At 41.7% G+C, this 72,089-nt stretch overlaps 1 protein-coding gene across 1 annotated transcript; it reads left to right on the forward strand.

Moving 5' to 3' along the window:
• Window positions 1–30,811: 30,811 nt before the first annotated feature.
• Window positions 30,812–54,924, forward strand: GCLC (glutamate-cysteine ligase catalytic subunit). Its single transcript, XM_053459423.1, has 16 exons — window positions 30,812–31,241; window positions 44,873–44,985; window positions 45,419–45,601; window positions 46,317–46,430; window positions 46,527–46,585; window positions 46,666–46,802; window positions 48,646–48,720; window positions 49,380–49,496; window positions 49,620–49,758; window positions 50,371–50,483; window positions 50,630–50,722; window positions 51,671–51,775; window positions 52,445–52,526; window positions 52,997–53,100; window positions 53,193–53,313; window positions 53,571–54,924. The coding sequence occupies exons 1-16, from the start codon at window positions 31,092–31,094 to the stop codon at window positions 53,777–53,779; spliced, it is 1,914 nt and encodes a 637-aa protein (XP_053315398.1). The 5' UTR covers window positions 30,812–31,091; the 3' UTR covers window positions 53,780–54,924.
• Window positions 54,925–72,089: the final 17,165 nt, after the last annotated feature.

Raw genomic sequence — 72,089 nt, forward strand, 5'->3', positions numbered from 1 at the left:
TGAAAGTTTAATTTGGACGAACTATTAGAACATATTCAATTATTAATAAGTGAACTATAGCAGAGTGTAAAACAGTGGTCTAGATTTACCAACATTTTCAGTACTGTCTGTAAACCTATTCTCAGTATGCTTGCCGAAATGGGAAAATGGAGTGCAACGGATGTGATGTAGATCCATGTAAAGTGGTACAAATGTGATGTAATAATATTGTGCAGAAGTGTGAGCTGGTGGTGCACATTGGTACAAATGCTGTGTGAACAGACACAGATAAGATCCTAACAGGTAAAAAAAATGTGAAGTAAGTTAGTACAAAAGTGTGATTTACTAGAAATGTCAAACATAGGGAACAAAAATAAAGTAAAAATCACTTATTGCTTTTTTTCCCAACAAAATTCAATTCAAACAAATGTTATTTTTTTATACTTATGCTGGCTTTGGTAAATATAAACCACTGAATTAGGAAACACATAACAATTTAAATGTTTACAAAAAAGTAGTTTTTATCAGGAATTATATATTCTTTCATTTACATGGTCACTAATACTTTTATCCTTTAAATTGTAATTTATGATTGATCCAGCAATACTGGATAAATATGGGTACTGAAAAAAATTAAATACTTGTTGCACGAATTTAATGTTTTAATAAACCTGATTCAAGATATGTTTTGATGGAACTGTGAAAATAATATACTCATTCAATCCTGTGGAACAATTTTCTATATTCCCTTTCCATATTTACTCTCTAATCACTTAATTAAAGTATCCAAGTATTTGGCATGTACCAGTGAGAATCCAAGCAATGTGGCTTTTCTTTGTTGTCTTTGCATCTAGTTCTTTCTCTAATAGTTTACAACTGAAGGTTTTACTAGCAGGTTCAGACTGACCATTTGGCACACAAGGCAAACACCGGTAGGGTCAACTGATTACTTTTACTGCATCGTCAGCACAGGTCCGAGTTAATTTAACACATTTGTATATAAGTGCATTAGGAGCACCATTCCTTGTTCTATTGAATGGTCAGCTCTTCCCAGAAATAATAGTTTAATTCAGTAAAATGTGCCTTTCTATTTTTGCCAGAGCCATATTTCCAATTTTATATAGATTATTTCTAGATACCCTAAAGAAGCAGAATAAAGATACATGCATACAATATAATATTAAAGACCCCGATCCTTCCCTTAAAAAATATAAAAAAGTAAGAGATTACAGGAATAGGAAAAGAGTGGAGAAGGGGTATGTGTGTTTAATGGTTTGTTTTTCTGTTTTGTAACAGTAAAGTTGGTTTATAGCCTGAACAAAATGAAGCATTATATGGACATCTTTTAAAATCCAACACCACCCTTTATTGGGATATAAATAGAGGCAAATCTGTGCCTATTCCTTAAACTAGTGTTTTAGTATAAATCACACATTACTTTGTTTACAACCCTGTGTTTTGTAGCAATATCAAATTCCTGACAGCTTCAAAATACATGCATGTATTACGGAGTGGGGGGTGTCAATGTCCAACCTAGGGGGCAAATTTGTCACACCAACAAGCTCACTGTAAGTGTACTAAATCACAACTCATTTACATAAATAGTTACATAAAAAGCCTTATAAAAGCCCCAGTTCCTAGCCACAACGCCAACCACTCTCCTAAAACAAAATGGCCCCTCTTTTGGAGGCATGAAGTAATTGCCTTGGAGTTTGCATTACTTGAGGCCAATAAACAGTTTGTTGAATTTCTTAAACGCAGCCACCAGATGTCACTCTGTTCACAGGAATCTTTTGGCAACTGCAAGTTTTCTCTAATATTAACTCTTAGCGTGTGAGAGGCTAGGCCAATTTTCATAGATTTGCTATAGTTTTTGGGTTTTTTTCAGGACAAGTTCAGCTATACAGAAATACTTTAGTGATAACGATACCCCCCCAAAATAGCATATTTTTCCCCATTATACTTCTATCACACCCAATAGTAAAAATGTATCAAAAGCGTCACTTAGTAAAGTTATCTAGTGTATATGGTTAAACATACATGAAGCCCTTGAAGGTGACAGTACACAACAAATCTCAGAATAGGAACACATAAAAGCGGGTTACATTCTTTAATGCTAAAGAGACATGTGACAAACACGGCTGTGATTATAATGTTTTATATTATACCAATTTCACATACAAATGTGCAGCCCCCAAAAATACAGAAATACCGAAACCAACCATCTCCCCAATCCAGTTTCACACACCTACTTTTCAAAGTAAATATCTGCAAAATAACTATGCAACGATACAAAAGGGCAAGGATAAGCCTCAGGTTAATGTGGTGAACGCAACTATGCTAAAGCTGCGAAGAAGAACTCAATTTTAAAAAGTGACCATCAAGACTGAAACTTTGACTTTTCTTTATAGAAAATCCGTCCATTGTTCTCATTGTTGCTACAAAATGATGAAACCCAAAGAAACATCTCCTCTGCTAGAATGGTTAGAAGCCGACATCAGTACATGCGTGCCTGCTCTGTACAAACACTGTAGACAAAAGTGCAAATGCTGTTTGTTTTTATTGGCAACAGCAAAATTCAAACTTTGCACCATAGGCGCCAATCTCATCATACTAACACAGTGGCAGAAAAGGATGTGAAACGATTATGGAAATAATTCTCAGCAAACAGATCTGCTATTTAACCCTGCAGGCCAGGCCAGTTTTAGTAGTTTTGCTAAAAAAGATATAGTCAACTTCCACTTAAAATATGCAAATATTTTTGCTTTTCAGGAAAAGTTAAGATATTCATTAATGTCTAGTTGATCATGTGCATCTCATCACATGATATAATCGTCCCAATGCAAAAAAAAAAAAAAAGATAAACTATACTTCCCCATTGTGTCTCAGTTAAGCCAAATAATCAGAGAATGCGGTTGAACGTACCGTATTGGCTCGAATATAGGCCGCACTTTTCCCCCCCACTTTAAGTCTTTAAAGTGGGGGTGCGGCCTATATTCGGGGTCTAGCCGGGCAGGCAGCTGGGTTAGGATACAGATCCCCCGCAGCGGTGCAGGGGACCTGCATCCTACTCCCCGATACGCTCAGACATGGTTCTCACTGAGGGTAAAGTATTGTATCCCATTGTAGTCCAGATGTATGTGAGTGTGTCTTTTTTAATTTTTGAATTTATAGGAGCAAGCTTTGTTTCACAGTGTTCAATCATAAAATGTATGCAGGAACTGGATTATCTTTCTTGCATGCTGGCATGTTACCATTAATCAGTCTGTCCTCACAAGAAAAGCTGCTATTTCTTCATGAGCATACCTAAGAACTAGCAGGTTTCTGCTCGAATCCCAGGGTCTGAAGGTGAAGAGGCAAAATCTCAGTGTATGATCACTCCTAATTATTGTTTTACTACCCCAATGTCATGGTTGACATCCTTGCTTGAAGGTGACTCTTTAAGTTAAGTGTATCTTTAACCCTTTAGTGTTATGGTCTGGCTGCTTTTCTGCTCACTTCCAGAGTTACACAGCGTAAAGCTAATTAATAGCCTGTCAGGGTTACACACCTGTCTGGTAACTTTTCCTCCTTACTTACCATGGCTGCTCACCATACCTGGGAACTCTCCGGGTTTGACCCAGAGATTGCCGGGTGATCGCTGCTCCTCTGGTTCTCCGGGTCAAGACCCGAATCCTCCAGGTCACGGGAGCAGGGTCTTGACACGCCCCACTCCCCACCCAGAGAAATCGTACATCTCCAGGTGATTCACTCTACTCATGATCCTGTGGTCCCAGGCCAAGGTCATGGCATGGTTGCCCAACTGTTCAAATACATCCCTACTGAAAGTAGTGAAGGTGCTAACCGCTTTGAGATGTATGGAGGAGTATGTTGCGGAGGTTCATCCATAAGTCCTTCTCCTGCTGGGGCCACTTATTCTTCTTAAATAAAAAGAGGGCAGAACTGAGGCTCTGTATTGATTACAGGGAGCGGAACCGCATCATTTTTAAAAACGCCTACCCAATTCCACTTGGTACTGAGCTATTCGTTCGCTAAAAAGTGTCCAAGGTTTTGGTAAGGATAAAGGAGGGCCACAAATTGAAAACCATGTTTAAAACCAGGAGTGGGTATTATGAATACCTCGTTATACCCTTCGGTCTCTGCAATGCTCCTTCAGTTTCCAAGGATTTCATAAATTATGTCCTTGGGAACATGCTCCAACAGTAGGAGGTGGTATACCTAGATGATATTCTGCCTGTGAAGTCCTGCAAAGATTACGAGAGAGTGTGAGTTCTACCGCAAACACGTGATTTAAGAGGTTGGCTTCACTACGGACCCTGAAAAACTCTCAGCTGTTCTCAAGTGGCCATGACCCTGGCACACCTGAGACTCGAACTTCCATTAATATTTGAGGCCGATGTGTCTAAAAGGAGTAGGCAACTATGCAACTATGAAATTGGTGACCGTGAAGTGCTGACGATAATACTCGTTCTCAAAGAATGGGGGCATTTGCTCGAGGGAACGTCTGTGCCAATCCTAAACCTCAGGAATCATAAAAACCTCACGTACCTGTCCGAGGCTAAGCGCTTGATTCTGAGGCAGGCCCAATGAGCCTTATTTCTATCTCGTTTTATTTATGTCTTGTACTTGCCAGGGACTTGCCAGGGACCAAAAATGTCCAGGCTGATCCCCTGTCTATATAGTTCTTGAATGCTAAGGAAGAGAGTCCTCCTAGTCTGATTATTCCACCAAAGTACTGGCCACTATACATAGCAGCATAACATCTCCCCTCAGGTCGCTCAAGTAGATGCACTTGCTGAAACTCCCTCAGGGTGCTGTCTCGTACCTGTGAACCTACATACCGAGGTACTTTCTACCTATCATAATATTAAGGAACGCAGCGGGGTTATGTAACATGGTAAAAACAGGAAGTGAGGTAAGGGGTAAGTGAGTGAGAGGATGAGGGAGTATGTATGTATGTGAGATCTGTAAGACGTCTTCCTCATGTTTACATCAGGAGGAACCCAAATTGCAGGAATGAACACGCTTGCTGGCATGGAACACACTCTGAGAGACCTGGAGGAGGATAACAGGACACTCTTGTGGGCAGCCGGGTGAACAAGCATAATACAAAACAGTTAAAGGTCAGGTTTACTGCAAAAGCACACAAGGATGTCACAGATGAGCACATGACACAGCCAGGTCAGGATACCGGAGATCACAGAGAATGTATAACACAGCCAGGGTCACGGTACCAGAGGTCACGGATAGTCATATGACAAAGCCAGGATCAGAATACCAGAATTATGAAATGTATGTATAGCCAAGGTCAGGATACTAGAAGTCATGGAGAGTCAAATAACAACAGAAAACATTTGGGAAAACTCAGAAGTATTCTGAGAGGAGGACCATCCACAAGGGAACCACAGTACAACTGAGCACCAGCATTAGTGTGTAGCAGATTTAAATAGCGTATGCTGAGAGCAGCTTCGTCTGTGGCAGGGGAAAGAGAAGAGGAGGATGCTGGGGAGGTGTTACCTCCTCCATCGTCCCGCGGGTTGGGGAGCTGAGATGCAGCCCGTGCGTCCAGCCCCCTGCTCGTTCCGTCGGCAGGAACCGCCGCCAGGTCCGGTCCACGGATAGACGCGCGTCCCCGCAGAGATCAATGGATCCTGACAGGGCGCGCGCCTCAACTTCAGGAGTGCCGTTCGCGCTAACTCATAAATATTCATGCCGCTTCTTAAAGCGACATTTATCTTTTTTCCTCCTCCGCCTAATTAGGTGGGTAGGAGGATCCTGATATTGAGAGGGATATTTAAACCCTCAGTAAGCACTCCACATTTGCCTGTGATAGTGCCTTATAGCCTTCACTAGCGTTCCTTGATTTGCTTGTTCTGACTCCGGCTTGTTTTTGACCTTTGATGTTTGCTGTCGGCCCTGACCTCTGCTTGTGACCCCAACTACTCTTCTGCCTGACCCCTGAATTTATTATTTATTATTTTGTTCCTGATTATTTTGTACTACGCTACGCTCCTGTGTCCGCTATACACTTCGGTGTTCTGTTGCTGGACTCTCCATCTCCGCCAGGAGGCGCCTTTCCAATTTCTGCAGCGAGGATCCTCTGCCGTATTGCAGACGTGACAGGAGGAGCCCAGATTCCCAGAGGTAAGTGCCTTACAATGTATGAATATATGTATTTTAGCATAAGAGTATACAGTATGTCTAAGTGTGTGTAGTATTTAATTGTGTGTATGGGGGGTGTTAGTGCATGGTGTTTCCATGAGCGTGTTTGTTAGCATATGTGTGCATGTCAGCATACAGTGCTAAAATGTGTCGAGATTAGGGATCCCTCTGTAATCAGCAGTCTGGGTGAGGAAGTGGTAGCACCTTGTGCTCACCTGGGATTCAAACCCTGGTCTGTCAGAGATCTGATACTACTGCATTTGTACCTCACTTGCAACCTCAGTTGCAGTTTGTGTGTCCAAACATTGTTCAGTCCCCTGCACAAACCTTGTCGAAATACCTGTTGCTGACTCCTGACTACATTTGACCCTGGTTATGGCTTCTGATTTTTGCTGTGTTCTTGACTGTTGACTACATTTGACCTTGATTATGGTCCTTAATTTTGCTACGGTGCTGAATCCTGGTTGCTGCCATCATCCTCCTCAGTGTACAAGAGCTAGGCAGAGCTCATTCTCTACAACTGGCTCCCTACACCTGCCTCCAGCCCTCAGGTACATCTGGTGTGACACAGTGTCAAGGGTGAGCCTAAAGTTAGTGGTATAAGGGAGAAGAGGGCAATGTCCACACGACAGGCAGAGGTCCCTTAGAGGATGCCTGCTGTCTGTTGCAGGCAGGAGGTTGATGAAAAGCATCCTTCCTGTTACTTGGCACCAGGCATCTATGTGCATGTCCCAGTAGAGTCTTTCTTAAAGTCTCCGTTACCATTGTTACTGGAGCATGCACTTTGTTCTATTTAAGACTCTGTCACCTTCTCTGAGGTGCTCAGTTTTCTTCTGTTGCTGTTTCATTCATTTGGTCCTACACTTGTGGGTCCTTGTTATCTCCCATTTGTTCCTGTACCCCTCCTGGCTACTGACTTACAGATTTTTGTAAGCTCTGAATTCCACTTCTGTCTTTACTAAAGGGTTGGTGGAAATGAAGAAAAAAATGCATGATATGTCCTGGCTATGGTGGAGGGGATTGTGAAGTCATATCTGTACAATGTGAATCGGAATAACCTAAAAATGTAACATTAAATAAAAAACAAGAATAACACAAGTGACAGATGGCTTTCGGTGCTGAATTCGATTATGTTTTTCTCAGTTAAGGATATTCCTCTTTAAAAAGTACAACTGGTAGAGAATAAAATCTGGCATCATTAAAATGTATGCATAATGCATAAAATAATTAGAATAAAAAAATGAGAGAAAAAGTGAAAAGTTTGTCTTATTGAGGGTTACTGTTGTGCCTATACAGCAAGAAGAAGGTACACCATTAAAGTACCGTATTATACCTCTTTTCACATGTCATTAATGATCCTGTACACAGAATAATCACAATTTTTATTAAACAAAATATTATGTGCAGAACTCATGAATATATCAAATCAAATGTCAAACTGAACAAAGCACGGATACTTAAAAATGATATTAAATACAAATAACAATGTTTAAGATTAGGCCCTGTATACTCATTACCATACCTGGGAATATTCTCGTTCCGGCTGCAGAGGTCCCTCTGACTTCGGTGGACGGTCCCACTGACATCACAGGCGGTCCACTATTTTTAATAGAATTAAAACTGACTAGGGTCTCATCAACCAAATGTAATTTGGAATTGTAGAAAAAAAAAACTGAATTTGGCGCCAAGTTTGAAAATCGATTTTATCACTGTAACAACCATGGAATGGTTGAACAGGAATTCTAATTATAACTTTGTAGAGACCATCTTAAGATGTCATAACATACCGAGACATAAATATTTAAGAGTTTATTTTCCATGTCCAATTTCACTATCATTATCCTTAAGGCAAATATCCATCAAAGCTTGAAGAGTAATTGCCCATCAGTAATTCAAATTATTTGTCTCTAAATCTTGCATTACTTTTTCAAAGCAAATCCAGATTTTCTTCTTTAAGATTATACACCATTTCAGAGGCATGCAATAGCTCCTCCCAGCACAACCGGTTTTACCGCAACTTACCTGTTAGAGGAGCAGGCAATGCATGATGTTCTTATTACACCTTTTCTAGGAATAACCAGTGAATCAACAATGATAAGTTAAAAAATCACCTGCATGACAAATAAACACATAATTCTGCAGAATTCCATTCGTTTGCAATTTGGACCACAGAGGAATTTAAGGAGACCACTCAGCTATCATATTCCTATGAGGGCTGGTGTGTCAGTTTAACCATATGAATTAAAAAGATCTTAAATCACACTATAAAATGTGTCAAATATGTAAAAATATTCTATTTTGGGGGGTGGGGGGTTTGTAGTGCATCCTTTACATTGCAAGTCATGCTACTTAAACAAACCATTATGTCAATGGCAGGAAAAAAGCAAAATGAGAGGCAGGAAAAAAGCAAAAGGAGAAAAAAGGAAAGAGAAAGGCAAAAATCCTCTAACTGGTTGAGAGTGATAACATCTGGACCCCCTAGCAATTTTACCAGAAAATAGAAAAGATACCTTTTGCATCTTAAAAAGTAAAATTGCTGACAGTTTTAGTACTCCAGATAGTGTCAGTCTTATTCCCACAGACTTTGCAATAGCATAACCGGGAATCATCTCCATAGTCTAGCACATGCACACCTCAATAATGTAGCTCAACAGTTCTCTTGTGTGTCGGTGCAAGCAAGCACATCACGTCAACTCCTTCCCCCAACCACTCTGAATATGCCCTCTTACTCCACATGAGTTCCATGCACGTTTGGAACTCATGTGGAACTCGTCCTGATAAGTGCAACAACCAGTTGCTTTCACTCGTCCAAAGGCTGTCCACATTATGGAATGTAGGTTCACATGGCCACGGGCCCAGCATTTGGGTCATAATTAGGTAAGTCCAGGACCTACATCTTTTTTCAGGACTGTCCAGGTAAAACTTTGATAGTTGGCAACCCTAATCGCTAACTATAAGGCTGTCTGTTCTATATAACTTTCGAGGAATTGGCTTTACTCTAGAATTTGTGCCATTTGCATGCAGTTTCATTTATTAACCTTATATACTTATCAGTTACTAATCGACCTGTTGATTTCATTGAAGGTACTGTACGCCAATTGATTGGTAGCTTAAACAGCCTATCAGTGGCAAGAAATCCTGGATATTGGAGGAAGAAAGAAGAATATATAGAATGACTACAAATTCTGTCAGGTTTATTCTGGAAAAATGCATATTAAAGGTCCCACACTCAAATTGCATTCTCCCACAGCATGCGTGCCAGGAAACTTAGACGGTCCCTTTAATATCTTATTTTAACAAATTCAGTCTTTAATCCTGTTCTAATCAGAATCCAGCTGTGTGAGCTTGAAAAAAAACACCTCGTGTTCAGCTGTAGAAACACATCCATTTGCTTTTCTGTCCTCTGTAATTTATCCCACAGCTCATATGGGTGTGTCCTGTAATATTAAAGTTCATGGAATGAATGGTTGAAAGGAGAGATGTTGTCAATGTACACAATATACTAAAGAAAGTATGTCAAAACAGGCTATGTGAAAATCCACATGACATGCAAAGACACATACACACTGATGGCAGAAAAACACTAAATCTTTGTGGCTGGGTATAAAATAAAGAAAAAAATAAACAGTAAACATAAAATAACATAAAAAGTAGAGAAAAGAAAAATATTGTCCTGCAATACGCAAAATTAATAGCTACCATTTTCATATTGTTGTCATGTAAATGCCTACAAATAAATGCAGAGATTTGGAGTCCTGATGTATCACTACATGGTGTGATTATCAATTTATGTATACCACTCTCTCCCTCTTTTTGACGGGCAGTCCCTCTTTGCCACCCCAAATTCTTTTTCCCTAACATGGAATTATTGTAAGGTCTTGAAGTCTTGGGTGTTCTACAGCCCTATATGTTACAAACATGTCTATGTACAGAACAGAAAATGTGTTATTATGTAAGTATATTATTCTGTTTCTTGTTGCCTTGCTTTTAAAAAAAAGTTACCACAAAGTCACAATAAATGTCTCCATAAAGCCAAGCCTCCTAACTAATACCCACAACACACAATCTAAAATTAAAGTACACTACGTTGCCATTTAAAACTTTGAAAAGTTTATAGATAACAAGGGTCTTTGCACTGCTCGAGTGCTTAATTTGTAATCATATGCACATAGAAATTTACGAATGTTGAGAATGGGATTGCTTCAGAGGATTAAGCTCAGTGGTTTCAGTTCAAGAGGACAATACACTGGAAATCCGTTGCATCTTGGATGGAGAACCCTAAGATACACTGTATGTGTTTGTGTGAGACTCGCCAAGCTTTATGGTAGTGTGGGGTCTAATGAGACCTCCAGCAAGGAGGGTCAACCTGTTCCTCCTTGGCATGATAGGAGTATGATTGCCCTATCTACCCCTTCTCGCTCCCTTCTGCCCTATCTACCCCTTCTCGCTCCCTTCTCCCTATCTACCCCTCCTAACTATCTACCCTCTCCCTCTTTGAAGTTCACTTACCTTTCAGGAGTCCTGTGGTGGGGGTGCAAGGCCTCTGTCTCCCAGCTCTGCCACTGTATGGAACAGTATAGAGTGATGGGAGTCATGATGTATTTTAGAGCATAATTATATAATGAAAAATACAGTGGAAATGGTACAGCATAACAGCCATCACTCTCACACACTTACCAATCCACACTTACCAATCCACACGCATACCAATCCACACACACATACCAATCCACACACATACCAATCCACACATATACTAATCCACACACATACCAATCCACACACATATACTAATCCACACACATTACCAATCCACACATACCATTACTGTCCGTCTCTGGAGGGGTGTCGGGTGCCGGCAAGTTGGCACCCCCCTGATGAGCGGCACCTGGTGCGGACCGCCCCCCGCTAGGTATGCTACTGCCTCTGGACTATTCTCTGACCATCATAGGAAGAGGACAAAATGGAAATGCAACTAAAATTGTGAAGATAATGGGAAGGGAAACACAAGGCTGTCACTTGACCTATTTCTTTTTGGAAATGATACATTATGCCTAACATATCTCCCTACTCGCCTATAAACTAAATGCAGCAATGGTTGTGTTTCATATTGCTGTTTGTGCCTGTATTATCCTTTTCATGTAGTTTTCACAGCCAATTTATGTGGAAACACCTGATTGATTTCAATAAAAACAAAAGTATATGCATTTGTTCATATGATTCATTAGATTTGACCTTCAATGTATTTTGTTTTCCATTTGAGAAAACTTGATTTGACCTTTTAAGTCTTACAGAGCCAGGTACATAGCAATTAGTATGTTATTGTATTCGATAAGTTCCATTTTTATTCATCAGCGTCTATTTTTTTTTTTAAAGTGGATCTGCTGAAACTAGATTAATATCTGATCGCGTAGTACTAATGTGCTATAGAACTCAATCAACTTTTTCTCTGTACAACCTATTCTGAATGCTTGTACCTGTTTTAGCCAGAATGCAGCAGGTAAAGTGCGTGTGAGCGCTCTAAGAGAGTCAGAGCACTGTTTTAATTTCTTCCTTTAATGCTATTATTATGTTATATTAAAATATAATGTGGCTTATTTTGCAACAAAGCAGGATGTGAATTTGGTGGTCTAATAAATGAAGCCACCACTGACCCAAACTTTGTTTAATTTCTTCCTAAAAGTCCCTTCATGATGAGTGCCATTCCAGACACTACACATTGTAAGGTTGCATTGGCCACAATACACATGTATTAAAAAAATGGTTCTGCCTTAAAATCTGTTTTCTTGTGGAGGATTTCACAGAGTGAATATTGCATGAACTTCCATCCGAAGATCCCATACGCATGTATTAGAATGCCACAGTTACAATGACTTTCAACACTTGCAGTACCACAAGGATAGCAGACTTACTACAAAATATTCCAAATGTGTTTTACACAGATTTTATTGGGAACTGCTACATACTTTTAAATGAATAATAAACATCCACATAATTAGGCAATTAAAGGCTTATACAAACAACAAAATCAGTTCATGATTAGTGATGCGCCAAGTTATGCAAAGAATGCTGCAGCAGAGCCAGAAATTGAGCCTGTTTTTACATCGTAATCCAAACCCAACACTGAAGAGCCCATCTTACCTTGCAGTCGCTGCCCATTTGTATTCTTATATTTCTTAACCTTTCTCTGAGTATTATTTCAGGAGCTGCCTTTTTTCATGCCATGTCCATTCAGTGGCATAAAGAGCACCTTACATTCACAAAGAAGTGGGTGGAATTGTGGCACCTTGATAAGTTTGTGCCAATTTCATTTTCATTTGCCTCCTTCTATTTCACATAACTGAAACACTCTCCACATCACTATTTATGCCATATTACATTATATTGTACAGCATTATTATTTTTATTTATTGTTTTATAGAACACAATCATATTTCCTCAAAGCTGGACTATAGCAACTACCCTGAAAGTAATCATTTATGCAGGAGATTATCGTTTTGTTGTCCTTGCTGTATACATACACACTACATTTCGATAATTCTCATGTGCATATGTGACAAAATAGCCTTTGAGTGCAAGGATTCTTGTCAAGGATCCTTAAAAAAACATTGCTTTCTAGGACAAAAGTAAGCAAGGACGGATCCAGTTCAGGCTCAAAATAAATCCTTGCTCTTTCTGTGTACCAACACCAACAAAAAGTTGCTCTCTGCTATTCTGCTTACCAACTTCGCACAGGGGGCTATTCACTAAACTGTGAGTGCTTGGAGTTTGTAGCAGCCTGTGTTGGGAGTTCCAAAAGATATTTCTTGTCTGGGGTGGTATCTGGTGGACTACTTAAGCCGCTCTGCATGTGCCAAGACCCACAAATAACATGGAGACGGTAGGTGCTCCATTCATTGGGTGTCCATCCACATAAAATAATATAGAGAGGGTAGGCACTGCCTTCATTGGTGGTCCTTCCACATAGATTAAGATGGACAAGCTAAGCACACACCTCATTGGTTGCCATAAGCCAATGGGAGCCACTCCCCTTCATTATATTACCCCCAGCTATACCTCCAGCTATTCATTGGTTAGTTTATGTGTGTCTTCATTAGCATAACAGAGCATAAACTGATTATAAGGTAAGAGAGTATAGAGCAGTTAGCAACAAATCTATTTGTTGCAGGTGGGTTCTGCTATAGAAGACACTACAGATCATACAGAAGAGACTCTCCCCAGTCAAATAAATCAAGAATATATCAAGTCAAAAATACTAATAGTCTTCCCAGCATCTGGCATTTACCTTAATTGGTTTGTTAAGGAGGATAAGGAAAGTTTCAGCTCTCACCAGCATAAAACCCATACATTTATGGCACACGACATTTTAATAAAATGGATATGTAAATAAATTATGTTATGTCCCAAGTGTAGTAGTATTGAAGAACATCAATTCTTACATTCTCAACATGATATGCTACATCACACAAGATCTGTTTAGATATGGTCCTTGGATAACTCATTGCTTTATAAGGGAAAGTTGAGATACTGTACAGCTTTAAATTCTGCTTAATGAACTACATTAGAGTTAAACAACCAACAATAAATCAACTTTATTAAATGTCTAATTAATTCTGAACAACATTTACTAGCAGAGAACAATTAATTAGAAAATATTTCTAAAATTTGTATGAAAGCTATTTTCTTGGACATTGAATCTAATGTAAGCCATTAAACCACATTAAGCTTCATATGATTGCTTTAAAAAGTAGCCATTATTTCATTTCAGAAAATCCTCAGCTACAGTCAATTCATTATGTTGCATGCCTCCGGTAAATTGTTGTAGAAACATTTCAAGGTTATGCTGGATCAATTACAGTAAAAGCTACTATAAAATCGAGCTATTTGGCATCAAATCAACTCGCCTTGTTTGAAAGAGGTGGAATGCTGCCTATGACCCCAAGAATACCATTTCCACTGTCAAACATGGAGGTGGAAACATTATGCTTTGGGGTGTTTTTCTGCTAAGGGGACAGGACAGTCTCCAGACCTTAATCCCATAGAAAATCTGTGGAGGGAGCTGAAGGTTCGAGTTGCCAAACGTCAGCCTCGAAACCTTAATGACTTGGAGAGGATCTGCAAAGAGGAGTGGGACCTCTGTGATTGCCAACAAGGGTTTTGCCACCAAGTACTAAGTCATGTTTTGCAAAAGAGTCAAATAGTTATTTCACTATGCAAATCCTTTTTTTATAACTTATTTGAAATGCGTTATTCTGGATTTTTTTGTTGTTGTTCTATCTCTCACTATTCAGATAAACCTACCGTTAAAATTATAGACTGATCATGTCTTTGTCAGTGGGTGAACGTACAAAATCAGCAGGGGATCAAATAATTTCTACAAATGGAGAAAACTTGTAACAGTTGTGAACCTTCCCAGGAGTGGTCGGCCTACCAACATTCCTCCAGGAAGTCACAAAAGTCAAACTGTGGTATAGTGTGGTATGCTAGTGTGATGGTCTAGGGCTGCTTTGCTGCTTTAAGACCTGGGTGACTTGCCATAATTGATGGAACCATGAATTCTGCTCTCTACCAGAAACTCTGGTTTGTGACCTAACGCTTAAGCGCAGTTAGGTTAAGCAGCATGACAAAGATCTGAAGCACACAAGCAAGTCCACCTCTGAATGGCTGAAAATAAACAAAAGGTTTTGGAGTGACCTAGTCAAAGTCCTAACTTGAATCCGATTGAGATGCTGTGGCGTGACCTTAAAAAGGCAGTTCATGTTAACAAAAAACCTCCAACATGGCTGAATATAAAACCATTCGTGAAGTTTTCAGCAACCGCTCGGCGCCCCTCACTCTCCGTGACTCCGTCGCAGTGCCGGCGTTTCATGCTGAGCACCGAAATATGATGTCACCGCGACGGAGTCACGGAGAGTGAGGGGCGCCGAGCGGTTGGTGAAAACTTCACGAGCAACCACTCGGCGCCCCTGCCCGGGACTTAAATTAAAGCATCCTTTTTTTTGTTGTTGCTTTAACTTTATTTAACATCCAGAGCGGCAGAGCGAGAAGACGGACGCCTCCCGCTCCCACCGCAGGACTCAACAAGGTAAGTAAGGATAATGAGAAGTAGGGAGAGGGGGTTAGGGGAAGGCAGTGAGAAGGGGCAGAGGGGGGGAAGGCAGTAAGAAGGGGCAGAGGGGGCAGTGAGAAAGGGCAGGGGGGGCAGTTAGAAGGGGCGGGGGGATTCAGTGAGATGGGGCAGAGGGGGGGAGGCAGTGAGAAGGGGCAGAGGTGGTAGATAGTGAGAAAGGGGAGTTTTGTGACAAGATTTTTTTCCTTTCCTTTTTTGGGATGGGGGGCGCCACAGGAGTAGTCCGCACAGGGCGCCAGAACACTGAAGGCCGGCTGTTATCATATTTAGAGAAGCTGCTGGTCAGACTATGGTCAATCTGTAGCTTTCTCTTCTATTCAGAAGAAACCAGGGAGCTTAACATTAAACTTGCAGCTTTCTTCTTTAATGGAAGTCTTGCACTTACTGTTAAACATTCAAGACTACCGTTGAGGCCCAGATGGCTGCCAGACAGCTCGGGAGCCAGATAACAGGTTCCCATACATTACAGAAACACTGGCTCCTGGCGTCAACCTATGTCATATGTGGTTGCCACTAAAAAAGATTACTGTTTGGGTATTCAACAATAGTGGAAGGGTTTTCAAATCATGGCAAGTTTGGTATTTTTTTCACATTTATATTGCGTAAAAATGCCCTGGTCATTGAGGCCATAAAAAATCAATACCTTGGAGCATGTTTGCAAAAAAACAAAACAATGTTTAAACGTAATGGTACTTACCCTTTAACCTTTATCTGAAAGTTGGTCTGAATTTTCATGAAGTAAAATATAACAGTGTATATAGAGAGGTACGGTCACTAGTTTCTGAGTTGCTCCATGTTCACTCCGAATTAAGTCATGAGAGATGGCAACAATTCTTAGTTATCCACTGCATCCAATAAAGAGACGCCTCTTGTACAAAGGGCTGAAATCGATTTAGTCCATGGACAACTTGGGGAGTGCCCACAAAGTAATTGTTATTCGTGTTCTTCCTTAGTGAGGCTGCCAGTAAAATTAAACCGTAAAATGAATAAAATCTAATTCTGGCTTTTATAGTATATGAATGAGAGGCCTATTCTGTTTCTGTAAGAAGATTCACTTATTTGAATGAACGGGATAACATTTAATGATATCCTTGATTGAAGATTTGATCAAAAAAATTCCTTTGTTTGATGTTTCATCTTCCTCCAAGACCACCTACAAAAACCCACCATGAAAATGACCAGGAATAATAAATGTATGAAACACTGCTAGGTAAAACACATATAACCCAGAGTAAGAAGGAAAAAAAATCAGCATAAACATGATCAGTAGTGTTGATAGTATTAAGTAGGTTATAGTCTGTATCATGTAATACAGGCATGTCCAAAGTCCGGCCCGCGGGCCAATTGCGGCCCGCGTTCCGGACTGATGCGGCCCCCAAGTGAGCCACGGGACTTGGCGTCATCAGCCGGCGCAGGGAGAAGGAAAGCGCGAGATCTGGGCTTTCCTTCTCCCTGCGCCGGCACACACAGCCACACAGCGGTGGGCGCGGCTTCAGCTGTTGCCGCGCGGATCGCAAGGGAGCAGTATCGGAGGTATTTACCGGACATCCGGCTTAAAATCACTCAAGGGAGCCGGATGTCCGGTAAAGACCTCCGATACTGCTCCCTTGCGATCCGCGCGGCAACAGCTGTTGTGCGCCGGGGTTTGTTGTCAGATCCCGGCGCACAACACTGAAGCCGCGCCCACCGCTGTCCGTGCCCTCTGAACCCCGTGCCCTCGGAAGAAGACAGAAGAACTGAAGAAGAAGAGGAGCGAAGAGCAGGAAAAGGAGCTGTAAGGAGAAAAGAGGAAAGGTAGGAAAGCATACAGTGAGAGTGGATTGGTGTATGTGTGTGGATTGGTGTATGTGTGTGGATTGGTATATGTGTGGATATGTGTGTGTGGATTGGTGTATGTGTGTGGATTGGTAGATGTGGATTGGTATATATGTGTGGATTGGTATATATGTGTGGATTAGTATGTGTGTGGATTGGTATGTGTGTGGATTGGTGTATGTGTGTGTATTTGGTGTATGTGTGTGGATTAGTATATGTGTGGATTGGTGTGTGTGTGGATTGGTGTATGTGTGTGGATTGGTGTATGTGTGTGGATTGGTGTATGTGTGTGGATTGGTGTATGTGTGTGGATTGGTGTATGTGTGTGGATTGGTGTATGTGTGTGGATTGGTGTATGTGTGTGGATTGGTATGTGTGTGGATTGGTATGTGTGTGGATTGGTATATGTGTGGATTGGTATGTGTGTGTGGATTGGTGTATGTGTGTGGATTGGTGTATGTGTGTGGATTGGTGTATGTGTGTGGATTGGTGTATGTGTGTGGATTGGTATGTGTGTGGATTGGTATGTGTGTGGATTGGTAGATGTGGATTGGTATATATGTGTGGATTGGTATATATGTGTGGATTAGTATGTGTGTGGATTGGTATGTGTGTGTGGATTGGTGTATGTGTGTGTATTTGGTGTATGTGTGTGGATTGGTATGTGTGGATTGGTATGTGTGTGGATTGGTGTATGTGTGTGGATTGGTGTATGTGTGTGGATTAGTATATGTGTGGATTGGTGTGTGTGTGGATTGGTATGCGTGTGGATTGGTGTGTGTGTGGATTGGTATGCGTGTGGATTGGTATGCGTGTGGATTGGTATGCGTGTGGATTGGTATGCGTGTGGATTGGTATGCGTGTGGATTGGTATGCGTGTGGATTGGTATGTGTGTGTGGATTGGTGTATGTGTGTGGATTGGTGTATGTGTGTGGATTGGTATGTGTGTGGATTGGTATGTGTGTGGATTGGTATATGTGTGGATTGGTATGTGTGTGGATTGGTATGTGTGTGGATTGGTGTATGTGTGTGGATTGGTGTATGTGTGTGGATTGGTATGTGTGTGTGGATTGGTGTATGTGTGTGGATTGGTGTATGTGTGTGGATTGGTGTATGTGTGTGGATTGGTATGCGTGTGGATTGGTATGCGTGTGGATTGGTATGCGTGTGGATTGGTATGCGTGTGGATTGGTAAATGTGTGAGAGTGATGGGTGTTATGCTGTACCATTTCCAATGTATTTTTCATTATATAATTATGCTCTAAAGTACATCATAACTCCCATCACTCTATACTGTTCCATACAGTGGCAGAGCTGGGAGACAGAGGCCTTGCACCCCCACCGCAGGACTCCTGAAAGGTAAGTGAACTTCAAAGAGGGAGAGGGTAGATAGTTAGGAGGGGTAGATAGGGAGAAGGGAGTGAGAAGGGGTAGATAGGACAGAAGGGAGCGAGAAGGGGTAGATAAGGCAATCATACTCCTATCATGCCAAGTCTGCGACTGCCTCCTGGAATCTGGGTATGCCTGGGCATGATAGGAATGTGATTGCTGTTAACAATTATATATATATATATATATATATATATTGTTATTTAATTGTTTTGTCCTATTTTGGTGTGTTACTTACTTTAAATAAAAGTGTTAGATTTTTTTTTATGGTGTGTGTGGGGGGTCATATTCAGTTTCGGCCAGGTAGTTTTAAAGTGTGTGTGTGGGGGGGGTGCCACATACAGGATCCGCCCCGGGTGCCAAATACTCTAGGTACGCCCCTGCCCTCCCCTACACAATTTCTTCATCAGATGCCCTTGTGGCTGTGTGTGCCGGCGCAGGGAGAAGGAAAGCCCAAATCTTGCGATCTCGGACGTCGCTAGATTTGGGCTTTCCTTCTCCCTGCGCCGGCACACACAGCCACAAGGGCATCTGATGAAGAAATTGTAGGCAGTGGCGGAACTACCGGGGTCGCGACTGCGACCGGGCCCTGGAGTCCTGCCAGTCAGTGGGGCCCAAGGGGTGCCGAGCGGTTGCTGAAAAAGGAGAGTGAGAAAGGGATAGATGTGGTATGCCGTTTTCAATAAACTTTGCATAAAATAGTTAATTTGCATTTAATTTTAATGGTTCAGAAAATGTCAGGCAAAATGGTCGGCCCTCGCACATGTTCACTTCATCAAATCTGGCACTCTTCGAAAAAAGTTTGGACATGCCTGATGTAATAGTTTACCCACCATAGGAAGGTCCATTATGTATAAACAAATGTATTATTCATCGGATTAAAGTGTAGTCTTTATTTAATTAACTACTGAAAGGAAAAGAGTAATAAAGTTGGCACCACACATAGTTAAATTGTCTTTTGTTTTCAGATGGCAAAGTATTTACCCCATGCAGAGAATCATATTACTATTAGATTGCATTATGGTAAGAATGGATAGAGTGATATCAAGTGTGTATAATTAAAGTGAACACCTATAGCTCTATTTTTTTTTCCTTTTTACTTTTTTCCAGTTAGTCAAAGGAAGATCGGTCTATAAATGATTATAGAACCACAAAGGTGGACCTGGTATAAGGTATACCTTATATTCATAATGGTGGACTGTTGGGTGGGCTGCATATTCTTGCAATCTTACAGCTCTTCCTAGAAATGACGTTTACAACTACATCTGGGAATGGAGCAACAAGGCTAATATGAACATTCTTAAAATGTTGGGCTTCCATGTATAAAGGCAATGAGGTGAGATTAGCTACTAGCAGTAGATGTATGTGAAAATGCTCACAATTACTTTTACATTGCAGTGCTGTTTTGCCTGTTATTCTGGATGTGTAACGCTATGTGCCTTTCTCTGTTTTTTTGTCTGTCTCTGTATGTCTCACTCTTTGTGTGTCACATGGTTTTTCGTTCTTTGTGTGTCTTGATTCCGCCTTTTTGTCTTTTGTTGTCCCTTGCACACTCTCTCTTTTAATAGTAGGAAGAATAGAAGCAAAGCCACTGACAACACCACCAAATTAGAGGACTGCATTGGGATGTGGCACCCACCAAAAAACTTGCGGGCGGTCTTGCTGGTGTTGCGGGCGGTCAGGCACTGTACCTGCGGGTCCCGGTAATTCCGTGAAGTCTCGCAAGGCTGCCTTCGCGCTGTTCCCTCACTGCATCTCTTCCCTTGCTCCGCCCAGGAACACAGCAGAGTCACGTGATGTGATGTCACTTCCCATGACTCCGCGGTGTTCCTGGGCGGAACAAGAAAAGACTGTGCGAGAAATCTGCAGGTCAGGTAAGGAGGTGGACGTGATTGACCACATATGTGGCGGGGGCCGGCAGGAGGGACCACATGTGTGGTGGAAGCAGGTGGGAATGGACACACATGTTGCAGGAGCGGAATACACACATTGCGGGAGCGGACGGGATTGGACAAATAATCAGCATGAGCAGGATTAAAAAAGTAGTCCCGAGCAGGGCTCTACACCAAATTATCAAATGTATTTATCAGCATGAATCCTGCAGTGGAATATTCCTTTCCAAGGAATCAAAAACACATTTGAAAGTTTTAACTGTGCTTTTTTCTTTAGGATACTAGAAACACTTGACCTTCTCCTTCATTGCAATGGATCAGGTCTCTTTAATCCAGCTCAATTGCTGTCCTCTTTCATCTCTCATATTTGAGATAGCTCAACTTTACTCATCTCCTCGGTAAACCTGATTCGGACATGAACAAATAAGCATGTTTTTTACTTGGTCTGGATGAAATGCCCCTCGTCTTATAATCGGGGTCGTCTTCTAATCAGACCTAAAATAGGGCCAGGCTGCTTACCGGTGCTTTGGTCGCACAGTGTGTGAGCAGTGTCTCTTGTATCGGCCAGGAGTATTTAAATGTTTGTGAATGAGTGTGTGTGTGATAGCATGGATGTGTAAGGGGGGAGCATGGCATAGGGAGGCTGTAATCACACCCCTATCATGCCCAGGTTCCAGCATGTACTGGCTGCCTGGGCATGATAGAAGTGTGATTGCTGTTAGCAATTATTTATGTATATATGCTTCCAGAAATGCCTTTTAACCCCCTACATGCCAGAGTGGCACATAGGGGTATAAGGCATATTTCTATTCCTAAACTTCTTCATAAAGATTGAGGACCCCCAGAAAGTAGTTTTTTATTCTTCTTTTCAGCAAGCAGAAAACATTTTAAAAGACTTCATTAGAGGCTACCCTTTAGAGCTGATCATCTTTTTGCCATGGGCAATTTAAATAATTTCCTAGTGTGCCATTTCTTAAAGGGACCAGTAGGAGGCAAATGGTATATTCCCAATGAGGGCTTAGCTCTTTTTCTATTATGCCAGTGTATTTGTACCTATGACCAATACCTTTCCTATCTATCAATGTAATTACAATATTTTTTTTTAGTTTATGCTACTTTACAGACTGATACTGAATTATAGAACATTTTATAGCCATTAGAATACAATCTTCACTTTCCTGGAAGCCATAATTATCATTATTATGCCCAGTACAAGTTAGCTGTTTCTTAGAATACCTTTAGATCTTATCTAATCAATATTTCAAACATTTATGAAATAAATATTTGCATACACATTAAAGTTTTTTTTTGTCTATACAACAACAACTGTTTTTAGAAATGCGGTCTTGCTTTATTATAAATAGCTTATGAAATTCCATTGAACAAAGGTATGCCTGAAGTAAGCTCTAATTAATGTGCAGGCACTTGGCAGAGAAATTGTTTGTTGTGCATAGAGTTAAATATATAAGTACAATTATTAACAAGAACCAGGGATACCATAAAGTAAATCCCACTTAGGAAAAGCAGTTAGGGTTGGTCAAACACTACCTTAACTGACCTTGTATAAAACCATGTGCCTTCTTCATGTGCAGTTGATCTAAAGTAAATAAGCATATCATACTGTACCCTTGCCTACTATTTTACCGCAGCGCTTAACCCATTGTTGGTGAAAAATGTAGCTGGACAAATTACGTATTTATAAAGCATATGCAGACAAAAAAGAAATTTTATTCTTAAATGATTGCCTTTTATTTTATTCTTAAATTATTGCCTTAAATATTCAGATCTGTTTCCCTTTTGTAGAATGTTTCATAGGTATTCTTTCATCTGGATTTTTCACAACTTGAGCCAAGAACAACCACACATGCAAGCCATTGTAAACCACATTTATGATTAACTGAATATGCAAAAAAGCATCCAGATTAATAGCTACGTGAAACTCTACTGTATCAAATAGTACATTACTTTGGAAAAATGCTGATGTCACAGTGACAATTGACAATATATAGTAAGCATAAGGTAATTCAATAGACACTTTCCATTCCCTGCTTTTAGAATTATGATAGTTAAAGTTCTCTGTCACGGAAGCCTATGTGCCCTGAGCTCCTGGAGGGGCCTGACGGCCAGCCTCCTCCTTACAGACTATAGGCCCTGGCCTTGGAAGGGCTCCTGTTTTTGGGGAGGTGGGTGCACTGGGTCCATTTGGACTACTTCTTCCCCCTGGTACAGAGTGCCCTGTTTCCCCAATTACCAGAGACCCAAAAGACTTTGGAGCCTGGACACAAAGTTGGGGTACCTCTACTTTGGGAGGTGGTTTTATGTGTGGTGTGTTATTCTCCATCAGATCAGAAGAGTATTTACACCAAGATCTGATATCCAGCTGGTTTCAGCCAGAAGACAGGGAACCACAAGTAGGGGAGGAAGCCGACTTTAGCGGATATACCCATGCGGATATATTCATTCTCCACTCAAGCTCTCAAGCTCTCACAGCCAACTAAGAGCTGCAACTTAGATTTATGTGAGTTCATTGTCACCCCTCTTTATATACTGTGTTTAAGAAACAATGACACTGCACTATGGTTATCTGACATCATAAATGACCCATGCACATTGTGATCAGGCACAATGCCCATGGAAGGACAGTGATGTTCTTTGACTTACTCCTTTAAATCTGAACTAAACAGAACAAGATCATAAACCTGGTGTGAAGTTGGAAATAAGCCCTTCTATTGTGGACTAATGTAGAGAAACTCACGTGGGCGTTGAATCAAATATATGTTGGACAATTGCTTTAAATGTTTTAAAGACCCTTGCTTTTGAAGAGACTGGGATTTTCATGTGTGTTTTACATTACTTGTCCTTCTAGGGTATTTCTGCTTGAGTATACTTATCTTGATCAAGTTGCCTTGAATATGGGAACAGCTTTATTCTTCTTTTGCTGTTTAAGAAATTATAATGTTGACATTACAAATAACCATGCTAAACATTATGTGTGTGCAATTTAATACATTTATATTAAATTAATAAACTATAATATAAATCAACTCAGTGGAGCATCGTCTGTAATAAATTAAAAAAACAGTAACTGGAGCATATTATGTCATAATCACAGGGTACTATATCATGAATCTAATGTACACTGTGATTTCTCACTTTACAGTGTAAAGAGAGAGATCACAGTGTACACAGTGTCTTATACACTGAGTGAGTGTATAAGCAAAGCTATAAAGTACATGTATAGACCGATTAGCCTCTGGCATTTATTTATTAATTTTATTTAAAGACACAGAGGCTCATACTGTGCATTAACCCTTTCTTTACTCCCAATAGGAAATACAACATTTGATAGGAGAGTATACATGACCCCTCCCACTCTATAGCCATGACAGTATGAAAAGAGTAGCACACCCACAATCCCCTACTTCCTTTGGTGCTCCCAGACAGCAGATGAGTATATTTTGTTCTTCTCTATACTATACCTGTATCAGATTTCTGGCTTCCTGTACTATAAGGGAATTAAATAATTCTGTGATACAGGCAATTGCCTCAGCCATGGATTCCATGACCTCGGCATAGTCGGTGTCTCTAGCCCAGGCCATTCATAATTCTATGCCTACTGCTATACCTGCTCAGGAACAAAATGCAAAAGAACCCTTATTCGCCGGGCAGAACAGGCGAAAAAATGGAGGTGTGCCGCAGCACAATCCTCAAGTGCGTCCGATTCGGATGTGGGGTCAAAAGAGGAGGCTTGGAGTCCATCTGACTCAGACTTCAATATGGAGGAGCAGGCCTCGGACGATACGGCTCACCCGTCTGAGACCTCTGTGCAAGCAGAGGTTACTCCGGCTATTCCCCCTTCTAAGGCCTCAGAGCCTATGGTTCTGGACCAATTCGGGGAGCCGTTCTTTGACCCCGAGGGGTTACACCAACCCCGGTCAGCCCAGTGGCTGCCTTCTGAACATGTGGCCCTTTACTTACAAGCCAGGGTCTGCAAGCCGCTGAGCAAAAGTTTGCACAATAAGTTACGCGCAGTGTTCCCGGCCTATTGTCCCGGGAAAGGTGTGTGAGACTCCAGATGTGGACCCTAAAATTGTCCAATTCTTATCAAAATCGAGCTGAAACCCCCGTAAAGGACTGGAGTCCGCCCTGAAGGCCACACAGGACAAGCATCTAGGCATCTTTGGCCCTTTGACCAAGATGTTCCAAATAATAGAGGATTGGGTAGGGTCAGGTTCTCCACCTGACCCTATGGTGCTCCGATGGTGGATGCAGAGAGCTATCTGCATAGCTGGAAATACAAATACTTACCTATCAAACCCCGCAAAGCTATCCTATTCAAGATAAAGCCTAAACTGGCCAACCTAGCCCTAACAGGTTGTTACGTGGGATAAAGCAGAGACTTCAATGCGCAAAGTTTTCACCAACGGGTTTCTCCCAGGGCTGGCAGAGTCAGGGGCCATCTGACCGGCCGTTCCTCCCAAGGCTCATCTCGCAGAAGCCGAGGCTCCTATTCATACTACTCATTTCAACGTCCTCCCTACTAGGACTTCTACGGTGGCAGGCCACCTTTCCTCCCGCAACGCGGACGCCCCTTGGAGGGCAAGAGGACAGCGTGGTAAGCCCTGTTCTTCCCAATGTCCTATATTGGGCAGACCATTTTTACAGGTCTGGCAGTCGCTAACTTCTGACACTTGGATAATTCAGACTACCGCCTCTAAATCCCCTTCCAAAGCCTTTCCGTTTCTCTCAGCAGGATGCCAGACTAGTGGACCTTCAGACACCCCAGGTTTCACCAGCAATATCTTTCTGGTGCACAGAAAGGAAGGTAGTCTAAGACCCGTTATCAACCTCCGGCAACTCAATTGCCATGTTTGTTACCAGCATTTCAAAATGGAGGGTATCCATCTGCTCAGAGATCTACTATTACTGAATGATTGGAGGGTCAAGATAGACCTCATGGACACCTATCTCACGGTTCCTGTGGCAGAGGAATCCAGAAACCTCCTCCATTTCCGTTGGCGCAATGTGTCCTGCTGCTTTACTTGTCTGCCTTCCAGGCGCCCTTTGGCTGCTTGGTGCTACTCAAACCGGTCATAGCGCTTCTGCATTCCCGTGGTGTTCGTCAGATTATATATCTGGACGACATGCTTATTATGTCTCTAGACAAGGAGGTATTGAGACTTCATATCAAATCAAGTCCCATCTCAACCCATCCAGACGGTTGGAGTTTCTAGGGTTTGTCATAGATTCCACAAAGGGTCTACTCAGCCTACCAGCCTCCAAAATGAATTCTATCAAGAAAGAAATCCGCAGAGTACTTCACTTACTTACAATTTCCATCCATCATCTGGCCCGAATAATTGGCCTATTGTCAGCTTCCATTCAGGTGATTTTTCAGGTCCATCGAGTCGGATGCCAGCCTACAACGTTGGGGTGCAAGATGTGGAGAGACTTCCACAGGAGGCCCTTAGTCTCAGACAGAAGCAGGCCTACACATCAACTGTCTGGAGCTCTTAGCAGGATCATTTGCCATGAAGAGTTTTTCCAAAACCTGCATCAACACTTGCATCAGGTTATGCACTGACAATGTATCTTCGGTACGATATATCAACTGTTTGGGGAGTACTCAGTCAGCAGTTCTAGCGAATATGACCAAAGACCTTCATTCTGTCTGGAACGCAACATCATGGTCCAAGCGGAATACATTCCTGGACTTTCCAACACAGTAGAAGACTGGAATTCTCGTTACCTGTCAGATGCCAGCGACTGGACCCTAAAGAGACAAGTTTTCTCATCTATTATGCACTTGTGGGGTCCACTCCACATAGACTTATTCGCCTCTCGGCTGAATTCACGTCTACCAGTCTTTTACAGTTGGCGACCAGACCCAGACGCTCTAGCAGTAGACACTTTCCTACAGGATTGGTCCGGAGGTTGACACTACGCCTTCCCCCTATTTGCGATGATTTCCAGAACGCTCCTCCAGATACGTCGTCAGCAGGCAACATTGTTGATCATAGTACCATTCTGGACGTCACAACCATGGTTTCCCAGTCTTCTGGACCTGATTGTGGCGACTGCTTCCAGACCCTTACGGATCTCCACACCCTCTGTTCAGGAGGGCAGTCTTTCGCTTCTTGCATGCTTGCTTTCTGGAATTCATGGCAGATCCCAGACATTTCGAACTCAGCTCAACGACTCTTGGCAGGAGCTTGGGCACCAGGCACTCACAGATCTTACCGTGCAGCCAGGCAAACTTGGGCTTCTTTGAACGGGATTTGGATCCCTTTTCAGCCCCTGTAACCGGTATTATTTATTTTCTCACCTCCCTCTTCGATTTGGGACGCGCTTACAGGACTTTATCGCTCAACCATCTCTGCGGCACATTTGGGCTTTGAGGGTGTTCCAGTAGGAAACCATGCTGTAATTTGTTGTCTACTTAAAGGGATTCGACTCTCTAGACCTCCTGGGACGCTAAGGTGGTATTGAACCTGTTTCTATCGTGGCCTCAAAATTCAGATCTCTCTTTGAGGCACTTGTCGGCAAAATTAGCCATGTTGCTTTGCCTCATTTCATGCAATCGGGTTTCGGACGTACATGCTCTAGACTAGAACGCCAGATCCTTTGTTCCGGAAGGTGTAAGATTTGACATATCAAGTCGCACTAAGACCACGATTAAATCAGTCACTTACCCAAGTGTTCCCGACTAATCTAGCATTGTGTCCAGTTCGTACCTCTCAGTTCAGAAACGTGGATTCTCCGCAATTATTCTTATCCTTTAGACATCCTCACCTTCCTATATCTCTACAACGTTATCACGATGGATTAAATGGATCATGGTTCTAGCTGGCCTGAACATCTCCAGGTTTGGGGCTCATTCAACTAGGAGCGCTGCAGCATCAAAAACGATGGCGTTGGGTGGTCGATTGGAAGATATTCTTCGTTCAGCAGATTGGTTTAGAGAATCCACTTTTAAGGAATTTTACTTCAAACCTATCGAGCATGTTTTTTCTTCTGTTGTTTCTCAGCTTTAAACTTGCACAATGTGAGCTGCCGTGTCTTGAAATAAAATTATTTAAAATTAAAATCATGATTTTATGAAAGACACTAAATTATTTTCCTCTCCCATTGGTTGCATTTCAGTAGTTTTGTCTTTTTCGGAGGATCGCCGGAACCACAGTTTACAGGTTTGGTTTTATATACAATTCCTTGTTAGGAGATCTGGGTTGTAGATGCGATTATCATTATGGTTTGTTGCTTGTATAATTAGCTATTTCAGGGGCCTATAGTTTATTAAATTATTATGGTAAGTGAATGGTAGATAAAAATCTTTACAGAGTTCTTGAACTAATTGGTTACACAACCTCTGTCCCCTTATATTTTACAGGTTAATTCATCTGACCTCAATTAGGAACATAAGGCTAAGGTGAACAGGAGTTCTCTCCTCTAAAGAGTTTAAAGTTCTACAATTGCCTTGGAATTTTACAAGTTGTGTTCAGCAAGTTATTCAAGCATCATGGGACAAGTCTTTGTTACAGACAAAGAAAGAGGAGAATTGTGGGATGTGTTACTCCTCATGGCTATAGAGTGGGAGGGGTCATGTATACTCTCCTATTCATTGTTTTTTTCTATCAAATGTTGTATTTTCTTTGCTGCTGTTGGGAGTAACGTAAGGGTTAATGCACAATACTCGCCTCCGTGTCTTTCATAAAATCATGACTTTACATCATGTTTTAGTAAAATCTAATAATTTTGTTCACTAGACAGCTAGAATGTCCTGTAAAATAAAATGTGTCAAAACTGATCCATTGTAGACTTTCAATGCATACATTTCTGTGTTTAAGGTTACGCTTAGAGGTATGTGATATCTGATAGCACCTAACACGGTATGTTAGAGTGCTACCATATATTCATTTGAACAGGATATGTTCCAAGTCCCTCTCAACATCAGTCTCTGACCTTGATTCTTGTGATGCAATCCAGACTCCTTGTTACACTTGTATATCACAGCCCTGTTTGCAGTGGCATTTTTAACTTTAGCGTTGCCCTAAGCCCAACCTAGGGCAGTACTGCCTACCGTTAGCCACCTTTAGTATGATTTAAGGTCTATAGTTCGTATTGTTCAGAGAGGATAAATATATATATTATACACTTATTCCCCAAGTGGTTAATGCTGGCAGGCTCAAACAACCTTGTGTATATGTTTCTACCAGTGGTATACTTACCTTCGGTGCCACTTGCACCCCCCTTCATACTGTTGTCCTTTTAGCTGATCATTAGTATAAGATATCATATCAATGCAGGACTCTGAAGACTCTATATAGCCTTCCATATTGTTAATGTGCCAGTTGGGGAGATCAGTGATCTCGCTTTTATCGGCCCATTGACTTGTGATGTTACAGGGAGACCAATAGGCCGATTGAACTGCCTATTACACGGCAGAGGGGCTGCTACACCCTGGACCTGCTGCCCTAGTCCACCTAGGCCAGAATATGCCATTTATTGTTCGTGCAACTTCAGTTTAGATACATGGTTAAAGTAACAATCATTGTTATTTTATTGTCTTAACTCATCAAACACAGAACTGCCCTCACTATGCAGAGTCCCTCACCTTTGCTGACACAGACCTGTGTCAGTCTTGAACCTTGGCACAAGAGGAACATACACTAGAAGCACATGTAATTACCCTCTCTGGGCACATACTTTGCCTGACACTCATAAATTAAAACAACAGGGACTTTTCTGACATTGCATTCTAAATATATAGACATTAATATGAAGTTGGCCCCCCTGCTGTCTCTATAACAGCGTCCACTCTTCTGGGAAGGTTTTCCACAAGATTTTGGAGTATTACTGTGTGAATTTTTGCCCATCCAGTAGTGCATTTGCAAGGTCAGGCACTGATGTTAGGCCTGTCTCCCAATCTTTGTTCATCTCAAAGCTGTTCAATGGCCAGTCAAGTTCTTCCAGACCAAACTCATCCAACCATGTCTTTATGGACCTTGCTTTGTGCACTGGGCACAGTTACGCTAGAATAGAAAAGGACCTTTCCCAAACTGTTCCCACAAAATTGGAAGCATTGTACAAAATGTCTTGGTATGCTGAAGCATTAAGATTTCCCTTCACCGGAAGTAGGGGGCCCAAACACTGAGAAACAGCCCCATACCGTTATTCCTCCTCCACCAAACTTTACAGTTGGTACAATACAGTCAGACATGTAACGCTCTTCTGTCATCCGCCAAACCCAGATTTGCTTATCAGACTGCCAGAGAAGCGTGATTTGTCACTCCTCAAGACACGTTTCCACCACTCCAGAGTCTATTGGCAGCGTGCTTTACACCACCTGATCTGATACTTGGCATTGTACTTGGTAATGTCAGGCTTGCATGCAGCTGCTCGGCCATGGAAACCCATTCCGCAAAACTCCCACCACACACTTTTTGTGCTGATATTAATGCCAGTGGAACTCCGGAACTCTTCAGCTATGGAATAAGCAGGGTGTTGGCGACTTTTATGCACCATGCACCTCAGCACTCGGTGACCCGTCTATGATTTTATATGGATTTCCGCTTCGTGGTTGCCGTTACTAAACACTTACACTTTCCAATAATACCACTAACAGTTGACCGTGGAATATCTAGCAAGGGTGAAATTTCTCAAACGTATTATGAAGGTAGCATCCTATCACGGTACTTTGATTGCATTCACTGAGCTTTTCAGAACGACCCATTTTTTCCCAAATATTTGTAAATCCAGACTGCATGGCTTGGTGCTTGATTTTATACACTCGTGATAATTGGTCTGGTTAAAACACCTGAATTCAACAATTAAGAGGTGTGTCCCAATCCTTTTGTCTATAGCGGCTGTAAAAATACATATTTTGCCTTTAATAGCATTCCTTGGTTAAATTCTTAACACCTCATATTTGTAAATGATCCTAGAGGGAGGTTATTAAACTGTGGACTCCAATTTGGGTGACCAATGCCACCTATGATTCCAATACCTCAAAAATAGAAAATTGCCCTGTCATGCACCTGTACTGATATTTTACCCTCCCTGCTATTAAGTAACCCAACTAGACAAACATATAATGAATGTGCAACGTCAGGTGAATAGTCAAACCGACTGTATTATATTTAAATATTATGAAGTAATGAATGGATACGGTCACAAGCTCGGCACTCAGAGCACGTGGCTCGCCTCACTGCCTAGCTGCTACGTCAATGAATAGGCAGGAAAGCACAGAGAGTTAACCCCTCCCTGTACTGTGTGGCAAAAGTGCCAAGTCATGGTGAGCAGTGACGCAAAGCCCCGCCCACATGCAGAGGCGGGAGGGGGTGCGCCATGGAGGCGGGTGCGCGCGCAGCCTGACGTAGCAGCAGGGCAGGCGCACGCGGGGTTTCTCCTCCCTCTGTGTATACAGGGAAAGCGGTGTGTGACAGTTTTGGAGGTCACGTGACTGGAGCGGCGGCGCCTACACACAGGAGAAAGGGGGAAGAGCCGTGTGACAGTCACCGGTGGGAGAGAAGCGAACTGTGAATTCCTTGTCTGATCGCCGCTGTATCTCCTCGGTTCCATTCTTCGTAAGGCCTCCCCCTTGGCAAGTTAAGCCGGCACCGTTATCCAAAGCATCCTCCTCAACTGCCTTGTGTGGTCTGTGCCCGCCGCTCTTAAGCACTCTCCTCTGTAAAGCGTGTAAAGGAAAGGGAGGGAAGTTCCAGCCATGGGTCTGCTGTCTCACGGGTCACCGCTCAGCTGGGAAGAGACTAAGAAGTACGCCGACCATGTCCGGCAGCACGGCATCATCCAGTTCCTCAACATCTACCATAAAGTGAAAGAGCGCCAGAAGGACGTTCTCAAGTGGGGGGATGAGGTGAGTCCGCCAGGGGAGATCGGTTATGCCCGACTTGCCCGCTCCGGGCCACATTGCGGGGCTTTCTACACTTGTTAAGGCACTTTAGCCATATGTAGTTTTATTTAATCCACTTTATGTTTCAGCGGCATTTTTAACTTTTATTTTGGATGTGCACATGTGGTTTAGCTGAAGTAGCGAGTGAACCTGCTGCATTCCACCCCAACACTCTTACTGTTTCCGCTGTATTAACAAAGGGCACTTTTTTCTGGTGCTAAAGGCAGTGAGTTGGAGCATTCCATTGGTTTCCACGGTGACTGCTCCTCATTTAGAACTTTGCCCTTTAGTAGACTCTCTATAAATACGGGTCGTTTATTAATGTATTTTTCAGCAAGTCAGAATCTCAAAGTCCGCCCCGTGTACTCGTATGGCAACCACTGTTAGTGGTTGATGAACTTGGGAACTAAAGTGCCCTTTCGGTGTATCCCTGCTTAAATGTGGGCACACCGGATGCCTTGTATGCAGCGTTAGTATGGAGGCAGCACCCGGTCCCCCTGTCAGTAGGGTTTGTTCACTAAAGGTAGAGTTGTGGTTTTAATACCCTTGCTTCATTACGGGCTATGGGCTAACACTAGCAAGCTTCTACAGCGAGAAGGGCTGAGTTGACCCTGTGCACTTCATAATTAAGAGTATAAGAAGACACTGAAGGCTATAGGACCAGCCAAGCTCTTCTCCAGTAGAGGCTAGGGTTGGCTTTTCATTATATGTAGTGAAGTCAAGGAGCTGAAACAGAACCCTCCTGGCAACACTTCCTTTAGTAAATCAACTGTGTAACACTGCTATGATAACTAAAAAGTTAACATGGCTGTTATATGAAACCTGTGAAAACAATGTTGTATCTCATAACTTTAAGGGCATTTGTCTCGAGTAGCTGCACAGGGCATTATAGTTCATATCCACGGGTGCCATGTTGTTGAATGAGGGGCAGTTTCTTGACCAGGAACTTGCATTATTTTAAGTACCGTATTTGCTCGATTATAAGACGAGGTTTTTTTCAGAGCAAATGCTCTGAAAAATACCCCTCGTCTTCTAATCGGGGTCGTCTTCTAATCAGACCTCAAATAGAGGTCTGATTATGAGACTAAGATCCAGATCCCCCGCACCGCTGCAGGGGACCTGGATCCTCCTGTCTCCCCCCCTCCCATTTAACCCCCCCCCCCCCCCACACACTTACCGGTGCTTCCTGCTGTATTGCCGGGGCAGCGGGGTGACGTCTACGCGATCCGCGTAGACAATGGGCGCTGCAGCCGGAAGGAGGTGTGCCTAGCAGCGGGGGTTTGTCTGCGTCCGTCGCGCATACCTTCCCCGACTTTCAGAGATCAGCCGGGGAAGGTATGCGCGACGGACGCAGACAAACCCCCGCTGCCAACTCCACCTCCTTCCGGCTGCAGCGGAAGGAGACGCAAACCCGCTGCCCCGGCAATACAGCAGGAAATTGGAAGCACCGGTAAGTGTGTGGGGGGGTGTTAAATGGGGGCATAGGGCATTTCTGGAATGCCTTATACCCCTATATGCCACTCTGGCACTTAGGGGGTTAAAAGGCATATTATGGGGCAGAGTGGCATATAGGGAGGTATAAGGCATTTCAGGAGGCAGAGTGGTGTTAAGGGGGCATTTAATAGAGCACTCTGCCTCCTGAAATGCCTTATACCTCCCTATATACCACTCTCCTCCATAATATGCCTTTTAACCCCCTAAATGCCAGAGTGGCATATAGGGGTATAAGGCATTTCTGGAGGCAGAGTGCTCTATACCAGGGCTCGACAAATCCCAGGCGCCAGGTCGCCATGGCGACAGAGAATTTTGTCCTGGCGCCTAGGTTTTGTCAGCCTCTTACATCCAGAAAAAATTATGGATGTAAGAGGCCGAGTCGCCACACGGGGGCGCTGCTGCTGCTGTCTGCCCAGGGGTCTGGGCAGACAGCACAGCCACTCAGAGCCCGCCCCCCGAGCCTGAGATCACTCCCACGGAGTGAGCCTGTAGGCTGAAAACGCGGTTGCTGCAAAACCAGCAATCGTGTTTGCAGCTGCCACAGGCAGCTTCAGGAAAGGGGGTTGGGTGTTGATTGGGTCCCCACACAAGTGTGGTTACCTGACACAACACCCCCCAGCTGCCTGATCGATCCATTAGAGCGACAGGGCAGCGTTAACCTCTTCAATGCCGCGATTGTGGCATTTAGGGGTTAATTCCCGTTTTGTACGGGGCTCTGCTGCTGGTGGTCTGCCTGGAAGCCCAGGCAGACCAGCAACAGCAAAAACGAGCCCCCACAAGCCCTTTGATGATTCCTGTAGGCATGGAAGCCTACAGCAGTCATCAAAGACTCCCCCCTGCAATGGCTGGTCTATAGACCAGCAATTGAGTCCCAGCTGCCAGAGGCAGCTTCAGGAACAGGGGAGAGTGTTCTTCGGTCTCCACATGAGTGTGGAGACCTGACACAACACCCCCTGCTGCCTGATCGCTCTCTGAGAGCGACAGTGCAGCGTTAACCCCTTCAATGCCACAAATGTGTATGACACATTCGTGGCATTGCAGGGGTTAACATTTGTCCCCGCAAGCTTGTGGGGACTAAATATCAGTCAATGCTGTGCTCCAATGGAACATCAGCATCAAAAGAGTTTAAAAAACAATAATAAAAAAAAAACAGCACTGACCTGAAAGTCTAGGGTGCTTCCAGGTCAAACGCTGTGAGTTTAGTAAGTGGGCTGATGCTGATCAGATCACTCCTAACCAACTGTTAGTTTAAAAAAATCCTGGCTCCTAACTTTTTTTACCTGGCGCCTAGATTCACAACAAATTTGTCAAGCCCTGCTCTATACAATGCCTTTTAACTCCCTTAATGCCACTCTGCCTCCTGGAATGCCTTATACCTCCCTATATGCCACTCTGCCCCATAATATGCATTTTAACCCCCTAAATGCCAGAATGGGATATAGGGGTATAAGGCATTTCTGGGGGCAGAGTGGCACATAGGGGGTCAAAAGGCATACCATGGGGCACAGTGGCATATAGAGGGTTAAAAGGCATATCATGGGCCACAGTGCCATATTGGTGTGGCAAGCCAGGGGGCAGATGTGCGTAACTGGGGGACAGGTTGGAAAATACAAGGAAATAAAAAAATATATATATTTTTCTCAATCATAGCTTTTATTAAAAAAAAATAGTTTACATGAATTAACATTTACTGGTAAAACTTTTTTCCCTTGGGGCGTCTTATATTCAGGCTTTTTCTTTTTTTCCTAATATTAATGTTAACTAATGTTAAAATTCAGAGTTTGGGGGGGTCGTCTTATAATCGAGCAAATACGGTATTGTTGCTTTTGCTATTTTTCTAGTGTACTGGGTGAAATACTGTAAAGTCCCAAACGCCTCCCCTTTCCTTATGGCATTATCATAACATGTATATAAGGCTTCCATCGCATGTTAATTGTCTGGCCTGTTTTGGAAACATAATTTGTTCTTGTGAGTTGGGCCTGTTTGTGGTCACTGAGGGTATGATGTCATGCAGGGCTTCATTTATTAGGCATGTGTGGTCCTTTGCCTTCCCAGTTCTGTCTTGTGATGATATTATGTCTCCAAATTTGCTTGACGAATTTATGGAAAATGTAGCTTGTTACTTGCTAATACTGGTAATGCCCCGGTTGCTATGGGACAGTCAGTCTAACCAATGGCCAAATGTGTTTTCATGCTAGTGGTACAGATGGGATGCTGCTGGATTTTTGATAGGCCCTGCCACAGGAGTGCATATGCGTCGCTATCTTGTGATCCTGACATTGTTTGTTTTATTACTCTTAATGTACCTGTATCGGCAAACACATGGGAAGGAAAAATCATGTTGGGTTCAAAAGAAAGGAATTCAATCACTTTTCACCGCTCGTTTCTGTTCCGGCATTCTTAACCAAGGTAGCCTTCTCAGGACACGATTTACAAACATGTCACACATGCTTAACAGAAAAAATACAATACAAATGTTTTGTTTAGTTTGCTTAGATCCAGTCGTGTTGCCTATATAAATCTTTATCAGGCTTTTGCCCCACAAAATATTAATTGCCAGATACTAAGGTATTTCATCCACTCTAGACATCTATAAATATTGGTAGTTTACAAATCACCTTCTGTGACTTCTGCTAGGCATTCTCTTACTGATTGTTTTTATTTGGTAAAATGGCTGTAATGTCTGTTTTCTCTTTCTGTCCCCACTAACCTCTTATCACCGATATCTGCTCTCTTACTGTCCCTATTAACTGTAACAGTATATTTAACACTCCTTCAGCCTGCAACATTCCTTCATCTTTCCACAACTCTCCCCACCTCCCTTTGCTGTCTTGATAGACGGTTTTTCACCTGACCCATTAACACTTGGTATCTCTATTACTCACAATGAAAATCTTTTCCCACCTTCCTTTCTGCTTTTTACATCTGTGGGCCTTTCTCCTAATCCTGGTCCCCCACATGTTTCTTTCTGTTCCCACTTCCATCTACAATACTCTCTCCATTTCTCCATGCCTAATGTTTCTCTATCCCCATTCCTTCTAGAACGTAATCTTATGAGCCATGACCCTTACTTCTAGTTTTGTCATACCCCTTGAATATATGTATTTTATGAAGCGCTAGAGCTATATAAATAACAGAATAATACTTATTGGTGATGGCCAGTCACAGATGCAAGTTGAAAAAGCCATCTTATGTATGGTGCAACCCTAACTGGGTTGTGTATGTGTGACAAGCAAGTGCTTGTTGTAAAGTGTTTCAGGTTTTCCCTTCATGAGCAGATACAAAAGGATTATCCAATTTATACAAATCTTGGCCTCGGAATGGGACGTTTTGGCTCTCACCCCAGTGATCGTGATAATTTGGAATTCACATAAAGCCTGCTAGATGGCAAGAATCAAATGTGCTTGGCTGCATGAGCAGGGATTCAGCAACTTCACATAGAAAATTGTATAATATAAAACGTCTCCACTTAATCACTGTATTATATGCAGTTTATTAGTAGCAAGCCACAAAGACACGGACTTCCTAGTATTTTGACTGTAACAGGGGCTAAAAATGCTTTTCAGAGTCGAGAGATATATATTCACAAGGAATAACCACACTTTAATAGTTTTAATCAGTTGAAGACTATCCCCCAAATCTGAATATTAGTTTAGGAAAAAAAGAAAGCCTTAATATAAGACGACCCTATAGGAAAAAAGTTTTACCAGTAAATGTTAATTCATGTAAACTATTCTAGGGCTGCAACTAACGATTATTTTAATAATCGATTAGTTGGCCGATTATTTTTTCGATTAATCGATTAATCGGATAAAAAAAATGAATGTAAATTTTTCATTTATTTAAAATAATTTACTAAACAAATGATGTTAAATACAAACAGCAGAATAAAAAAACTTTGATAATACATTTCTTGTCTTTATTTCCCAACCAGCCCCCCAATATATGCACATTTGAGCCCAGGCTTGCTACACTGCCTCCCAGACATGCCATGCTGCCCCCCCACATATGCCACGCTGCCTACCACAGCACTCCACGCTGCCTCCCACATCTGCCACTCCACGCTGCCTCCCACATATGCCACTCCACGCTGCCTCCCACATATGCCACTCCACGCTGCCTCCCACATCTGCCACGCCACGCTGCCTCCCACATATACCACTCCACGCTGCCTCCCACATCTGCCACTCCACTCTACCCCCCACATGCCACTGTGCCTGATACGCCTTATACCCCCTGAAACACCACTCCATCCTCCCCAGACATGCCACCCTGCCCTCCCCACATATGCCACGCCATGCTGCCTCCCACATCTGCCACTCCACAACGCCTCCCACATATGCCACGCTGCCTCCCACATCTGCCACTCCAGGCTGCCTCCCACATCTGCCACTGTGCCTGATACGCCTTATATCCCCTGATACCCCACTCCATCCTCCCCAGACATGCCACCCTGCCTCCCAGACATGCCACTTCTCTACCCCCAGATATGCCACTCTACCCCCAGATATGCCTTATACACCCTGATACACCACTCCGTCCTCCCCAGACATGCCACACTGCCCTCCCCACATATGCCTTATATACTGTATATGCCTTATACCCCCAGATATGTCACTTCACTGCCCCCAGGATTTAGATTCCCCTAAATTAACCCTAAACTCCTCATTAACCATAACTGCCCCTAAATTAACCCTTAACACCCCCTTAACCACAACATCCCCTAAATTAACCCTAAAGACCCCATCAACCACAGCATCCCCTAAATTAACCCTAAACACACCATTAACCACAACTGCCTCAAATTAACCCCAAACACCCCATTAACCACAGCTGCTCCTAAATTAACCCTAAACACCCTATTAACATAACTGCCCCTAAATTAACCCTAAACACCCAATTAACCATAACTGCCCCTAAATTAACCCTAAACACCCCACTAACCATAACTGCCCCTAAATTAACCCCCACCTCCCCTAACTTTCAGTAGCCCAAATATATATATATATATTACATACATATATATACACACACATATATATATATATATATATATATATATATATATCACACATATACTTACAGTTAGATGAGTGTCACAGCCATGTGGTTCTGGCCTGGAGAAGGAAGGGGCGGGGCCAGTTGTCACAGTGATTACAGGGAGGGGGAGTAAGTAGGAGCTGCTGCTGTGAGACGGTGAGTCAGACTAAACGGATTATATAATGAGGGGGATTTTTCAGAGCGTTTGCTCTGAAAAAACCCTCATTTTATAATCGATAATAATCGATTCAACTAATCGATAATGAAATTCGTTGCCAACGAATTTCATTATCGATTATTATCGATTTTATCGATTAGTTGTTGCAGCCCTAAACTATTCTTTTTAATAAAAGCTATGATTGAGAAAAATATTTTGGTTTTATTTCCTTCTATTTTCCAACCTGCCCCCCCAGTTATGCACATCTGCCCCAGAAATGCCTCATACCCCCTAAATGCCACTGTGCCCCATGATATGCCTTTTGACCCCCTATGTGCCACTCTGCCTCCAGAAATGCCTTATACCCGTATATGCCACTCTGGCATTAAGGGGGTTAAAAGGCATATTATGGGGCAGAGTGGCATATAGGGTGGTATAAGGCATTTCTGGAGGCAGAGTGGCATTAAGGGGGTTAAAAGGCATTTCATAGAACACTGCCTCCAGAAATGCCTTATGCCTCCCATTTAACACCCCGCCCAAACTTACCGGTGCTTCTGACTCCCCCGGCATGCAGCCGGGGCAGCGTGTAGATGTCTACGCGATTCACGTAGACAACTTGCCCTGCAGCCGGAAGGAGGTGTGGCTAGCAGCGGGGGTTGTCTGCGTCCATCGCGCAGACCTTCCCTGACTGTCAGAGAGAACTCCCCGTGCAGTGCGGGGAACTCTGATCTCTGACAGCCGGGGAAGGTCTGTGCGATGGACGCAGACAACCCCCGCTGCTAGCCACACCTCCTTCCAGCTGCAGCGTAACTTGTCTACGCGAATCGTGTAGACATCTACACACTGCCCCGGCTGCACACCAGGGACTAAGAAGCACCGGTAAGTGGCGTGGGGGGGGGAGCCGGAGGATCCAGGTCCCCTGCAGGTGCGGGGGATCTGGATCTTAGTCGTCTCATAGTCAGACCTATTTGAGGTCTGATTATAAGACGACCCCGATTATAAGACAAGGGGTATTTTTCAGAGCATTTGCTCTGAAAAAACCTCGTCTTATAATCGAGCAAATACGGTATATAGCATTATGTAGGTGGAAAGATTGAACAGGCTGCCTAAGCAAGTGACAAAATATATATATTATAGATCAGGGGTGTCCCCGTTTTTTTTTCTGCAGTTGGCCACTTCATCAGAAATGTATGTGTGCATGGACCGCACTCATTTTTCACTGAGAGAAAATATGGCCTTTTAGCTTTATAGTGCATATAGTGCATGTAAAACAAAGTCAGTCCACAAGCCATTTAAAACAAGTTAAGCCAAATAAAACTATACCAGGCTGGAGCACACTGTGGGTACAAGCTGGATTTAAATTGGCTGATGCACACTGGAGGCAGGGCCAGATTAAGAGCATCACGGGCTTGGTGCTGAGGATTTTGGGCCACTTTATGGAAATAAATAAAATAGACAATCTTAACTTCTCGGCTTCGATGTGTACTGGATAAAGATGACATCAGTGCTCAGCAGATAATACAAGATAGAATCTTATGTGATGGGATTGGGAGTAATCAGTACAGTAAATAAGTCATCGTACACAAGACACCCAAAGTCACAATCTACTGCTACTGATCTTTTTTAATAAAATATGCAGATTAAAATAGAGTAACACAAAACATTTACTTTTCCTCTCACTGGTTTCTGGGCCAAGAAAGTTTTGTCCTCTGAAGTGACTACAAATTCAGGAGGGAGTTTCATCTCTGGATAAATAAAAACTACATATTTCTATTTCAGGGCTCGACAAATCCCAGGCGCCATGGCGACTCAGAATTTTGTCCTGGCGCCTAGGAGTTTGTCAGCCTCTTACAGCCACAAAAAATTGCCCCCGAGTCACCACACGGGGGCGCTGCTGTTGCTGTCTTCCCAGGAGTCTGGGCAGACAGCACAGCCACTCAGAGCCCGCCCCCGAGCCTGAGATCACTCCCACGGAGTGATCCTGTAGGCTGAAACCGCGATTGCAGGAAAACCTGCAATAGCGTTTTCAGCTGCCTCAGGCAGCTTCAGGAAAGGGGGTTCAGTGTTGATTGGGTCCCCACACAAGTGTGGGGACCTGACACAACATCCCCCTGCTGCCTGATCGCTCCATGAGAGCGACAGGGCAGCGTTAACCCCTTCAATTTAGGGGTTAATTCCCGTTTTTTTATATATCAAAAAAAATTAAAAAAAAAAAAAAAACAACAAAAAAACAGCACTGACCTGAAAGTCCAGGGTGCTTCCAGGTCAAATGCTGTGAGTTTAAATTTGTCAAGCCCTGTTCTATTTATCCCTACAGTAAGTAAAGTACCAGGAAACAGATGACCAAACACCAGGACAGGCTCTGCCACACTGGCACCCAAACAAACACCAGGACAGGCTCTGCCACACCTGCACCCAAGCACACACACACACCAGGACAGGCTCTGCCACACCGACACACACCAGGACAGGCTCTGCCACACTGGCACCCAAACACACACCAGGACAGGCTCTAACCCCACCAACACCCAAACACACACACACCAGGACAGGCTCTAACCCCACCAACACCCAAACACACACACACCAGGACAGGCTCTAACCCCACCAACACCCAAACACACACACACACCAGGACAGGCTCTGCCCCACCAACACCCAAACACACACACCAGGACAGGCTCTGCCACCAAAGGATGTTAAAATCCTTTAACCTGTCTGGATAAGGTTTATCCTGTAATCCATGAACCATTTTAGTAGCCCTTCTCTGAACTTTCTCCAGCATATCTATATCCTTCTGGAGATAAGTCTCCAGTACTGTACATAATACTCCAAGTGGGGTCTCACCAGTGATCTGAACGGCATGAGCACTTCCCTCTTTCTACTGCTAATACCTCTCGCTATACAACCAAGCATTCTCCTAGCATTACCTGCTGCTCTACTGCATTGTCTACCTATCTTTAAATCCTCAGAAATAATTACCCCTAAATCCCTTTCCTCACACGTTGAGGTTAGGATACTATCAAATATTCTATACTCTGCCCTTAGGTTTTTATGCCCTTGATGCATTACTTTGCATTTATCCACATTTAAATGCCAGTTGCCACAGCTCTGACCATTTTTCCAGTTTACCTAAATAATTTGCCATTGGGCTTCTTCCTCCAGGAACATCAACCCTGTTGCAAATTTTTGTGTCGTCAGCAAATAGACATACCTTTCCATCAAGACCTTCTGCAATATCACTTATAAAAATATTAAAGAGAATGGGTCCAAGTACACATCCCTGAGGTATCCCACTGGTAACAAGACTTTGCTCTGAATATACGCCATTGACTACAACCCTCTGTTGTCTGTCACTCAGCCACTCCTTTACCCATTCAACAACATTGGGATCTAAACTCAGGGATTGCAGTTTATTTATCAGTTTTCTACTGAAATCCAGATACGCAATGTCTACTGCACCACCTTGATCAATTACTTTAGTCACTATGGTGCTTGCACGCCGGCCACTTAAAGCAATGGCATCTGTGTGCCGGCCCATGGACCGGAAGGCCAGTTCGACCCTTCTAGCGCAGGCTGCACCTCGAAGTCCGGCGGTCCGCTTTCGGACGCACCTGTTCTGGATTGTAGTTGAATACGTTGTGTTTCTACATTGAAGCGGTCGTGGCAACCACAATTAACTTAGAATCTGTAAGAAATCTAAATATGTTTAAAACATGAGTTTCCAGCGCAAGTCAAAGGGGTACATCGATGGATGATTAGTCCCAGAACTGAAAGATATTTGGCCATTATGAGGAATGTTTTGGAGAAGAAATATTTAGAAGTCCATAAAATCTATAATTGGGGGAGGTTTGTGAAATATAACTTTTTATTTTTGTTTCTGTTAATTCAATGGAACAGGTATCACGTGACATTTCTAATTTGGTAAATTGGGTACTACTACAGATATGCTTATTAACTTAAATTGTTTGGCATTTGTACGCTGTAGGGCCCTTAGTTTTATTGCTCACGCTTGGCATGTTATATGTTACAATCTGATTAAAACATCCTATTGATCACCTTCCTAAAGTACAATCCCGTTGGTTTTAGTATGTTTCTGTATCTCCTAGATGCATGTGTAATAGACTTGCATTTGAATTCATATGAAAACACCAAAAGTTCCATGGTCCTGCTTTTTCTTTTGCATCTTGTTCTCCTGTCTTCTGCCATTGCTCCAATGAGTGTTCTTTCTTCGTCTGCTTCTCTGTGGATAACAGAAAAGTGGTCTTTGGTAAAATTCAACTAAATGGCAGAGCTTCCTGGCACATCTTCTACCCAAGAACACATGGGAGGGGGTGTCTAGATGCTAAGTAACCTCCCATAGAACATCTGTGTAGGGCTGCAACAACTAATCGATAAAATCGATAATAATCGATAATGAAATTCGTTGGCAACGAATTTCATTATCGATTAGTTGAATCGATTATTATCGATTATAAAATGAGGGTTTTTTCAGAGCAAACGCTCTGAAAAATCCCCCTCATTATATAATCCGTTTAGTCTGACTCACCGTCTCACAGCAGCAGCTCCTACTTACTCCCCCTCCCTGTAATCACTGTGACAACTGGCCCCGCCCCTTCCTTCTCCAGGCCAGAACCACATGGCTGTGACACTCATCTAACTGTAAGTATATGTGTGATATATATATATATATATATATATATATATATATATATATATATATATATATATATATATATATATAATGTGTATGTGTGTATATATATATATATATATGTATATATATAATGTGTATGTGTGTGTGTATATATATATATATATATGTATATATATATAATGTGTATGTGTGTGTGTATATATATATATATATATGTATATATATATAATGTGTGTGTGTATATATATATATATATATGTATATATATAATGTGTATGTGTGTGTGTGTATATATATATATATATATATATATATGTATATATATAATGTGTATGTGTGTATATATGTATATATATATATATATGTATATATATAATGTGTATGTGTGTGTATATATATATATATATATATGTATATATATAATGTGTATGTGTGTGTATATATATATATATATATATATATGTATATATATAATGTGTATGTGTGTGTGTATATATATATATATATATGTATATATATAATGTGTGTGTGTGTGTGTATATATATATATATATATATATATGTATATATATAATGTGTATGTGTGTGTATATATATATATATATACATGTGTGTATATATGTATGTAATATATATATATATTTGGGCTACTGAAAGTTAGGGGAGGTGGGGGTTAATTTAGGGGCAGTTATGGTTAGTGGGGTGTTATGGTTAATTGGGTGTTTAGGGTTAATTTAGGGGCAGTTATGTTAATAGGGTGTTTAGGGTTAATTTAGGAGCAGCTGTGGTTAATGGGGTGTTTGGGGTTAATTTGAGGCAGTTGTGGTTAATGGTGTGTTTAGGGTTAATTTAGGGGATGCTGTGGTTGATGGTGTCTTTAGGGTTAATTTAGGGGATGCTGTGGTTAAGGGGGTGTTAAGGGTTAATTTAGGGGCAGTTATGGTTAATGGGGAGTTTAGGGTTAATTTAGGGGAATCTAAATCCTGGGGGCAGTGAAGTGACATATCTGGGGGTATAAGGCATATACAGTATATAAGGCATATGTGGGGAGGGCAGTGTGGCATGTCTGGGGAGGACGGAGTGGTGTATCAGGGTGTAAAAGGCATATCTGGGGGTAGAGTGGCATATCTGAGGGTAGAGAAGTGGCATGTCTGGGAGGCAGGGTGGCATGTCTGGGGAGGATGAGTGGGGTATCAGGGGATATAAGGCGTATCAGGCACAGTGGCAGATGTGGGAGGCAGCGTGGAGTGGCAGATGTGGGAGGTGGAGTGGCAGATGTGGGAGGCAGCGTGGCATATGTGGGAGGCATTGTGGAGTGGCAGATGTGGGAGGCAGCATGGCGTGGCATATGTGGGGAGGGCAGGGTGGCATGTCTGGGGAGGATGGAGTGGTGTTTCAGGGGGTATAAGGCGTATCAGGCACAGTGGCATGTGGGGGGTAGAGTGGAGTGGCAGATGTGGGAGGCAGCGAGGCGTGGCAGATGTGGGAGGCAGCGTGGCGTGGCAGATGTGGGAGGCAGCGTGGAGTGGCATATGTGGGAGGCGGCGTGGCGTGGCAGATGTGGGAGGCAGCGTGGAGTGGCATATGTGGGAGGCAGCGTGGTGTGCTGTGGTAGACAGCGTGGCATATGTGGGGGGGCAGCATGGCATGTCTGGGAGGCAGCGTAGCAAGCCTGGGCTCAAATGTGCATATATTGGGGGGCTGGTTGGGAAATAAAGACAAGAAATGTATTATCAAAGTTTTTTTATTCTGCTGTTTGTATTTAACATCATTTGTTTAGTAAATTATTTTAAATAAATGAAAAATTTACATTCATTTTTTTTATCCGATTAATCGATTAATCGAAAAAATAATCGGCCAACTAATCGATTATTAAAATAATCGTTAGTTGCAGCCCTACATCTGTGAAATGACACACCCTCTCCCCTGTTCTTCCAATCATGGAAAGAGGATGTGTCCAGGAGCTCTGTCACCGGGAGGTTACCTCGGGCAAAAGGGGGGAGCCTCTTGGCACACCTTCTCCCCAGCAGTCGGTGGAGAAGGTAGGCAGGTGTTCTGAGAGAGCATGAGACTTAATGCAAATATTTTTTAAATGTTTAATACAATGTACATTATTACATGTTGCAGCTACAACAATATAGCACTAAGGATTGCTACTGATTATGAATATGAAACTACAAAGTACCTAAATGTTGGTCTCTTTATATGGCATGAACAAAATAATTATAGTGTTCTTGTTTTCATCAGGTGGAGTACATGTTAGTCTCTTTTGATCATGAACACCAAAAAGTACGTTTAGTACTAAAAGGAGAGGAAATGCTTGATACTCTGCAAGACAGAGGAGAAAAAACAAATCCTAAGTAAGTGTATATTGTTTTCTATCTTTTCCCTAATTAAAATGAGTAGTGAACTAAACACATCTGTAGGTGCCGAGCAAATGTTGGATAATATATCATTGGTTACTAATAGGGTTCAAACTACATTTTTAAACAATATTAGCCCAATATAGTAGTTATGTCTTTGCTATACACAGGGATTTAAAGTTACTACCTTGTTAGTATATTCTGCCTATTATTTGTGGGGGTAACTAAAAAAAAAAAAAAAGATTGTATTTAAGAAAGCGGTCTCAACACTGGTTCGGTGTCTGAAATGAGGTATGCTTTCTATTTTCTTTTTCTTCTTTTCAGTAAAGGGTCTGATAGTTTGCTGTTCCTCTAAACTGTAATTTATTGTTTGTGCCTAGCTTTATGGTGGAAGCTGCTTCTCTAAAATGATCACTTTCTTCTTACAAAGCCACCCAACACTTTGGAGACCAGAATATGGCAGCTACATGATTGAAGGCACACCAGGTCAACCTTATGGTGGAACTATGTCTGAATTTAACACCGTGGAAGATAATATGCGTAAAAGGCGCCTCGAAGCCTCCTCTTTACTGACAGAAAATACTTCAATCAGTACAATCACATCTTTCCCAAGGTAACTGATGGGTTGTGGCTTTTAGACATATAATTTTGTATTTTTTTTTCAATTTGGTAATCTGTTACCCTGATACACCACCAAAACTGACTACATTGAAGAACATTCGACGCACTAGCAGTGGTGTATTTTGGTTTGGTGCTGCCCTAGGCAAGACTAAACTCAGGCACCCCCTAAGCTAAAATTGGCCCATCCCTTCCTGTCAAGACTTCCCTTCCTGATTAAGACCCGCTGCTTCCTCTGTAAACTCCACCTGGTTCCTCTCTGTACATTCTCGCTTTTTATTTATTTAAATATTCGTACTACCCTCCTTTCTCTACCCTCTCCCACTTTGTAGTTCACTTACCTTACAGAAGTCCTGCGGTGGAGTGCGAGGCCTCTGCCACGCTCCTTCACTGCTGAGCGCCGGAAATGACATCGTATTCCGTCGCTCAGCATGAAGTGCCGGCACCGCGACCAAAGCAGAGGCCTGGTGGAGGAGAGGGGCACTTGGACCAGCAGAAGCTCGCAGGGGTTGGACCTTTATAATATATGTAGTGAGGTCGAGGAGTTTAAATCACTAGTCCAGTTATTTATTTAACTTATTAGGTAAAACGCCATCTTTGATACGAACTACAGTAAGCTGTTGGCTAACGCTTCAGTTGTGCACCGGATGCATTGTTAAAAACTTAAATGCTTTCGCTGTATTGCTAATATTATCATTCATTCTGTATAGACTTGGATGTCCAGGCTTTACATTACCAGAATTTCAGCCGACGCCAGTGGAGAAGGGAGCTTCCAAGTCCCTTTTCTTCCCTGATGAAGCAATCAACAAACACCCTAGATTTAGGTAAGGTCCAACTGCATGATACATTGTTTCCAATAAAACGGTGTTCTGAAATCTATAATATTTAATTTTAATGTTTTTGTTTTGTTTTTATTATAGTACTTTGACAAGAAATATTCGACATCGGCGAGGAGAGAAGGTGGCTATCAACGTACCAAGTAAGAGTCGCTTCATGTAAGTTGTGTGCGTTTCTCTATTGTATGTTTCTTGAATAACTACTGTTATTCTCCTTTCGCAGTTTTTAAAGACCGGAACACACTATCTCCATTTATTGAAAGGTTTTCCAATGATAGTGGAGATGGTGCCAAGGCGGCACTGCCAAATCATATATACATGGATGCAATGGGATTTGGTATGGGCAACTGTTGTCTCCAGGTAACGTTTTAGATAAGACCGTTTTTGAATCAAGTGTTTTACATCATCTGCGTTTCCCAACTGACTGCTGCCTCCATCAAAGGCAAAGCCTTTGCACTTCATTTCCCATGATCTTTCAGTAAAGAGTGATTGGCTTGGCATATGTGGGCTGATCCTGCAGTTGCATAAAAAGAAGAAGAAAAAAAAGTACATGTCCCATCTGTTCTGCATTGTTGCACATTTGTCATATTGAATTTGTTCAGGGAGGTTTACGGAGTTGGAAATTAAAGCATTAGAGCGCAAGTTACACCAAACTTTGGTGTATCCTATTTCATTGCTTGGTGTGTTAAGTAATCAAACATGCAATCTTGTGGTTGTGAAAAAGTTATCCCTCATCCCTGAGTAACTTTAACCTAATGAAAGGCATAATTAGGTTTAGCTATTAGTTTACCAAGGTCTTCAATAAGGGCTAGCTATGTTCATAATAATAATAAAAAATGTTATAAATAAAATAATAAAAAAATGTAATGTTTCTTGGTTCAAGCCGTATTGCATGGAGGAGTGAGGTAGTATTCCTCCACGGCACTGCTGGAAACCAATCACCAACTACATGAAATCGATTGAAGTTCATGATTAAGTAATTAATGTAATTACACTTCGGTCCCCTATAATCTACTAAAAGATTTTGACTGAAGATATAATACGTTATGCTAGAATGCAGAATAAAGAGCGGGTGCTACAGATCTGTATGCTGGCCACCCAGCAGGAAATGTTTTGGCGTGGTGATTACAGCTATGAGGCTGGAATATTTTCTTTCCATGTCATTGAAACCATGGTAGAGTTCTATGTGCTTTGCACATAGCTTTTGGCTGCAGCAGTCACTTGCCCTGGCCAGAATATCAAATCCATCAGGTAGCTTTCGAGAACCGAGGCACTGCAGGAGGTTACTTTATTTTAATTTGACATGGTGGACATACTGCCCCTACGGTGTCCTCAGCCCCCTTACCTGCTTCTTACCTAGGTACTCTTGCTGTCGGTATGCAATGTCATGTGGGGTACCAACTAGGTGAGATTAACAAAATAATAAAACCTTGCAGTGCCAAAATGGTTAATTCCGCTCTCTGGCACTGCAAGGTTTTATTATTTTGTTAATCTCACCTAGTGGGTACCCCACATGACGTTGCATACCGACAGCATGGATACCCAGGTAAGACGCGGGTAAGGGGGCCGAGGACACCGTAGGGGCAGTATGTCCACCATGTCAAATTAAAATAAATTAAGCAGGAGTTAATGAATCTAAAGCGGGGTCTCTGAGGCGGCAGTTAGGCAGATCAGGGGAAGGTAGGGGGCTGAGACCGCGTGCCCACTAGGTCAGTTTTAAATAAAAAAAAAAAAAAAAAAAAAAAAAAACCTGCTTTGCCAGACCAGGGATTAATGAATCTTATGTGAGGTCACTGAAGTAGCAGTTGGGGACATGAGGAGGGGGGCTTAGGTAGATGGTAGGCTGAAGAGGGTGCTAAGGGAAGCTGGAGGGGCAAGCTGGGGGTGTGGGGGGCATATGGGGTGAGATGGGTGAAGAAGGCAGATGTAGGTGCTGAAGTTGCTGAAAGTAATTGCAGATGTTGGGGGTCTGAAGTGGTGGAAGAGAGGAGAAAGATGCAGGCCCATTAGTATGTCAAGCTCAGGGTGGGATGGAGGCCCCACTAACACAATGCTAGGGCCACGGTTACGCCAGTTTTGATATCTTGAAATGGGTTTTTGTTTCTGTAACGCTAGGATCTGTCTGGCTTACATATGTTGTATTATCTGCTCCAAAGATTACCATTTAGCAACTGCTTATGCTACTCACAACTTTATTTTGTAGGTTACTTTCCAAGCTTGTAGCATTTCCGAAGCCAGATATCTTTATGACCAGTTGGCTACAATATGTCCGATTGTGGTAAGGTATTCCGCTTTCTTCAACAACTAGTATTGGATATCTCAAAAACTTTAATTCTGAGTGTTTTTTTGTGTTTAAACAATAAATGGTTTATTGTCTGCGAAATGGCAGCATTTAATAGATTGTACTTGTTGCAGAAATCCTATCAAATCTAACTAATCTAAATGAATTAGCAGGGCTGGACTTTTTATGTGCTTTTTATGAAATGCCATGGCAATCAAAAGCTGTAGATGGCATTTTGTGCCAAATGCATTCCCGTCACTTGGCAGGCATGTCAGAGTTTGCAAATTGTTCACGAAGAACAGGTCAGAGTCCAATAGCTCATTCATGTCATTAACCAATATTCTTTCATGGCAAAATGTATGCACAACATGTTGTAATATGTTGCACAGGACACAGGCCTACATATGAAACATATCCCTTATAAAACACACCACCGTATACTTCCCCGTGCATTATCTTAGGTATATCTTTTCAGAATTACTCTTTTGCACAATGGTTCAGGATACCTGGTTTTGTGATAATCAAACCGACACATCATCATCATCATCTTAGGAGGCTTGTTTGTTTAGTGCTGGTTGTGTGTAAATTGAGATAAATGGACTTCCGGTTAAGTCTTTAAATTTTTTTTTTTTTTTTTTTTTTTTTTATTATTCTAGATGGCATTAAGCGCTGCAGCTCCATTTTACAGAGGATATGTGTCTGATATAGATTGCCGTTGGGGTGTCATCTCTGCATCTGTTGACGACCGTACTAAAGAAGAAAGAGGACTGGAGGTAATAGACAGATTATGTATAACTGTTTAATTTTAAGTAAAACATCTAAATACTAAGCAATTTAAGTTGTACCAACCAAGTGGTTTTGTGGCAGTAAATCTCTTTGAATATATTCTCTTATAGCCTCTGAAGAATGACAAGTATCGAATAAGTAAATCTCGTTATGATTCAATAGACAGTTACCTATCCAAATGTGGAGAAAAGTACAATGATATTGACTTGACTATAGATAATGAGATCTACAAACAGCTAACAAAAGAAGGTACGTCTACTGGTGTTTCAAATCTGGTGATGGTGATCATTTTTGGAGACAACCTACTGCTTGTAAGAATACAGTTTTGTTATGAATCTATGGTTGTGGCTACACCCACAAAACCAGTTATAGTTGGGGAGAGATGTACAAACGCAGAATCCGTTGATGTCACAGGGAAAGAAAAGCAAAGCTTCCTTGGCACGCTAACGCTGTATAGACAGATATAGAATAGTAAGATAAACTGATCTAAAAAGACACAAATGACATTTAATTTGATTATGCACTGAGTTATGTATTTTGCTAGATCGGTTTATTGCTCAGCATGTCTATGCTGTAATTAAAAATAATTTTGCCTCTTACAGATAAACCTTTTGTGCTGCCTCTTGTGTACAACACATGGATAGGAAAGTGTGTTGTGTTCTTGTGTCCATTGTGTATGTTTAGATGTACTCCATCGTTAATGAAGCTTTTGCATATATATGTTTTTGAAAGTCTTAATAGTGTGTGTGCTTTTTGACAGTCCCAAAATGTAACGTTAACATACAAAGTGAATCTAGAACAATCTGCCTTTTCAAATGGTTGTTCATATTAATGATATTTCTCCACTTTCATTTGACACAGGAATCGATCATCTATTAGCCCAACACATTGCACATCTTTTTATTAGAGATCCTTTGACGTTATTTGAGGAAAAAATACACCTGGATGATGCAAATGAGTCAGACCATTTTGAGGTAAGTTTTGAGGGCCATTTGTTTCAGAAATACGGCGAGTCTAACCAAAGTGCTGAATGTGAAAGAACAGATGTCACAACCAATGAAATGGTTCTAACTGCTTGCTTGTGCCATATGGAAATAATTTAAACATCTTTGTTTTTCAGAACATTCAGTCAACAAACTGGCAAACCATGCGATTTAAGCCGCCTCCACCAAATTCTGATATTGGCTGGAGAGTGGAGTTTCGCCCAATGGAGGTATGTACTATGTAAATGAAACCTTATACCATTCTACTGAGAAGTAGTGGAACCTCATATAACAACAATATGAAATGTAAACATTGGGTTTATGTATAAGTGATTTTTATCACCAATGGAATGGTCCTGTTGATTGAATTATTCTATTGGTTGCTATGGTGTTTGTTTTTTTTGTTTTTGTTTTTTGTGTGTGAACGCAATGATGCAAAGCTAATAAAGATTGTACTAAAGATGGAGAGTATTATGCTAGGCTAAACCGTAATGAAACCTGAGAGATAATAAGAAACTTAAGCAATGCTTTGAAATGAAATTCTATCCAACCAGCTGCTCTGGGGATCCTCTTAACTACAACAGGAGAAAAAGGATTTTTAAGCCACAGCTCCTTGTAGAGAATAAGCTTTAAGACAAATTCATCTTAAGCTTGCAGAAGCTGGAACTGGAATAAAAGGGCTGAGAGTGTGGGTTTGAACCTTATGTAACCACCCAGTTCTTGAATTGGAATCTGTTACCAAGCATTATTTTGGAAACATGAGGAAAGCTAGGATAAAACACAGAATCAGTAAAAGGTTTTTGTTCCACAAGAAATTAAAATGTCAAAGCTCCAACTTAAGAAACTTGTTTAAAAGAAGTCAGACATAATGTAGTTCTGCAGAAAGTCATTTCACAAACTACTTTCAGTCATTCCATTGTAAGGAGAAACACTCGACTAATACCCTTCACTTGTCAAATTAGAGGATGTTTACGAACTGGGGCGTTTGTCTGGCCAGCATTGCTTAATAGTTTTTGATTGGTATTTGTTTGTTTCGTATAATAAAAGACTGGGCAAGCAAATTTATAATGTATTCAGTTAGCAAGTGTTGGAACCAAACCTTGTTCCGTGCTTGATAAGATACTTTAATTACACGAAACCTGATATTACAATGTATAAACTTTCCGCTTATTTTGTAGGTCCAATTAACAGACTTTGAAAACTCTGCTTATGTTGTGTTTGTTGTACTCCTGACCAGAGTAATTCTTTCCTACAAGTTGGATTTCCTTATCCCTTTGTCAAAGGTAAAATGCAATGAGAGCTCCTCCTGATCTATTATTTTTTTATTAATGGCTTGTTTTGGGTTTTGTTTCCAAAAATATTTATTTTTATTTAGCCCGTTGACCTCCCTATGAGCATACAAATGTGTCCATGAAAAAGGTGTCAGGATTACCCTTAGGACGTATTGGTATGCCCAGTGCAGCAACAGGGACATCAGACTGAAAACTCCTCAATGTTGAAAAGAGCTGGGATCGCTGGCTTTGTGCCAACAGATCTAGTGTAACAGTACGAGCCCTGGTACACGGTTACCATTTGAATGCCCGATCGTGCGATAGGGATTCCTCTCTGGTATATGCCAATGCTACCACCTACCCAGAAGTGCAAGAAGAGTGGTGACCCAAGACGGTCTGTCAAGACCATGCTGAGATCTGATTACTCACCTTGCTGGCCCATTGCAGATTCCGCTCAAGGCAATTAATCCAAAATATCGCATGACATTGGCAGCTTCCAGTTCAGCTTGTACCAAAATGAAATAAAACAATGTTTTCCATTAATCTATATAGTACTGTAATTTTTATGCTCAAGGAGGAAACCTTTTTTCCTTTAAAGTCCTCCTCTCCATCTCACTTGGTGTATAACTGCAGAAAAAAACTGCTAATGTATATTAAGGTAAACTTGGCATATTTCTACAGGTCGATGAAAATATGAAGGTGGCACAGAAAAGAGATGCCGTGCGACAGGGAATGTTCTACTTCAAGAAGGATATTTGTAAAGGTATTCACAATTTTCTGGTGACCTTTTAGTTATGAGTTACAGGTGGCTTAAAGTTAACTCCTACCGGTTTTTTTTTTTATTATGTCCAGTTTTACTCAAACTGAAAATATTTTCAGAAACACTGTACCTGACCTGTTAAACACCCAGCCAGGCACTCTGACTAATGAAAGGCTATAAAATTTAGGTTGGTGTGGAAAGTCATCCAAAATGTCACATGACAACACAGACCGCTTCCAGCTCTGCAGATATAAAGGAGTTTATTGAAACAAAATGAGATAAAACCAGGATTTTATCAATGCAGCACTGTATTTCTTTCTCAGGGAGAAATAGATATATATTTGTTTTTCTTAATGGAACTTCTGCTTAAAGTAACACCATAAAGCGTTTGTTTTGTAATAGTTGTCATTTGTATTTGATGCATTAAAAGAAACTGCAATGTTCAATGTTGAAAAATCGTTTTTGCTTGGCAGTTGGCAATCCAGTTGTTGACAGCTGTTGTACAGCATACAATGGCACGGAAACAGACCCTGAAGAATATACTCTAATGAGCATTGATACAATCATTAACGGAAAGGTGAGCTGTGCGTAAAACTGTTACTCTTGTACCAGAGTCTGTGAGGTGTTATGTATTTATATAGAGATGTGTGTTTTGGTTTTTTTTTACAGGAGGGTGTATTTCCTGGATTACTTCCTATCCTTAACTCGTACCTTGAAAACATGGAAGTGGATGTGGATACCCGCTGTACCATCTTAAACTATCTTAAGCTTATTAAGAAAAGAGCTTCAGGTATAAGTCTTACAAAAAATTATTCAGAATAACAAATACCGCTTTTTCTCCCCCCCTTTATAAACTTAGTAGACCATCATAGCTCACACATAATAGATTTTTTGGAGTCTGACCTTTGCATGTTGGTGACTGGGTGTATCTTTTATTTTCAGTGTGTTGTATTGGTGTTTTTAATATATAGAATGAATATAAACAGTAGATGAACAAATAAAACATATATTGTCTAGCCTTACTTCTATTTCTTATTTATTCTACAGGGGAGCTGATGACTGTGGCAAGGTGGATGAGAGAATTTGTCTCCAACCATCCAGACTACAAGCAAGATAGTGTTATTACCGACAAAATTAATTATGATCTTTTGGTAAAATGCAACCAAATCTCAAATGACATGACAGGCTGCCCAGAGCTGCTTGGGTTTACCGTCAGTAAGGTGAAGACGAGTGGCTCTAAGATAGTGTCTTCGTGATGTGCTCTGTATAGTAGGCACTTATGATTTAAAAACCGTACTGCATTGTTTTGGTAAAATGACCAAACAGAAGCTGCGCTATGATAAAAGACCGTATGTCTTCACGCAGTGGTGACTTCTGAAATTAACCCATTACTATTCTTGAACCTTATACATTGTATATGTAAATAGTAAACTAAACTATTTTTATGACTAACCTTGTAATCTAATAACATTGTATCAAGTTACTGTGAAATCAACCTTTTTATGTATACCCCAGGAAATAATTGTATAAATGCCCTTCTCAGTATGGTACCAGGATTTATATTTAAGATTTTTAACCCTTTGTTCATTTGCTTATTTACTAATGAATGTATTAGACAGGCATTGCAAAAACCAGTTGCCTCGACAAACCTATATACTTGATTTTAAGAGTGTACGAAAAAAATATCTTGGCCAGCTCCTTGGCATAGCATGTGTCTGTCACTTCTTCACAAGCCCAAAATGTAGCAGTCAGCAGAAAGATGTCTGTGCTGAAGTAAGCATATTTGCCTACTGGTGCACTGGTATTGCCCAAGGGAGGTTAGACCTGCATTCCATCTGTTATCACATTGTTTTATTCCCACAATAATGTTTTTAGCACACTGCATGTCTGCCTATTTTAGGCTTAGCCCATCAAATCTTCAAAATTCCAGACGTTCTACAAATGTAGAAGTGTAAACCAATTATCTGTGCTGCTGTGGGGGCTAATACGTTCTATAAATCAATTTAATCTGTGCTACGTGTTTAGAAAGCCCTGCATATCTATCGTGTGTAGATTGTCATCTGCATTAATAGATGTGATGCAATACTGTTCCTGTGTTTGAAATCCTCTGTTGAAATGCGCACTCTGTGTCCGCTTAGAATTTTGTAGTATTTGAGAAATTGCAGCCGCTCTTTGGACTGAACCCGTCTATGAAGAATTACATATTTAACTATATAATCTGCTTTAGCTGGGTAGGTATAACTGATGCAAGGTGTGCTATAAAAATGCATTGGGCATAAGTTCTTGGGAACAAATATTGTGTGGTTAATGTCATACAGCACTGTTTTAATATGTGTACATTAAAAATGTATAGCTGGTACCTGCTGGTTTTTGAGGGAGGAAATAAAATTTCAATAGAAAACTAATGTGTATTTTGTATTTTATATAAAGTACGTATAACTGTCAAATATGTGTAAAATTACCAGAGCCTGCCTTGCTGACACATCCCTTTTTATAAAGCTTTGTGAATACCTCTGCATATTTATATTTGAACTAAGTAGTCAACATAAGTGTATCTGCAAATGGACTGGACATTATGGCGAGTGCCGTTTTTAGTACAAACCCCCCCCCCTCACCCAGCTGTTTTACTTGAGAGCAGTGGCCTCTGTATTGGCTCTTCTGTTATTCCTCATAGTGTGTAAATCACTGTCTAAATCGCTGGCATTGTTACTAAACAATGTGTACGCTGGCATAACTACAGTGATCGCAGCTGTGACAGGGCCCGCGCCTCTAGGAGGCCCGGGCAACACCTGCGACCCCTTGTTCGGGTCTCCTCATGCCGATTTTAAAATGGTTTAGAAAGGGCCCTTCCAACCTGGACCGCACCAGTCCAGGTCAGAAGGGCCCTTTCTAAACTATTTTGAACACAATCCACTTGGGGGCGCTCTTAATAACCGGTTTAAGTTTATATAGAAAATAAAAAAAAAAAAAGAACATTTTGATAGTGTAGAGCAGGGGTGTCCAAGTTTTTTTTCTGCAGTGGGCCACTTCATCAGAATTGTATACGTGCGAGGGCCACGCATTTTTCACTGTGCGAAAATATGGCCTTTAATAAAATATGCAGATTAAAATAAAGTAAATGACACAAAGCCTTTACTTTTCCTCTCACTGATTTCTGGGCCTAGAAAGTGGTGTGACTACAAATTCAGGATAATTAAAAATGAAATAGTTCTATTTATTCTAGGGATGCACCAAAATGAAACTTCTGGACCAAAACATTCACTTAGCCAAAACCGAAAATGACCCCCCACCTTTAAAAATAATACTAAAAACTCACTTTTAATAAAAGTAGGTAACACACCACAATTGGACAAAAAAAAATTAGCAATATGACTTGGCATGATAGGAGTGTGATTGCTAACAGCCATCACACTCCTATCATACGCAGGTAGGCAACCAGTAAATACTGGTACCTAGGCATGATGGGACTGTGCTTTCTGATGGCATGATAGGAGTGTGATTGCTAAGTCAGCCAGTACATGCTGAAACCTGGCTCGCTGCCCCCCTTGTGTATTGATGCTGCCAGCAGTATGGGGTCTGCACATCACTCACAGCCACCCTGTTCCAGCATGTACTGGCTGACTTGGCATGATAGGAGTGTGATTGCTAACAGCAATCACAGTCCCATCATGCCTAGGTTCCAGCACTTACACATCCAACCAGTAAATGCTGGTACCTAGGCATGATGGGACTGTGCTTGCTGTTGGCAATCACACTCCTATCATGCCAAGTCAGCCAGTACATGATGGAACAGGGTGGCTGTAAGTGATGTGCAGACCCCATACTGCTGGCAGCATCAATACACAAGGGGGGCAGCTAGCCAGGTTTCAGCATGTACTGGCTGACTTGCCTTGATAGGAGTGTGATTGCTAACAGCAATCACAGTCCCATCATGCCTAGGTTCTAGCACTTACACATACACACACACTTATTCATTCATATACGGATTCATTCCCCCAATCATACTCATTCAAACACCCTCCCCACCCCCTTACCTGCACTGCAGCTCCTCGATGCCGCTCACAGACCTCAGCAGGGGGCGCGGCCTCCCTCTGCGTTCTCTGGTAGTGCACAGAGGAAGCAGGACTGGAGCCATGTGATGTCACGTGAACTCTGCTGGGTTCCGCTTCCTGTTTGCAGTACAAAAGACCCTCCCACTGGTAAGTAGCAGGGCTCTTGTAGCAGGGCTTAACATACGGCCTGCGTAAGATCGGTTGCCCTGGTTGCCGATCTTACGCGGGCCGCACCTGCACTCACTAGTGCACAGAGGGCACATGCGCTCACTAGTGAGACAAGCCAGAGAAGACATTGTATGGTAAATGCAATAGAGACCTATGATTTAGGTCCTGGGGATACGCTGTAGGTCAAGCCAAGGACAGCTGCAGTCATAAACGCATCATTGCATAGGCACATTCCCCTAACATTTCATGTGTTCAAATTGGCATACCTTTGTGGGATTGGGTGCAAGAGACAAGCAGGTGTAGGATTAGCCCCAAAAGTGGGCAGTGATAGAGGCATGGTCATCCCCCCGTCTTATCCAAATAGCCACCTTGTGGCGTAGCCACGTGTTTCAGCGCAGACCTCCATTGATTTTACAGTTCCCTGTGTAGGAAAATGAGATTAGTTGATTTCCCGAACCGGCCAAAAGCCTACTACCTGTAAAATCGGGACTATCCTAAGCCAGGTGAATGATTAACTCCCAGAACAATATCGCCCTCTGTAATCACATCTTTGCTGCATGGTAAGGTAGGGGAGGATGGAGTTCAGCCTTTAGAGTATTTGGAAATCAAAAAAGGCAGAAAGAGGAGAAAGCAGTCAAAGTGGGGAAGGGTCATGTTGAGTAGTTAAAGTCAAGAAGTGACAAAAAATATTCATCAGGGTACACTAAGGCGCACCAGTAAGCAAGGTGTCCATCCGGGCCATGTAACACATTACAGTGGTGGGGCAGCTCAAAGCTGCACTAAAAATGAGCAATGGGAGAGGGAGTGTCTGTATGGTGGTAGTATTTGATGTTCGTGTGCTAGTGCATGGTGTTAACATGTGTTAGTATTTGGTGGGTAGGTGTTCATGTATTTCATGCACCTGGGAGAAGTGTGTGTATGATAGTGTACGTTGTTAGAGCAAGAATGTGTGTATGTGTTGGTTACAGCAGCAGGGCGCCAGTAAGCCTAGGCTTGCCCCAGGTATTTAGACAGAATTAATACACAAGAGTAATTTTATATGGATCTAACAAGCTTGCTTTCGTTTTATACTCCCTATTTGCAGCACCACCACCTGGTGGCCACATGTAGGAAGTACAAAACTTGTATAAAACCTATTTCTGAACCAAGATTATTTTAAATATTTGGCTGTTTTATTTTTTTTAACGATAAGGAAAAATAGTCGAAACAAATGTGATCTGCTTCCTACTTGTGATTTCTGTACAATTTTTACAATAAAACAATAATAATGAATATAATACATCTATGTGATTTATGGCAGATACATTGAAAAGTGTGATGCTTAGAGCCTATGATTTATGGGTTAACCCAAACCCTTGAAAGTTTCAGTTTCCAGCTTAACCACAGCTTGACACATTTGCAAAATTGGGAGCGTGTGCAATGTTAAATTCTTACCTGTTAGTCCAGGGCCTGTAGAAGAGAAGAATGAACAGGTGACACTGCTCTAGTTGATCACGAAGCTGAAAAAACCTCCAGGTGATGGTGCACCTTTTCCTAGTTCTCATTTTTCTGCTCTTTCACATATTTACTGCTCTAGGAGACAGCCCGGTTTTGAGTAGGAGGGAGCATACGGTCTCCATGCTGTCTGTTGTGCTGCCGAGGGATGCAGTCGAAAGTCTGTTGTAATGAGGATGATGTCTGCTCCATTCATCCTGATTTTCAAGAGGGCAGAGGAAAGGGGGAAAACACATATCGCAATCAGAGACACCAATTCTGAGAACGTTCTCTGGGGTTCCTAGTGGGAGGCAAATGTTACACATTCATTTAAAAACAGACCAGCATGTACCTGTGCAACATATGAACTTTAGCTTATAATTGCTGGAGTGCTGAGGATTAGCCACAACTACCCCAGTCTACAATTCCTATGATGTTCAGTCAGTGATGGTTTACTGTATATCGTGGGAGCTTCAGTCGGTGTGTAGTGTTGGCCATCACAACCCTACAGTCTATAACTATGATTCCCATGAAGTTTAGCTTGCGATTTGGCTAGCTGAATATTACGTTAAATGAAGTCAATGGAAATTAGTATCTGTATTACAGACTTAGTGTAGCCACCACCCCCCAAGCCCAATCTACCATTAGGAAAAGTTAGTGTTTTGTACTGTAATGATGAGTTTGATGTGGATAACTAGAGTGTCCTGCGCAGAGCCCTGAAAATAACGTCATTGAACACCTTTGAGATGAACTGGAACATCAATTGTGAGCCAGGCCTTGTCTTGTGTAAAGCCTTGCTGGGAAAGTGGCAGCTGTTATAACCCAGCACCCTGCATGTTTTTTTTTACATTGACTGCCCAACTTTAAGTCCTCAGAAATAATTATTTACAAGTCAGTCCCTATTGTCTTCAAGGATCAAATCAGTGGCAAGAACAGTCGGACCATGGAGAAAGAAGGGAGTTGCTGCAGCATGGCTGCCTCTTCTGTGTCATTTAAGTGTTTTATTTTTTTATTTTATGGAAGAATTCATACCCACAGCTGGTTAGGGTTACTCACAGATTAATTTAATATGCATTCTTCTACAGTCGGGGTGTCAGGGACAGCAAACTGTCCCTTTAAGTCATTAGCTAACGCGGGGCTTTGTGGCACAGATTTCATAAAAGTCCAATGGGCACCTAGCTTCCTCAAACCTTGCTACGGACACTGGGGCCTTTGTACAAACAGTGGCTCATCTGCTGAGGAATGGCTTTGATGGAACTAAGAAAGATTTATTGTTTGATTTAATGCACTACTGAATTATACCACTAGATGGTGCTAAGACAATATTGAGAGTTTGATAAAGACACTTTGTTATCACTTTTTTTAAGACTTTGAAATCGTTAACTATGTTAGATAGAGTTAAAAAATAACTCTGACGTTAGATATTGGACCTTTTATACAGTTTAATGAACTATGCTTTTCCAGGAGTATTGCACATATTGAGGATGTTTTCATGTTGCATATAAAAAGTCATATCAGAAATGTATTAATACAAGATTGTATTATTGAATGGCAGCATTAATGTCACTCACACAGCAAACATAATGGCATAAAATATATGCAGTGAGATGGCCAGGAATCACCCTTTCCTTATCAAGAACATTATGTGAAACATGCATTACACAAATGTAATATGAAAATAAACTTGAGATAATCCCATCTACAGCTAGGTTTTATCTTACAAAATAACTGACCAAAAAAAACGCCAAGGAGTAAAGCTATTAATTTAATACTAGGCACCCCTCTGACAACCTTTATGTTATAAGATGTCGTGAGCCCACCAATCTACCAGTCTGGGGGTCGTTATGAACTCATACAAAGGTAGAAATGAGACATTTTGACAGCAGACAAAAACTATTTAGTTGATTTAGTCCTCCTATTTCATGCCGTAAAAACCTCAAACCTTACTTGGTTTTGTCCTAGATTCAGTATAGCTTCCAATGCATGTTTAAAAATTCCTTCCTGTACTAGTGCTTCTGCCGGACAGCTGTTCCACTTATCTAAAAACGTCCTAACCCTCCTTTGACCCTCTAGTTTTAGATCTCCTGTCCCAACCTCTCCTAATGTAAAATATACCTTCCTTTTATACTTTATTCCCTTTATGTATAAATGTTTTTAACACATCCTCTCCTCTCCTCCAAATTATACATATCCTGTAGGCTTAGTTTCCTTGTTTGCTCAAAAATGTCCCATTCACAGCAATGTCTGATACATGTATTAGCATAGTAATTTGTGCCTGATACTTATAGTTGTAAAGTCCAAGACCTTGCATTATTTGTACAACAAACTAAGGCTCATTACTGGTATGATGTTCTTTTGACACCAAACAAAGCAAGAATTCAGTGCATTCCCAGCTAATACTATTAAAAAAAAACCACCTAAGGCAAGAATATTGGGGATTCCGTCACACTAAATGGCAGCAACCCGGGAATGTGTATGCCTTTTAGTTTGCGTGCTACCCTTTCTGTATGTTTATGATGTTCTTTTGAATCAGAATTTTAAAAATGAAACTTTAGTTTTAAAAAAATATATTGTTAATATCACCACTAAGCAAATTCATAATCACAGATTTTTTATCCTTAGTAAATTGAAGCCCAGAGTTCGCTATATTGAGACAGAAATATGCCACTTAGTGAATTTATGCCATTTATTTCACGCATACAGTATATATTAACAATTAACCAACACTTCACTAACTCTAGAGGAAACCATACAAAGTCAGTTTGTGAAGCAACACTTGGCCCATATGGAGTAATATTTTTTAAGGAACACACTTAATGAAACATGCTCACATTCGCTTTTAAATAGACATTCATGCACAGATAAACTAATACGCAGACATTCATGCTCACATACACTTATGCACAGACGTCAATGCTCACATACATACCCCCTTCCACTCGTCGTTATGGCACTTTGGCACTTGGAACACTTTTTTTTTCTTCACAGTGGAGCCACTGAACCTTGGGGCTTCAATAAAAATAATTTGACGTAATATTAAACTTTGTTTCTAACAACAGTTGTTATGATCACTCCAGTTGTCCATGTGTTATGTTGATATTATTCAAAGAACACTAAATTGTAGAATAAACGTGGATTGATATATTCTCTAAATGGCAAGTTTTCACTTGAGTTACAAGATTACAACTAACAAAATTTATCATGCATTATTAGGGGCAAGACCCAATGAGTTATGTATTTAACCCCTCCACCAAGGGGGGTATTTTACAATGTTTGCACTACAGGACCAGAGTAGTTTTTGTGCTTTTATTATGTCTTTATTCATCAGATCACTCCTGATCTGATCATTATGACAGCCACTGGATGACCCCTGCCCTAGAGAGAGAAAGAGAGGTCATCCAAGGTAACAAAATACTACTTTTTAATACATAATTATTAATACCTGATCATTTATCAGGTCACTAGCTATTAACCAGTGAGACTGATTAATGATCAGTGACCAAAAGAGTCATTAATCAGTGGGCACATACATAAAAATGTATTGCTAATTGATCACTTCTAAGTGAAAAGTTTACTTTGATCGGTGAGACCGTTCTATAATCAGTGGCCAAAAGTGTCACTAACTGATCAGGTAGTAATAATTATGTATTATAAATATTGAAATGTTTTTTTATTAATAGTTTAATTAATTTTATTTTATCTTGGCTTACCTCTCTTTCTCTCTGGGGCAGGGGTCATCCAGTGGCTGTTATATTAATAAGATCACTCGTATTGGTCAGGAGTGATCTGATCATTATTAGCCCACTCTTGATGGAGCACACAGTATTGATTGTGAGTTGGTCCCCACAAGCTTGTGGGAACTGAAGGCAAAAACATTAACCCTTAAAACTGAAGGAGTTATCGCTGCACAGTGGCTTTCATGAAAGGATCAGGTAACAGGGGAAGGTAGGGGCTGGTAATTTGTCCTTGATCACAGTAAACATGCTATCGCAGATTTTAGCCTCAGTATGCAGCTGCAGAAGTGGCCATTTTTTAACTGAGAAATGTGCAAAAATATGTCAATGATCCTCAAGGACCATGCAACCTCAATATGTTTATGGACAATACGTGCGTACACTTGTATTATTGTTACAGATGGATTTCTTTTCATTATGTAAAAGCAGATACCCATATGCGTTGCAGACTCTTTTTACAATGTCATTCTTTTTTAAATAAACATTGAGTAAGACAGTAAGCTTTTAATACAGACATGTAGAGTGAATTTAGATATTGTTTTAATTCCCGTTAAGAAAAAGAAGTCATTTCTTACAGAGTTGTAATGCGGGAAAGCACAGCAACCCATAATATTAAAATGCCATTAAATTTTTTGCCAAAGAAGTAGAAGTTTGTGGATAATCCATTCACTGATTATTCACTTTCTGTACTTTCCTGTACTTTCTCGTATGGTAATTTAAGACATATCTCCCATAATGCTCTTTCAACCAAGGACCTGGCAGAGGAGTATGGGAGATGTAGTCCTGCAGCAGCTGGAGGGTCGCAGGTTGGACACCCCTGGAATAAGGGGCATCTTAAGAATAGCGATAGACATGATAAGGTCAACCAGATACATGTTTTATTCCTGTGTTTAATCTTTTTTTAAGTTATGCTATTGTTTAAAAATAATTTAGTGCAAAGGGAAAACATCATCAATATTTAATACTAGTAGATACAATTGTTTGTAGTGAGACATGAGTGCACACTGTATAACTGCTGACACAGCCTCTGGTGCCTTTATATTAAAGGAATTAGCAGGAGGCTAGACAAATTCCGCATGGCTAAAAGTGCTGAGACCAGCAGGATAATGGCGCAGGTGTGAATAGATGACATCTGATCTCCTGGGATACGGTAAGAGCATGCCATACTTTGAGGGCAGTTATACTAACATGCATAGAATGTCCTGGAGATGGGGTAAAGTTATAGAAACAAGATTGTAAGCCTGCGAGCAGGGCTCTCTCCACCTTTGTCTTAGTCTGTCAATTCTCGTCTTGTCATACCCCTTGATTATATGTATTGTATTAAGCGCTGCCTAAATTGTTGGCTCTATATAAATAAAAGATAATAATAATAATAGAAACCTGTATAAGCAGATGTCCCAGACAAGCCCATGCTTCTAGGCATGAGCAGTGATTTTTCTTTTTGCTTTGCTGAGAGGGTGGTAGATTTATGGAACAGCCTCTGACCAGAAGTGGTAAAGGCTAAAACAGTGAGGGAATTCGAACATGGACGGGATAGACACAGGGCCAGCCTTAGGGGTGTGCGACCTGTGCGGCCACACATAGCGCCATGGCAGCAGAGGCGCCTGCCCAGAACTTAAATTAAAACATCTTTTTTTTTTGTTTTGTTTTTTTAAACTTTATTTAACATCATTCATGTTAAATAAAGTTAAAAACCAAAAAAACCCAGATGCTTTAATTTAAGTCCTGGGCAGGGGCACCGAGCGGTTGCGCGTGATGTTTTCAGCAACCGATCGGCGCCCCTCACTCTCTGTGACTCCGTCGCGGTGCCGGCATTTCATGTTGAGCACCGGAATACTATCATATTCCGGCGCTCAACATGAAATGCTGGCACCACGGCAGAGTGGGAAGACGGATGCCTCCCGCTCCCACCGCAGGACTCCGGCAACAAGGTAAGTGAGGATAATGAGAAGTAGGGAAAGGGGCAGAGGGTGGGGATAGTTAGAAGGGGCGGGGGGGTAGTGAGAAGGGGCCGAGGGGGGGGATAGTGAGAAGAGGCAGGGAGGTATAGTGAGAAGGGGGCGCTAGAGGAGTAGTCCGCACAGGGCGCCAGGACACTTAAGGCCGGCTCTGGATAGACATAAAGGTATGCCTAAAATAAGACAAAACCCAGGATCAATTAAAGTCCTTACATGCATAGAGATGTGGTGTAGTTATAGTAACATGTATAGGGTGTACAGGAGAGAGGTGTGGTATAGTTATAGTAACATGCATTAGGTCTACATGAAAGAGATGTGGTGTAGTTATAGTAACATGCATTGGGTCTACGTGAAAGATATGTGGAGTAGTTATAGTAACATGCATACTGCACAACAGACCAACCCCCTTCAGAACTCATATGAACCTTAAGTTGCTTTTTACAAAATGACTGTGCTTGCTTCCAATTTAATGAGTAGCAGGCTAAGACATGAAACTTAGCCGTACTTAAAAACCAAGAACAAATTACCAGCTCTCAAATCTAAACCTGCAAATATACTTTCAATAAATATTTGAATACTGTATTTTGAAAATATGTAAGTTTTTTGGATTTGTGTGGCGGTAATTTGCCGTACAATGCTTTTTACATCACTCCTTAGCCTTTGAGTGCTTTATGTGAAATGCTCTGAAGTAGTATTTGGCCTTGCTTCTTTTCGTGTGGTGTGAAACAGGCTAGTATATTAATGGCATCTAAAGCATTCCTCCCAACATTTGTTCAACAGTTGTCCAAATCAGAACTTTTGGGGGGTATGTTACATGCATGAGTACTTAGAGTAAAGGAACAAAACTCTTATGGTTTTCTGAAGTTAGTTTTAAACATTCTTGAGAATTCTCTGGGTTTTGCCGAGAGAGTATGGGTGAAGCCCCACTTCTCCAGTTCTTCTTGGTCACAGCACTTAATCTCTGGGTCGTGGTAACAACATTTCAGGTTTAAAGAAAAAATGTCGGTGCGCTAAGCTAGTCTCAGGCTCAAATATTACATATGTATAATATGAGGCCTACCAAACAGTGTGAGCATGCTGCAAATACAGTGTGTTGGCTGTACAATGTATACAAAAAACAAAATACTGTCTGCGCTTCTCACCCTAATAAAGTTGGCAACAAATATATACACATAATATATACATTTATATTATGTTTATATATTTGTTGCCAACATTTCAGGTTTGCCCACTCGTTGCCCCATTCCCCTCCCGCCTCATACAAATTTAAGTTGTTGCTGGGGCTGACCATATATGCTGCTGTTCCCCACCCACATAGGTGGATAACCCCACCCTCTTTTGCAGCTAATCCCATCCCTCGTGAAAATGAAAGATTAAAAACGATAATTTCAATGTATAAAAGAAAGGCAAACTTGTTGTCCTCCGTTTCGGATGTTACAGAGTCCATGCTTCAAACTTTTTAGCAGCGCTACCACAAAGAGACACCGTCTTAGTCCTCCGATCCACTTCCGTAATTCTACTTCTCCCAATGTCGTCAACACGCACCACGCGTCTCACTTATCGCTTCATCCGGTGCATGCTCTTGACGCTCTGCCTACTGGTTTATAAAGCAGCCGGTCTGTCCTAATTGGTGTAAGGCTGCTGAAGAAATCAAACAGCTGATGCCAATAATTCGTTTCAGGTTAATCCATATAGCTATATATACAGGGTACTCAGGAATCATAAAATAAATGTAAATATAAAATAGGTAAAAGTATACTTATGTTTATAAACTATGAAGTATTTAAAAATACATATGAAAATCCAACTCTCCATATTGAAAAATTCCTCCTCTCATCTCCACAATGTTCTGTATAAATAAATAGATAAGAATGCATATTACAAAAAATTACACAATTCAAAATCGCTGTTTAACCCATTAGGAGTTATGCCAATAAATTCAAGATCTTTTGGATCTTGGTTGTGATGGGTTAAAAAGTGAATAGGAACACTATGTTTATCGTATCCATTTCTGATGTTCTTCTACTCTAGTGTGTAGGGCTCTGGTCATGCATCCCACAAATTGTAGCCCACAGGGACAACTCAGTAAATATATCACGTTTTTAGAGCGACAAGTAATTTGTTTTTTAATATTATATTTATAATTTGTGATATTTGATTTAAACTCAGTTATCTTATTGTCATACCTGGGAACTTCTCGGCTCCCGCTGACCACAGCGGGAAACACCAACATTTAAATAAAAAAAAATGGCGGGGAGCTGGGCGGAGGCTTCGGATCTTGACCCGGAGAACAGGAGGAGCAGCGCTCACCTGGCAATCTCCAGGCCAAACCCGGAGAGTTCGCAGGTATGCTTATTGTTGCCCTTCTCTGCAGTTCTGCAGGCCAAAGTCCACATTTGGAAAAAAACGTTAGTGCTAGAAAAAAATTATTGGCATTAGCTGTTTGATTTCTTCAGCGGCCTTACACCAATTAGGACAGACCGGCTGCTTTATAAACCAGTAGGCAGAGCAACAAGAGCATGCACCAGATGAAACGATAAGCAAAACGTGTAGTGCGTGTTGATGACATTGGGAGGAGGAGTAGCATTACGGAAGCGGATCAGAGGACTAAGACGGTGTCTCTTTGTGGTAGCACTGCTACGAAGTTTGAAGCATGGACTCTGTAACATCCGAAACGGAGGTCAACAAGTTTGCCTTTCTTTTATACATTAAAATTATTATTTTTATCTACTCCCCTCCGCTGCCTCTCTTCTTTATCTACAAGTACCAGTGTGGGATAAAGAAAAGGAGATCATCATACTCATCATACTCATACTCATCATATTATATTTATGCCCTTTAAATTGTAAGGGTCCGATCTGCTTAATAATGTTTTTGAGACCTACTTTGATAAACTACACCATAATTTTTTTTCTTTCTTTTTTTCTCTTCCTTTTATATATGAGCCTTTTGGTTACTTTGTGTGGGAACTCTAGCTGGAAGGGTATCTTTGTACATATTATTTTTGTGTTGCACATATAATTTACTCACTTATTAATTGGGTGCGCAGACACTTGTGTGCGTTTAAGATAGTCTTATATATGTCTGGAAGAAACAAAAACTGTCTGCGCTTCTTACCCTAATAAAGTTGGCAACAAATATATAAACATAATATAAATCATTTATATTATGTTTATATATTTGTTGCCAACTTTATTAGGGTAAGAAGCGCAGACAGTTTTTGTTTCTTGTATACATTGTACAGCCAATACACTGTTTCTTGCAGCATGCTTACACCTGTTTGGTAGGCCTCGTATTACACATTTGTATTATTTGAGCCTGAGATTAGCTTAGCGCACCGACACTTTTTCTTTTCCTTATATATGTCTGGGGAAAAGTCCTAAAAGTTTTAAATAAATGAGTCAACAAGATAAAGTTATATATCTCGTTGAACTTTGAAGTATTGGTTTTTATCAGTCTGTTTTTTCTTCGCTTTGCCCTGCATTTACTGTAAGACGTCATCCAAAGGATATGGAGTGATTTTCAGACCAGCCTGTCAGGTTAGCTATCTTCATCAAAAGCACATTGAGGTGGAAAATAGTACATTCTGTTATTATATATATATATATATAAAACCCTCATAGGTCATTAAATAAGTCAATTTAGACAGAAAGAACAACTGAAACACTAAGGTTACGTGAACTTCTATAACTGAACAGATCATTTTGACAATACATTACAGAAACAGAGAAGGACCATTCAAATTACAGTACATTGTCAAAATACATCATAGAAAATGGATTTTTGGTGCAAAGTAAAGACCATCTTAACCTTTACCCTACATAAATGATGTGCTAAGGCTGCAAAAAATAGATCAATATGTTTAAAGGGACACTCCATCATATGCACTTTAATGCTAATAAGTCCGTTTTAACATACCCAAACACTGGCCACTTTATTAGGTACACCTGTTCGATTGCTTGTTAACCCAAATAGCTAATCAGCCAATCACATGGCAGCAACTCAATGCATTTAGGCATGTAGACGTAGTCAAGACAACTTGCCGAAGTTCAAACCGAGTAACAGAATGGGGAAGAAAGGGCATTTAAGTGGCATGGTTGTTGGTGCCAGAGGGTCGGGTCTGAGTATTTCAGAAACTTCTGATCTACTGGGATTTTCATGCACAACTATCTCTAGGGTTTACAGAGAATGGTCCGAAAAAGAGAAAGCGAGTGAGCTGCAGTTGTGTGGACGAAAATGCCTTGTTGAGGTCAGAGGAGCATGGGCAGACTAGTTTGAGATGACAGAAAGGCCACAGTAATTCAAAATCACTTGTTACAACCAAGGTATGCAGAATATCATCTCTGAATGCACAACACGTTGAAACTTGAAGCAGATGGGCTACAGCAGCAGAAGATCACATGGGGTGCCACTCCTGTCAGCTAAGAACAGGAAACTGAGGTTAGAATTCATACATGCTCACCAAAATTGGACAATGGAAGACTGGAAGAACGTTGCCTGGTCTGATGAGTCTTGATTCCAACTGCGACACTAAGATGGCAGGGTCAGACTTTGGCATAAACAACATGAAAGCATGAATCCATCCTGCCTTGTATCAACGTTTCAAGCTGGTTTTCTTGGCACACTTTGGGTCCCTTAGCACCAATTCAGAATCTTTTAAATGTGACAGCCTACTAAGTATTGTTGCTGACCATGCCCGTCCCTTTATGACCACAGTGTAGCCATCTTCTGATGGCTGCTTCCAGCAGGATAATGCACCATGTCAGAAAGCTCATATCATCACAAACTAGTTTCTTGAACATGACAATGAGTTCACTTTACTCCAGTGGCCTCCACAGTCACCAGATCTCAATCCAATAGAGCACCTTTGGGATGTGCAGCGAGATGTGCACTGGGAGATTTGCATCATGGATGTGCAACCGACAAATCTGCAGCAACTACGTGATGCCATCATGTCCGTATGGAACAAAAGCTTTGAGGGATGTTTCCAGCACCTTGTAGAAAGTATGCCATGAAGAATGAAGAGAGTTCTGAAGGCAAAAGGGGGTCCAACCCAGTACTAGCAAGGTGTAACCAATAAAGTGACCAGTGAGTATGCATATATATACACTGAAGACCACTGACAGGTGCACTGCAGCTCTTGTAGGGTGTTACTGATCTGCAGTAGTCAGTATCTATCAAAAGTCGTCCAAGTAATGAAAAGCGGTAAACCAAACATGGGCAGCCAAGGCTCATTGATGCACGTGGGAGGCAAAGGTTGGCCTGTGTGGTCAAATCCAGCAGATGAGCTACTGTAGCTCAAATTGCTGAAAAAGTTAATGCTGGTTCTGATAGAAAGGTGCCAGAACACACAGTGCATCACAGTTTATTGCGTATGGGGCTGCATAGTTATATAAAACACAGTGTAGGGTGTCTGGGTCCAAGGATGAAATGCTGCCCCCACCAAAATCACGCACACCAAAACCACAGCCAATCCCAGACACACAAACACCTACCCACACACACACACACTTGCTAACATGCTAACATACCCAGACACACATGCTATCCCTCACACATAAGTATTAACCCAAACTAACATGCATAGGCTTAAACCCATATCCACACACACACACAAATTCATGCAGACACATGCAACTCACTTACCCTATGGTCAGCTTGCCTTCCATGCAGCTTGCAGCCGCTCTTCTCCTGCGGGGTCACAACACACGTGACTACGCTCCACCCCACCTCTTTCTTGAAACTAGGGGCATAAAGAGGTAAGTCTGGGGCTCAAGTGAAGCATGGTTTGGCTTTCGGGGTGGGGGGGCAATTGCAAAGTCCCTGTCAAAGTGCCACCTGGGTCTCATGAACCCAGCTCTGTCACTGTGGTCATTCTCAGGTGTACAAACTAGCACCAAGATGGTTATCTGTAGACTCTTATAAATGCATTCTATAGGGCTCGATCAAGCACGTTTTTATTAGATTTAAAAAAAAAGAAAAGAAAATGGGTCACTGGTCACCATGCCCTTCTCACGCTAAAAGCTAACATTTAGCTAAATGCTATGTTCAGCTGCATCCTAGGTTGTAGAGTCTGATACTGGAAGTCATCCCAGTGCACTTTGAATTGTTGAGAAAAGTGCTTGCTTATCAAAGTAACACATGTCCTGTGTGCTCTATCAGTCATGGTCACACATGGTATGACTATAAGGTGATCTTAATTGTCTGGGTTAAGCTGGGAGTAATCAGCAAGATGAGCCATAGTCTATACTCAGTTTGATACAGGGTTATATGGTCCTGTCACACACAGCACTGCAGCTCGCCTCTTATAATGCACTGAAGGCGAGGCTCAGTTAATGTCACAGTCTGTTCAATATGTGATTAATGAAACAATTATGATTCTGTGTAGAAAATGCACACATTCATGGAGAAAATATTAACTACTTAATTAATACTGCAGTTAAACTGAACTCACCCAACACACATCTGATTGTGATGGGAGATTGAAATCTATATTTTTTGAATTGTAAGAGGCCATCTATTCTGTCCTGAGCCACAGTCTTTCCCCCGTTCCTCCAATCGGTGTAGGGGGTGTGTGCAGAGGCTCCGCACTGTTTGAGGAAGCGTTCCGTTAGACCTGGTCAGTGGAGCTGATACCGGGGAGATGCGTAAGAAGTTAACATAGAATCCACCCCAAGTACTCTAGGCACACCCCTGTTGGTGAATATGAGGGTACCACACATTGTCGCCAAACTCATATCTGGAGGTAGGGCCATTTTTACTGTGAATTGGGCCCAGGCAAGCATTCCTTTTCGGGCCCATAAAAGTAATACACATATCCTATGGAAGAAGAGGGATAGCAGGCGTAGTTTTATATAGGGAATAAAGGAATGTTGGGAAATGATGATGCACAGTTTAATTTACCAAACGGAACTAATAAATTGGTGAAATGAGTTTAATGTGTATGTGTTGTCTGATTATGTATATTTTTAAAATATTACGTTTGTTTTAAATTGTTAGAAATGCATGTAATATTTTTCAGTCCCAATTAGACTTGTGCATTCCATTTCAATAAATTGTAATGTAAATAGTTTTTACGTGAAAAAAGGAGAGGTAGTTACTTGGAGTACATACAAAAAGGTAGAGCCATGGCGCGACCCACGGGGACAGCCTCTAGCATATTCCTCCAATCGAGGGAGAGGGGGTGCACAGAGGCTCTGTCCTTTTGAGAAAGTGCTCCGGGAGGCCTGGTTAATGGAGCAGATACTGGAGAGAAGCTGACAAAGAAAGAAGACAAAAAAAACAAGAAGAAGCAAGAGAAGAAGCAGAGTAGAGGACTGCACTGGGAGGCGGGTCCCGCGGGTCCCATGGGACCCGCCAAAAAACTTGCGGGCGCGGGCGGTCTTGCTCGGGCTGCGGGCGGGAGCGGGCGGTCAGGCACTGTACCTGCGGGTCCCGGTAATCCCGCGCAGTCCCGCAAGGCTGCCTTCTTGCTGCTCCCTTACAGTGTGTCCTAGCTTGCTCCACCCAGGAACAAAACGGAGTCACGTGATGTGACGTCACTTCCTGTGACTCCGCATTGTTCCTGGGCGGAGCAAGAGAAGAGACGCCGTGAGGGAACAACTCGAGGGCAGCCGCGCGGGACTGCGCGGGAAATCAGGTAAGGAGACGGGCATGATTGGCCACAAATGTGGCGGGAGCGGGCGGGATTGGCCACAAAAGTGGCGGGAGCGGAACACCCACATTGCGGGAGCGGGCGGGAGCGGGATTAAAAACCGCGGGAGCGGGCGGGAGCGGGATTAAAAAAGTAGTCCCGCGCAGGGCTCTAAAGCAGAGCTCCAGAAAAGGAAACGGGGACAAGGAAGCGGTCAACGGAAAGGGTAGGGAGGCAGATATGAGAATTTTCAGATAATTAAAGCCTCTATTACCAGACATGAGCAGATTCAGAAATTAACCCCTCTATTACCAGACATTACACACACAGTCAGATAAACACAGTCACATACCTGGCACCGAGCTTATTGTGAAGGAGGGACTCGGCCTACCAGGAGAGGCTTCTGAATTCCCAGCCAATCAGGATAGTTGAGAAGTCTCTCCTTATTGACTGAGACCTTCTTCACTCAGAATTCTCATTCCGGGACAATGCATTGCCCCAGATTGAGGCTACCTGGGACTCAGGGCCCGGGACATAAAATCCCATTG

This window comes from Spea bombifrons, chromosome 3 (assembly GCF_027358695.1).
Source record: "Spea bombifrons isolate aSpeBom1 chromosome 3, aSpeBom1.2.pri, whole genome shotgun sequence".
Taxonomy (NCBI): Eukaryota; Metazoa; Chordata; class Amphibia; order Anura; family Pelobatidae; genus Spea; species Spea bombifrons.

Coding starts and splice junctions, on each gene's coding strand:
- GCLC (XM_053459423.1), top strand. CDS start 31,092: ATGGGTCTGCTGTCTCACGGGTCACCGCTCAGCTGGGAAGAGACTAAG. Junction 31,242..44,872: donor TTCTCAAGTGGGGGGATGAG/GTGAGTCCGCCA, acceptor TGTTTTCATCAG/GTGGAGTACATGTTAGTCTC. Junction 46,803..48,645: donor TGGGCAACTGTTGTCTCCAG/GTAACGTTTTAG, acceptor TTTATTTTGTAG/GTTACTTTCCAAGCTTGTAG.